Source organism: Cibotium barometz, chromosome 9 (assembly GCF_041138505.1).
Source record: "Cibotium barometz isolate CiBa-2024 chromosome 9, ASM4113850v1, whole genome shotgun sequence".
In the NCBI taxonomy this organism is placed as follows: domain Eukaryota; kingdom Viridiplantae; phylum Streptophyta; class Polypodiopsida; order Cyatheales; family Cibotiaceae; genus Cibotium; species Cibotium barometz.
Genome location: NC_141054.1, coordinates 33,074,219 through 33,146,307, shown reverse-complemented (window position 1 = coordinate 33,146,307; position 72,089 = coordinate 33,074,219). Strand labels below are relative to the sequence as shown.

The 72,089-nt window shown below is 43.1% G+C and overlaps 1 protein-coding gene across 4 annotated transcripts; it reads left to right on the top strand.

Annotated features, from left to right (window-relative positions):
• The first annotated feature begins 15,650 nt into the window (after positions 1-15,650).
• LOC147635493 (tRNA-splicing endonuclease subunit Sen2-1-like) lies at positions 15,651-68,631 on the top strand. Of its 4 annotated transcripts, none has more exons than XM_086802790.1 (7): positions 15,651-15,894; positions 50,842-50,997; positions 66,139-66,369; positions 66,492-66,640; positions 67,534-67,727; positions 67,816-67,915; positions 67,994-68,631. In XM_086802790.1, the coding sequence occupies exons 2-7, from the start codon at positions 50,973-50,975 to the stop codon at positions 68,171-68,173; spliced, it is 879 nt and encodes a 292-aa protein (XP_086658916.1). In that variant the 5' UTR covers positions 15,651-15,894; positions 50,842-50,972; the 3' UTR covers positions 68,174-68,631. The 4 variants fall into 4 exon arrangements, with proteins under 4 accessions (XP_086658916.1, XP_086658918.1, XP_086658917.1 ...); XM_086802791.1 differs by having other exon boundaries at positions 15,653-15,894; positions 67,546-67,727; XM_086802792.1 differs by lacking the exon at positions 50,842-50,997.
• Positions 68,632-72,089: the final 3,458 nt, after the last annotated feature.

Below are 72,089 nucleotides of genomic sequence, written 5' to 3'. Positions count from 1 at the left end.
TTATGTTTTGTTATATGCTTAGTTTTTAATTTAGTTTAAATAGTTGTTTTGATATTTGATTTAATTTTTATGAGTCTTTTGATTATTCTCTTCAAGAAAATTAAAGGTCCGGTTGCAGTGGTATCAGAGCTTTGGTGAAATTTAATTTTCTTGAAGACGGTCAAAAAGAGGTGAAAGAGACAAAAACAGAGGTGATTTTGGTAAATTTTTTGAATTTTAATTGAAGTAGAACACGTTTAGGGGTTTTTGTTTATGCATCGGTTTTTGTTTATGCATCCATAAAATTAAGCTTGTTTTTGACCATTGGGTAATGAGTCTCCATCAACCTATTGCCCAAAGGATAAAATAAAGGTGGTAAACCATCTGAGAAACCATGAAACCTCTCTCAAAATTGAAAAGCGATTTTGCTAAATTCTTAACCTCTTTTTGCTAAATTCTTAACCTCTTTGTGATCTGTCTGTATAGATGGGTTTCAAATTTGATAGCCAATCCTGCTTAGCTTTCCAATTGCTAAACCATTGAGGGAGGAATCAATCTATAATAGAGGGCTGAGAATTATTCATGAGTCTCTTCAAAAATTAATTTGGTTTTATTTTCTTCTTTTTCCTCCTCTGCGCTGCGCTGGGCACTGGGCGCTGGGCGCAAGCTTAGAGAGAGAGAGAGAGAGAGAGAGAGAGAGAGAGAGAGAGAGAGAGAGAGAGAGAGAGAGAGAGAGAGAGAGAGAGAGAGAGAGAGAGAGAGAGAGAGAGAGAGAGAGAGAGAGAGATATATATATATATATATATATATAATTTCTTTTGCCTCTCTCTCCCTCCTTCGTATCCCGGCGGTGAGCTGTAATTTCAGGGGGGAGGAATTTTTCAGGATTGCGCTAAATTCAGGGAGGCGCTGAAGGATTTTCAGATTTTACGCTTATTGAAGCGCGTATTATCAGTTTTGCCCGAAATAGAGGCTGATTTTATTATTATTATTATTGTTATTATCATTATTATTATTAGTCTCCCTTTTTAATCGTGCTGGCGTTGTGGGAGAGGTTGAAAATATAGCTTGAATAAGCTTAATTAAAGACTCATTAACCAGCATAATATATATATATATATTTTTGTTGTAATTTTTTTTTTCTCCCTCATACCCAGGCGGCAGCCCACTCCTACCTCCGGTCGGCGGCGCCCATGGCTGCGAATTCAGGTTGGAAGGAGGAGTTTTCAGACCTCAAATTAGCTAATTAGCTTTGATTATTACAAAGCTTAAATTAGCTAAAAGCTTTTTGAGCTAAAACGTTTACTTTTATTTTTTATATTTTGATGCTATTGTGGGCGACTTTTTTCTCCTTGGGCATCGTCCAGATTACAAGTTTTAGTAAAGCTTTCATAAGCTTTTTACTAAGTTTAATAAGTTTAATTAAAAGTTTATTAATCATCATAAAAACTATATATATATATATATATATATATATATACAAGTTGTAAATATTGAAATCATTATGCACTAATTATAATTTCCTCCAAAGTTTTTTTTTTTAAAAACAAATCTGCCCTGAACTTCATGAATTCCAAGATGATTGAATTCACCTAATCATTTCGTTTAAGCTTTTATTAAGCTTGGGTTTAACTTTGTGTTGGATTTAAATTAGTTTATTAAAAAAATCATGTTAAGCAAAGCTTTTATTAGTAAGCTTAATTAACAAACTCTTGAAGCTTTAATTAATAAAGTTTTAATTTTAAAAGTACATGGATTATTTCTTGAAAAAAATTATGCATTTGTGTTATGAGCTAACTTGGCAGGATTCACATCTAGCTCGACGTTCCATATGAGATAAGAAATCCTATCTATTCTCTTGTTTTTAATTTTTTTTATTCTTTTAATTGTTAAGAAATGGGTGAATATCCGCACCATCGTACTATTCATCGTACTACTCAGGAACATGCTTGACACCGAAGAGGTTAACGCACTCGACACATTAACCAAAGGTGGAGGTATGTGTTAAAAATGATTTATTGTATACAACTTCTTGTTTGTTTTTGTATCTGTCTTCTGAATATTCTTTTCTTCAAGACCTAGTTAGAAAAATTTAGCTCTTGAAAAGAATTTTAGATACCGTAGCCTAACTAGAAAGATCAAGATAAGATTAACGAAAGTTATCTTCAAGATCTAGTTGCCCAAATTCAAGTAAAAATGATTGCTAGACATTTCATAGAAGATTAAGACCAATTTGAAGATTCAAGAACCAAGCAAGTTTCTCCAGTCTTTGATTCAAGTTATCAATTGCTTCACCATCGAATTTAGTGATGATGAGAAAAGTAAAGAAATAGTTCTCAAGTGACTAGAAACCAAGTTTAAGTTGTATGCCAATCACAATTACGAAGTTTATAACAATTCAAGTAAAGTTTTATCTAAATTTTCAAGTGTTCTAGTTTAAGATCTATCTAAGTACAAGATTCTTTCAAGTAAAGTTTTATCTAAATTTTCAAGTATTCTAGTTTAAGATCTATCCGAGTACAAGATTCTTTCAAGTAAAGATTTGTCTAAATTTTCAAGTGTTCCAGTTTAAAGATCTATCCAAGTACAAGATTCTTTCTATACCAAGAATTGCTCTAAGTCAAAGATATATTCAACCACAAAATTTATTCAAGAATTACAATTATGATTAATTAAAGACTAATTTCTCAATTTTCGTCCATTCAAGTATTTTTAATCTAAGCCAAGATTCATTACTAGTATATCAAGTTCTTGCTATCAACTAGGACGCAAGATGTCTAATTTTATTCAAGTTCTGATTTCAAGTTTAAGATTAAGCTTAAGATCAAGATTTCCTTTAGATTTCATTGCTTACAACAAGTAAGATTCACAAATTCAAGATTAAGCTTAAGATCAAGATCCCCTTAAGATTTCATTGTTTACAAAAGTAAGATTCACAAACTCAAGAATTATATACCTATTCAAAGATTATAATTTTTGAAATTTAGTTAGACAAGTACAAGATTAAGATCAAAGACAAATCTCAAGAATTCATCAAGATTAAGATCAAAAACAAATCTCGAGATTCATCAAGATGAAAATCAAGAACAAATCCCCATAATTTATCAAGTTATTGACAGTAATGTAAGAGATTATTTTTTCAATTCTAAGTTAATAAGAATTTCCATTTCGACCTAATTTATTTTTGGAATAAGACTTGTAGTTTAATTTTGAGGATAGAGAAAAGTTATGTCAGAATGAAAGTTTCAGAGGGAATTAGCTACTCCGTCTCAAACTTCTATTCTTAAGGTAGTGTCGTGTGGAATTAATCTATGGTATGGGACATTAGATTGGTTTTACATACCTACCCCAGACGTATCTATGTCTTCTATCTTTCACCAGCGAGTGTTTGTATGTGGAAGGTACCTAAGTGGTATGGGACACTTAGATCCCTTTTACATGCGTTCATTTGTTTGGTTTTTTTTTTTAATAGAAATTGTTTGATGTGATGATGTTGTCCTCCACTTGTACCATGAAGCCATCCACTCATTGATTACGCAACTGAGGACAGTTGATTCCCAACAGGGAGGACTGTTATGACCCATGTTATTTGAATAATAATCATGGTCATTTAAATTTGTATATATTTTTTATGATGCCTATTTCTCATCATGAACACGTTAGGATTGATTGATGCGATGTCAATTGATTGTTACTACTGACGTGGTTTATGTTTATGAGTTTAGGTGATGAGGTGTGCAAGGGTACCGATTTAGGTGTTGCACAGTGCGAGGGTACCGATGTAGGTGTCGCACGGATGGTGGATTGAGTCATGGTGTGTGGACCGATCTCACAATATTTTGTGGCTGTACTACGGCATTTGATATTATTTTGACATCAGTGTGATGTGTGTGTGTGCACGCGTCAATTTATTGTACAGTGTGCGTACGAGCATTAGTTGATTTATTTTGTAATGTGCATATGTGCACAAGTTAGATTATTGCATTAGAAAAATAGTGCAAACCTTAGAAGGTTTGAGGACAAAGGTTAATTGAGGACAAAGGCTAATTAAATGGCAAAGTCCAAATATGGATGTATACTTTATTTTTGGCTTAAAGCCTGCTTTTTGGAATATATAAAAATACCCACGCGAGAAGAAGCCACTCACGTTGGGGGGGGAAGATTGCACCCGCATGGTGTTGATGGTGATGTTTTCTTTCTCTTGTCTTATGTTTTGTTATATGCTTAATTTTTAATTTAGTTTAAATAGTTGTTTTGATATTTGATTTAATTTTTATGAGTCTTTTGATTATTCTCTTCAAGAAAATTAAAGGTCCGGTTGCACATACATACACACACACACACACACACACACACACACACACACACATATATATACACATATACATATAAATGTATAGACTTAGGGGTGGGGACAATATCCCAACGGGAAGGGAGTTCTATGAGACTTTATCTTGGGAAATAAAAAGGTTCTTTGGAATTCAATAGCAAATTGTAGATTATGTAGTACATATTCCTGGAGACCCATGACTCTATTGTGGCCAAGCATAGTGGAGACCCATAACTCTTTTGTGGCCACGCATAGTGGAGACCCATGACTCTTTTGTGGCCACACATAAAGTCGATATACGATACATAGTTGCTTTTTGACGTACCGCTTTGAGCATTTGTGGCCACGCAACACATTAGGGTTGATTTTGATGCGTGTCATGTTCACCGTTAAATATAACCATTTCTTAAGAGTCACGGGGAAAAAAAAAAGTAAAATGTGAAAGCACAAGCACTATACTGCTATTAAACCCTTCATTTTTTTGAAGGATGACCACCAAGCAAGTCAAAAATCATCCTTGGCTGCACTAATCATCCCAAGCTAAGCTTTTAGGCATGTTCCATGAATTTGCCAAAGAAAAACTAGAAACTCTTTAACCCTTGAAAGGAAAGGTTCCAAGGGCACAAGTGACAATTGCAACATGTCACCATAGGGCAATTGCACTACTACCATAGACCATGCAAGGAAGGCAGAGTTTTGGAGTAAACCCAGGAATAAACCCCAATAGGGAAAATGCCTTATGGGTGGAGTAACGAGTTGCCCTTAAAAATGGCGGGTCTAGAAAAATATTACTCTTATTTTACTTTATCTATTGATCAAATGTATTTGACAATGAGCACTTAGATGCTATATTTCTAACCACTTGCAATTTTGGAAATGTTTAAATGCAAGAAGATAAAGGATTTGAAGTAGGCGAGCTAGCAACTAGTTGCTAGTTGCTAGTTTCAAAATTCATGGAAATTGGGCCTTAGATTAAAGGTTTGTTGGTTGCTTATCAAAATAAGGAACTTGCAAATGTTATGAGCTCGATGTCTTAGCACTCATAAAATCAACTTTTTATAAATGTGGTGTTTAACTATTTATAAATGTGGTTTCAACTTCTCTAAGGGATTTGTCGTATAAGGGACTTCGAGGCACCGTGTCCATTAGGTCCTCGATCTCAATAGATTTGATTCATACGGTTTCAACCAATCAGTTTTGCCTTGGAAACATGTCCTTAAAGTTTGCAAGATGCATTGTGTGCTTGTAGTAGTTGATGATTTCCTACTCAAAATAAATTGCACTAAGTTAGGGTGAAGTATGAAAAGGTGAGCTCACCTAGACCCACCACGCAATTCAATGGCCTCAAGGTGTGACCCCTCTCACTGATGACTAGCTCAAGCCATAGAATATCAATTAAGTTTTTAGAATATGGACAAGTGTAAGGTGATCTCATGCTACTCCTTTCTATTATATGGAGATGTTGCTGAAAGAAAGGTGGTGTTATGGAAATTCATGGCAAGTATGGTTAAGTCAAAATTAACATTTTGAACTCTAAAAGTGTTCCTTTATCACATTATAGCATGAGAGTTCTTAGATAGTCTATGAGTATTTATTTTTTCTAGAATGACTAGAAGTAAAAGATATTATCTAAGGTGGGAAAGATTCAACAAGAGCATGTGATGCGTGTCATGAGTCTATTAATTCACCAAAAAAATGTTGTTTTGTCATGGCATAAGACGACCCTCCTAATTGAAAGAAGTATATCTCAGAGCCTCTACATGGCATAGAATTTGTGGTAATTGAGGGGGAACATAGCTCAACGAATCGCGTGTATTATCGTATGAGTAATTGTTCCAATGTTAGAATGTAAGAGGGTGAAAATCAAGAGTTGAAAAGGTTAGGAAATCCCATATGTTAATTGTACAATTTGATATTTATGACCTTAGTATAAGATTTTATGATTTCACTATGTAGTAACCAAGAATGATCACTTTCAAGTGATTCATCAAGGATAATATCTCTTTTTGGTCATTTTAATAGGGAAAATGGACTCTTAGTATTATGTCATTACAAAGGATTTTTCATCAGAAATTCTTGAAGCTGAAATGGGTATATGGTAACTCAAAAGGAGTACATCAATAAGCATGAATGGTCATTTTCAAGCGATTCATCAAGGATAATATCTCTTTTTAGTCAACTTAGTAAGGAGAATGGACTCTGAATATTATGTCACTGCAGAAGATTTTTCATCAAAAATTGTTGAAGTTGAAAATGGTATTTAGTCATCTTAATAGGGAAAATGGACTCTGAATATTATGTCATTGGCAAAGATTTTTCATCAAAATTTGTTAAAGGTTAAAATGGTATATAGTCTCACAAGAAGCACATAGTAACCAAGGTGAAAAGTGGGCTAAGTCAATGTATAAACTTCAAGATAGGATCATTATTTCCCTTTTTGGAACCGAGAAACATCTACATAATCACATGGACATTTCTAGTCAAGTGAATGGTTATCTATCAAAATCATAGTTATGAGAAAGATAGACAAGCAAATAGATGGATAGATAGACAAATAGGTGGAAAAACATAAAGATATACAGACATATACGTAAACATATATTATTTATAAGAGAGAGAGAGAGAGAGAGAGAGAGAGAGAGGAGGGGAGGGGATCCAAGTCATTTATTCCACACACATACATATAAGTACATACATGTACATATGTATATGTATATATGTGTGTATGTATGTATACATACATACATACATTATATATATATATATATATATATATATATATATATATATATATGTATGTATGTATGTATGTATGTATGTATGTATGTATATATAGGTGTATGTGTATGTATATATATGCATGTGTGTGTGTGTGTATATATATACACATATACATACATACGTACATAAATGTATATGAATATACATACATATATATATATTCATATATGTATGTATGTATATGTATATGTACACACATACACATACATATACATATACATACATACATATATGAATATATATATGTGTGTGTGTGTGTGTGTGTGTATATATTTATACACGCACATACGTATACACACACACACACACACACACATATATATATATGTATATTCATATACATTTATGTACGTATGTATGTATTTGTGTGTGTGTGTGTGTGTGTGTGTGTGTGTGTGCATATATCTATATACATACATACATACATACATAGATATATAGGGTGTACATTCTCTACCTAAGAGGATAGCTCAATTTGAGACAATCAAAAGAGCAGCTTGAGGAGAAGATGACAAGGGGGAACCTGCTCTGATACCAATTATTGGAGTGGAGATCAAAGTAGCAACACACACATAGACGCAACAAGCAAGGAGAGATAGATGGAAGCACAACACTCAATGTAGATTGAGGAGAATGAGTGAAGTACTAGTGAAGTGACATGATAAGATCACTCACACACTTAAAAGTGCGTACATCTGCCTACGAGAAAAACCTCCTACAGAGGGGAAAAGTGTCCCGATCCATTATTAGCCTACGTCCACACATCACTACCGTATAAATGGCTATATAATCCTTATCATCATGTTGGTTGTATTCTTGATGGTGGTGGTGAAAAAATGTCATATCGATGGTTCTCAAAGTTTGCCTAGGGAGATAGATTTACGAGTTTTAATGATTTAGAAATAATAGCATTTAAGGTCTTAATGTATCCTAGCACTGTCTTAATGTAGCCTAGTAATTTTCACATTTTCTCAAAGCTTTTACTAATTAGAGTGGGAGGAAGTAGTAGAGTGAGCTTCATGTGTCTACACACCTTCCATTAAGCTCACTTAGAATCCAATGGAAGTAGAGTGGGAGAAATTAGTAGAGTGGGTTTCATGTGTCTACACACCTTCCATCAAGCTCACTTGTAATCCTAGAGAATCCAATAGACAAGAAGGGGAAACTAGCTACCATGTATTCCTTCACAATATTCGGCAGTAGAGTAGGAAGAAGTAATAGAGTGGGTTCATGTGTTTAAACACCTTCTAAGCTCACATAGAATCCTAGAGGATCTAATGGACAAAGAAACTAACAACCATGTATTATTTTGTCACTCATTTTTCTATGGTACTAAACACCATGGTGATTCTAGTGGTGGTAAACAGGAAATTATCTACTCTTGGTGTTTTCTAAATCTAAAGGGATATATTCATAAGTTTTTATGATTTAGGAGTGATGGCATCTTCGTAGTAACACAGTGGTAACCTAAGATTTGGTCCTATCTCTACGTCGAGGAGATTTGGACATGCGTACCGCTTTAAAGTGGGCTTGCCCAATCACTTTCTTGATAGAGTCCATTGTACATTGTTTATGAAGTTGACCATTCAAGTATGGTAGGGCTCGTGGGCAAGGATGCACATAAGTATATTCAAATTCACTTGGCAAGTATTTTCAAAGATTTTGCTCCTATAACCTCATCTTTTATTTTTTAAGGAATACCAAAGGATATCCTTTAAACTAGATTACCCTACCATTCAAGTATGGTAGGGCTTGTGGGTGAGGATGCACATAGGTATATTCAAATTCACTTGGCAAGTATTTTCAAAGATTTTGCTCCCATAACCTCATCTTTTATTTTTTAAGGAAGACCAAAGGATATCCTTTAAATTAGATTGCACAAAGTGTGCCTCTTAATTGAAGATTCTAAATAGCAAACGGAAGGCATGTTTGAGAGAAGGCATTGTTTGGAATTGAGGAAACATAGTTTAATACTTGGAAAAAATTAGAGCAATGAGAAAAAAAACTCATTGGTAAAGAAATATCATACTTAACTTGCTCTTGTGATTTTATTTTTCGCAAGCCAATTTGGCATGAAGTGGAAACATCAAAGTTTTCACCTTTATTTAAATTCTTTATTTGTGTCTTCTATAGCAGTTAGGGAAATTCTTTCTCTATAAGAAAATGGTTCCTCAATATTCTTAGAATGGATAAAGTCATACTTTTGGCACTCAATTCTTGCCCTTCGACCCCTCAAAAGGGATTTAAGCTTGTACACTCAATGAAGAGTTTTCTATTGATGTTTTTGAGGAGGCAAGCTTGGGAGATCATTGTTTAAGGCAATGGTGTGGTGACTCCATCGATGTGTGTGGTGCTAGTTGAGGGTTTTGAGTTTTCAAAGTGATGAAGGAGAAGTGTACATAGAATTATGTAAGTAAAGAACACATTTAAGAGTTCAAGCACAAATGTAATTGCAATCAATACATCACGAGGAGAGATAAGCTTAATGGTGAACCATATGTTTCTTAAGAACAAAACTAAGAGTATGCTAGATAACTTATAAGACGAAGCTGCATGCACCTAGGTGAAATGTTTAATCTTAATCAATTTTGACTGATTTTTTGATGTGACTTATATAGGATATATTTTCTAACTCTATATGAATGGAGCATTTCTCATGAGTTATAACAAGGGAGAATACTATGAAGTGACAAAAACTTAGCAACAAGGACACATAATGAAACTTTGAGTTCAAAGACATGAAAGCAAAATTGTTAACCCATAAGTTAGCATGGTTTCACTGACCTTCCGTAAGGCACTTTGCCATCTTACCCATGCAAAAGGGTACTTAACTTTTGTAAGAAGGCACTAGAACATATATAAAGCGGCCTTACCTTGTGCTTAATGTCAAATAGGGAAATTCTACTACAGACTCGATGTACATAGTTGCTTAAGACTAGTAATAGAGGCCGTACTATTTTTAAGTTTGGCTGGCCTGATATGAAACTAGTCATTTGTATGTAAGTCATTTTTTATAGTAAGCAAAGGACAATCATTCCCCGGCAATAGTTTACTTGTGAGCTCTCCTCTTTCCTCTTTTGCCTTGCTTGTATATAATTGAATCTTGCTTGTTTGATAGATGCTAGATAGGTTTGTAGGGTTTCTTCTTGCATTAGCTTCTTCTTCTTCCCCCACGTTTGGTGAAGATAGCCACTATGAAGACGGATCTCGTGTTGCCTCCATCAAGGTATAGCGAGCCCTCCCTTCACCCCATTGGCAAAGGAGCATTCTAGTGTGACAATAGAGTGAGGATGTGAGATGAACGAGCTCGCACACCCACATAGGGAAATTACAATTACAACTCGAAGGTAAGACCCAACGACACATGCTTTGGCAAGGCTAAAGTAAGCTCTTGACTCGAACACAAATGTTTACCTTAACCTTCTAAAGACTCTTTCTTAACACTTTTTTACTAATTAATAGAGTGGGCTTCATGTGTTTACACACCTTCCAAGCTCACTTGTAATCCTAGAGAATCAATGGATAAGAAGGGGAAACGAGCTACCATGTATTCCTTTGTTGATGGTACTAAGCAACAACATGGTGATTGTTATGGGTGGTAAATAGGAAATTGCCTACTATTGGTGTTTTCTAAAGCTTAAGGAAAAATGTATACTAAGCTTAAGGGATGGATTCACACATTTTTATGCTTTAGGAGTGATGGCATCTTGCTAATAAAACACAATGGTAACTTAGAAAATGTTCCGATTTCTACATCAAGGTGATTTTGGCATGCGTATCACTTTAGAGTGGAATCGTCGTTCATTTTCTTGGTAGAGTGGACATTGTTTATGAAGTTACACAACTACCATTCAAGTATGGTAGGGCATGTGGTTAGGGCACACATAAGTACAATCAAATTCACTTGGCAAGTGTTTTCAATGATTTTTCTCCTACACCCTCATCTTTCTCTTAAAGGAAGAGCAAATGACATCCTTCAAACTAGATTGAAGAAAGTGTGCCTTTTGATTCAACGTTGTAAATAGCAACAAAATGGAAGGCATGCTTGGGAGGTGAGATGTTTTTGTGCAATAGATATCATCTCTATATATCTTAGTGAATGCGTTGCTTGTGATTGGTTTAACACTTGGACAAAAGAGAAAGAAACCGACTAGGCAAAGAATCATCATACTTACTCAACTCGTGAATTACTCGTATGATTTCTCAATTTGGCATGAAGCAGCAATAACATTTTTATTTAAATTATTTGGTTGTGTCTTCTATAAGCACTCCAAGAAAAATGTCAACATTCTTAGAATGGCTAAAATTCCTACTTTTGGCACTCATCACACTGGCCCTTGGACCATTTAAGCTTGCCCTGAATGAGGAAAGTTTTTCCATTAATGTTTTTAAGGCCCAACCAAGGTGATGAACAACAATAGCATGAGAAGCTTACAATAACAAAAGTTATATTATATCAGTCACATGGAGCTTCAAGCATTGGTGAGCTAAAATTTCAAGCTTTCCCAACTCATCAAAAGCAAAAGCTAAAATTTCTACTCTAATTTACTATGAGTAATCTTTCTATTCTAATAATTGCAAAAAAAAGGGCTATAGATAGATCAATGGCTAGAAGAAGGGGAGACGGACCCACCACGTGACTCCTCATGTGCAGGGGAATGTTCCATTTTGAGCTCTTGGATCATTTTCACAACTTGGCTCATTTTGGGCCTTTGCTTAAGTGAGAGAGACACACACACCATGGCTATTTAGAGCATAGAAACCATCTCTTCTTGAATGTTATTGTAACACATGAGCTCAGGGTTGAAGACCTCAATTGTCCATTCATCTCTCGCAACGGATTATACCCACATTGGTAGGTCCACACCTTCATCTTGCAAGGATTGAGCGGGCACCCTGCCCATTAGAATCTCAAGCAACAACACCCCAAAGCTGTACATGTCCGCCCTTTATGAAACGTTCTTATTGTCCGTGTGCTTTAGTGCCTTGTAGCCCAATAGCCTTGATGCTATTAGGGCTAGATTCATTAGTAATGTTAGGCCAAAGTCAGACACACATGCATTCCCTTCCTTGTCTAGGAGTATGTTGGATGACTTTATGTTGCCATTTGGTATCCTTGGTGCATTGCATGCCTCGTGTATGTGTGCTAACCCCCTCGCTGCCCCCAAAGCAATCTTCACACATGTCGTCCAATCCAACGACACACATCCGAGACCTTCATTTCTTGAAAATATCAATGAACATCAGCAAAATAAACCCCATAATTGATGTATTCTCATCACTTGGCTCTCACATGAGCACAAAACAAAGGTGCCTATCAATATGCCTTGATTTCCTAAATGAAGCAATCATAAAGAGCACAAACATGCCACTTATCATGACATTGTTCTTGTGAATGACTTAGCTCACCAAAACATTATCATAATGAACATAAAGATGTTGGACCCTACATACATAATATAATTATCAGTGGCCTATGTGAAGCATCAATGATTACCAATATATTAGCTCACTAATCATGCTCGATTGTTGTGACTTCCAAGGCTCGCCTCATTCTCATCGATTTTTCCCTTTGTATGGTGTGGTCTACATATGATGCTTTGACAAGCATCCTTGAATTACTTAAAATAAAGCTTGTATTAAATACGTCTATGAAGTGTAAACTTCGACAATGGGACTAAATATGCTCCAATATACTTAAATCATTCACCACTAACCCCCATGGGTCAAATGCACAATGAGAAATGGCCTCATGCACATGTTCTTAGAATAAGGTCTAAGTAAGAAACAAAAGCAAATTTATAATCCATTGGAGTATGGTCACCATCATACCACATTAGCATCTAGGTGAATGGTGGTTGCCCATTAGACATCAAGAATACTTTGAGTTGCCACAACAACATTACTAGCTTAAGATAGGCACAAATTATATGTTAAGAAATTACATTTTCAAACTCCCACCAGTCCTTTAAAGGGTAAGAAACATTATTTGTTCATGGATATTAGCATTTGAAGCTAAAACCACCAAGGTGTATATGTTTCTTTAAAAACTAAGCATCCAAGCCTTACAAGTGCCATGCTTTAGAAAAATGTTTTTGATACAATTTTATAAATAGGTTAAGATATTTTCTATGTATGCCACTACGTAATAATACACCTTGTTTTTCTCACTAAGGCTTTCCACGTTTGTATGTCAAACGATCGAAAGTCTCATTAACAAACATCACTGCTACTATAAACAACTCACTCTCCTTTGTTCCCAACTCCTAATAGCACATCTCTCTCTCTCACCTCCATTTCAGTACTCCTTGGATGCACCCTCCCTCTCTCTCACATGGGCAGAGATTACCAGACTTATCAGGCAGGACTTGATTCAGCTGGACACTAGGAGGACATGGATACAGCCGACACACGAGCTTGGTATGAAGATGGCTTTCTATAGAGATCATCTTCTCCAGCTCACGCAGGATGGGTTTGTGATTAGACCCAGCTACATGGATACTCATCTTTCTCATGGGGTACGGTGTGCTATTGGTTAGATGCGCACATCCTCACACCATCTAGAGATTGAGACTGGCAGATTCAGAGGAGTACCAGCTGAGGCCAGGATTTGTCAGCTATGGCCAGATGGAGCCAGAGACAGAGTTACATTACATATGTCACTGTCCAGTATATTATGAGATACGAGGCTGTTTTCACTGCCTGTTTGGAGAGGGTTTCGGACCACTTTTTAGAGTCACGAGATACTAGGATCAGAGTTGCCTTGTATTATACTTGTTGGAGAGAGGGTCTCTTGAGAGGGAGGGGATCAGAGAGGGAGAGACACCTACAAAGGCAGATTACAGACTTCTTTCAACCAGAGATTGAGTAGTCAGGTCAGCAGGCATTACAGCTAGCCCCAGAGTATAGCCGCACTAGAGGTACATTGATTGATCGGGCTATAGAGCTGGGGCGGTCCAGGCGCCCCAAGATGAGAGGCCCATCTCGACACTGACGGAGACTACAACAGAGGATTAGGACCATACTGGCACGTCATGGGAGACGTCCAGTCAGAGTACTCACCATGGAGGACATTGAGGATATCCGCCATCGACCGATGAGAGACATCTTTGGATAGTGATGTGTATGATTCTTACCTTTGTTGCTGGAATTTTCCTCCCAGATGTTATCCATTAGGAGCTCCTAGTACCGTACTTTTCCTCATAGTTGTTTCAGTTTCAGTTAGTCGTTTAGTTGTTTTTAGCTTTTCTTACACAGACATTGTATCAGATCCACCAATTGTTGTAACCTTTTTGGTCTCATAGGTCATTTTGGCCTTCTGAAGACATTAATATATCATTTCATTTCATTTCATTTCTCTCTCTCTCTCTCTCTCTCTCAAGATTTACACATATACACCTTGCCCACTTTGGGCCATAAGTTTAATAGTGGATGATCAAGCAATATTACATATTTGTATAGCATTCATCCAAGAATTTCAAGCATATGTTAAACTTAAAATTGGACTCACCCCTTTTTTTAAATCTCCATGGGCCATAATGATTGGTTTGCTAATGTATAAAGGTTTAGAACACTGATTAGAGAACTAATCAATCAAATAGGAAAGAGTGCCCAAAATGGCTTTGAAGGGGGTAGAAATAATAAGGCTAGAAAAAAACTTCGTGACTATAAAAACCCTTGATCAAAAGTAGTGTAAGAAAATGTCATTTCCTGCATTAGCTCGAGAAAGTTCACATTGACATCAATACACGTGCCTTAAACTTGAAGGATGCACTCTTCTAAAAGTAGAGTTTACCCTTCAGAAGAATGAATGAAAGCTTCACCTATCAAACGAAGGGGAGTTTACCCTCCAAAAGAATGAAAGCTTCACCAATCAAAAAAAGCACTAAGTTTTCGTACCCCATTAATTGTAGTTTTTATATTTAATCCCATTTTTAGTTACTTAAAAATAGAATGGCTCTTTTTTTGCTTCCCCTAGTTTCATGAAGTCTCCACTTCCACCATCATATCTCTCTCTCTCTCTCTCTCTCTCTCTCACATACTTCCAAGATATGCAAATCTCTTGAATTTTTCGTTCATGTAAAAGCAATTGCAAGGCAAAAGGTAGCTTCAATGGGTGGAATAAAATTTGCCTTCAAGGACCTAAGCTTGTCCTCTCTCTCCCCCTCCCCCCCTTTCTCTCTTTCTCTCTCTCTCTCTCTCTCTCTCCACACACACACACACAGAGGGGTGCACCTTCTTTGCACCCCCTATTTAAAAAAGAATTAAGGGGATACCCCCCCCTCTCTCTCTCTCTCTCTACACTAGGCCTACAAGCCATGCACATCCTACTCCATGCGACTACGAGAGTACAAGGGTGGATTAAAAGGAGTGTATGAGTGGATAAGGGGGGTCCCATGGGTACTAAGCCCACTCTTCTCTAATGCCAAACTTAAAAAAAAATAAAAAAATAAAATAAAAATCATGGCAATTTAAAAAATAAAAATAAGCGTTAAAAGGGGGGAATCTAAAATAAATAGCGGAGGAGCACAAAAGCCGAGGTGGCAGGCCGACCCTTACGTACTCCCTAATCGTGAATAATTAACCTTATGTTTTTTTTTTCTTCCCTTTCCTTCTGGCATTTGACACGCTTGATTTACACTGCTTCTTAGCTTTCAATAGTTAAGCTCACAGCCACTGTAATCAATCGAAAATTAACGGGCAGGCGAAGTAGCAGCGATGGAGATAAAAAACGGAAGCCGTTTTTTTGATAGTTACGAGCTGCAGCAAAGTGCCCCCGAAGGACTCATCTGCTCCCCAACCAGGTAATCCCTCTTCCATTATACCAGAAGTTTGTTTTCCCCCAGACATGGTGCATTCTCTAAGGATTACTTAGCCAGGTTCTTAGTCGGTTTACTGTTTGGTCCAAGACCCCCAATTGAGTATTAAGATAACTGGATTAGCATAGGCTTAGAAGTTAAGGTTATTTAGGCTCTCCCCAATGGATACTATATCTTTCTCATGAAGGACTCTGACATGGCCCTAAGGTTCTAGGCTCTGGCCAATGGACGTGTAGGAACCTCCCCTTCTGCTTCTTCAGATGGTCTAAAGACTTCAACCCTATTGGCCCAAAACCCTCTGCCTGCCCAGTGTGGGTGGAACTACCCAATCTCCCCTTCTATTTATACCCCTGGTTTAAGAAGATAGTTTCCCCCATAGGTAAAGTCCTTGTCTTGAGACCCAAGAATGATTACAACCCAGCCTGGCATCCCCAAATCCTTGTAGAAGTTGATCTTGATAAACCTCTAATTGATGAAATAGAAGTCAACTGTGGGGAGTATAACATTCAACAAAAATTCCTATTCAAACATCTTCCCAATGCTTGCTTCCACTGTGGAGTGCAGGGACATGTCATTAGAAGCTGCCCCGTCAAGCACCCTAACATAAGAACTCCTAGCCCCCCTTCCCCTCAATCTACGGCTAGCAAAAGCCAGCAAAATAGTGGTCCTAACCCCCAGTGGCCTTGGTTTGGCAAAGGAGAAGAGTGATGGTTTCTCTCTCCCCAACAAGAGGTAAACTTTCAGACAAAACAGACCAAGGCATCAGAGAGCTTTCGCTAACTCTTATGCCCTATTAGATACCCCCTCTGACTCAGAGGATTTGGAGGACTCAAGAAATCAATCATCCCACACCCCTGGACAGAACGAGGATTAGTGCAGAAATCAACCAGATGGACCATGACCTTATCAACTCTTATCAACCCTTAGAGGAGGAGCACTAGAATGAAGAACCTAATAGGGTGAACCTCGCCCAGTTAGATACTGAATTTGGTAACTCCAATGAAATGGAACTAAAAAGCGTACACGCTTTGGGGGGTTCCACTACTCCCCAATCAGCATCCAAAGGTGGTCCCAAGAAGGTTAATGCCCAGAGAAAAGTTAAATGAAGTGCTCTACACTGAATATCAAGGGTCTTATTGACCCTTCCAAGGTTCAGATGGTTGTAAAAAGCAAGGTAAACTTGACTTTATTGCTCTAACAGAAGTCAAGGACAGTGGTCTGGAACTGGACAAAAGGCTCCAGTCCATCTCCAAAGATCATGTATGGATCTACACTGCCCACGCTCAAGGCTCAATTTGAGTGGTAGTAGGGATACACATTGACCACATAGGATGAATTGAAAGACATTCAACTGGATATGTTTGACCAATGGACTGCCTTTGAGATGTCCACATACTCCTTCATTGGCTTATATGCTGCAAGCCCTCACATTAACAGGAACAGAACTTGGAGAACCCTAAGGCTGGATCCAGACCCCATTATCCTAATGGGAGACTTCAACATGGTTGAGATCAGGGAGGACAGGTTTAGAGGTCTTAGCCAGGTCCTCAAAGGTTCAGAGTTGCAGTCCTTGCAGAGTGACATGGGTTTCAGAGTTGCAGTCCTGGCACTTTGGGCTGTGTGACATGGGTAACACTGGTGATTTCACTTCGCAAAATTATGCTTTCGGTGAGCTAGCCAAGAAGGCAAGATTGGACAGAGGTTATGTTAGCAGAAGCATTTGTAATACCTTTGTGAAATGTGAATGCAAAACTGACTTCTCCACATGTCTCTTAGACCATTATCCCATTATCCTTGACTACCATGAGTATATAACATGCACGTTCCTTAAAGGTGAAGTTGGGCATGTTCGTGGATTCATGTAGGTATATAATTCAGCCATATTAGTGGACATGCAGATTTCACATTGTGAATTTTTCGTCCGAGTTGCGGCCAGTTGATATTTGGGTTGATAGTTATATAGTCTTGTGGTTTGACTACCATGAGCATATAACATGCATGTTTCTAAAAGGTAAATTTGGGCATGTTCTTGGATTCATCTAGGTATATAATTCAGTCATATTAGCGGAAATACAGATTTCACATTGTGAATTTTTTGTTGGAGTTGCGGCCAGTGCAAGCCCAATGGAGCGTGCATTAACAGATGCAGCCACGTGTACGGGAGATAAAGATAGAGAGAGAGAAGGGGGAGAGAAAGATGGGAATAAGGGATTCACACAGTACACCATGCTGAGCGGGGAACAGGCCTTGCCTCCTCTTCAGGAATTTATTTCAAGAACAATCCACAGGCTTTCCCAAGCCAGGACCAATACAACATATGAATACAATATCAAACAAAGGTGTCAATGACGAGATTGGACCATTGTCGATGTCGAGGCACAAGATATCTGATGCCGAGCTCACCTCGAGGATGACCCAGAAGAAACTTACACCGGGCTAGTACCAAAATCCAAAGAATCCAACTGATGTTCTCAAGTATCCACAAAAAGCTCTTTCTTCCCCATCCAATCCTTTAACTAATAAAGGAGGTCTTCAAACAGAAGCAACCCCCCTCCCAAAGAAGGCGGCTGAAAGGAGGTGCTAGCCAATAGTTGGTGGTGGAGGAGTAAACGGGCAACCAACAGGTGACAGAAAATCCAGCAAACAGGAGGCAAAAACTCCTGCTTTGCGGAGATGTCGGCGGCAGGTGGCAAAAAATTGGCTTTGGGGCGGTGGCAACGTCGGTTGAGGTGGCTCTGGGCGGCGACGGCGTTAGCGAAGTTGGCTCTGGGCGGCGACGCTTCTTCACAGGGGGAGGAGAAGTGGTGGTTGGTGCTGCAAAGAGGCTGTAGAAGTAGTACACAAGAAGGTTGATGATGTTCTTGCTTTTTCCAAGGAGTTCTCCACATGCTTCTTCTATGAGTCTCCAAGATTTCTTCAATGCTCCACCAAGAGGGTGCTTGGTTCTTTAAATACTCGAGGGGAGGCCTGCTTTTACCATGCTTTGCTTTTGTTTTTTACCACTTGGCTTTTCCTTTTATTTTAATAATAGTCAAAGTTCTTGATTTTAACTTCAGGGCCTGGCTTTTTGGCTCTGGAGCTGCTTTTTGAGAAAGCGGCTTATAGCTTTTTGACTCAGTTCAACGAGCTCTTTACAACGGTGTCCTCAGCTTTTTGGTCAACAAAGTTTGACTTTTGCTTTTTCTTGCTTTTTGACCTAGACAAGTGCTTTTTCCAATTCCAATTTTAGGAACCTTGTTTCCATGTGTTCATCATCCTGTCCATGTGTTCGGGCATGAGTTTTATTATGAGAAAAGAGCATGGAGGACCAAATAGTTACATTCTCTCCCTCTTATATCACAGTTGTCCTCAACTATGGCATAGATATAGTACTAGCTCCATCTGGTGCTCTTGTGCATCTGGTCTTTCCTCATATATGTGGTGCGTTGTGCTCTTCTGGCAACATCTTTATGCCTTTCTTTGACGGATGTCTTTGTTCTTGATGGTAAATGATCTTCATAGTCTGAAGCAGGGGTTAGAAAATAAATGTATACTGACCTTCTGCAAAAACTAGACACAAGCTAGTCAATAAACAAGTATGCATCATTCGCGTCTACTGGGTGTTCCAGGTATTGGCCAGGTAGTCAGGAGCCCAGTGGACTATTACATGCCATAAATCCAAGCATTGTCCATGCATCAAAAACAGCACACAAAGTCAAAGAAATTCAGACATACATCAGTATGCAATGCACAAATATTGATCCTCCTGTTCATGGGCTGTCCTGTCTCGTTTGTGCTGAGCCATCTGGTCACTAGGACCCTCAGACTTCCCTCAAGGCCATTTGGTCTCTAGGACCGCCCGAGAGTCATAACTAGTCAACTGGGCCATCTGGTCGCATTGACCGCCCGACTATGATATCCAATTGCCACCCAAACTAGAGCATGTCCAATTAAAATCATTACATAAGCAAGATAACGATCAGTTTCATTTTAGTATAAACATATATACAATGAAGAGGGCTAGGGCTACAATCCCTCCCTCTTAAATCTGTCTTGATCTCAAGACGCATCAAGCCTGTACTTCAAATACATCTGGACCAACTGCTTCCTCATATGCTCGAAGAATATCTGGATAGTCCTTGAAGTACTCTTTTGGCATCCATAGGCGAATAGTTCTTAAACTTCAAGAGGAATTTCTTGACCACTGTCCTTCCTCTTTTTCTCACGGAATGGAATACAATCTGTTCTGGTTGTAAGATTTCTTCTTGTTCTTCCACTTTTGGTGGATCCTCCAATATAGGCTCCTTTGGGGGTAGCCCTGTATATGGCTTTAATAAACTGACATGGAAGGCATTATGTATCCTCCAATGATCTGGAAGGTCCAAACGATAACATACATCGTTGATCTTCTTGGTAACCTGAAAAGGTCCATAATATCTAGGGGCAAGATTAGGTTCCTTGAGCTCCTTTGCTTTTGACTTGAAGTCTTGCTTTTTCAAATCGCAATAACACCCAATCCCCTTCTTTAAAAGTGACCTTCCTTCTATGCTTGTTTGTAGCTTTCTTTTGCTTGGCTTGAGATGTCTCAATAGCCTTTCGAACCTGTGCAAAGGCCGTATCCAAATCTCGAACGAACTCGTCCGCATGGAAGATCTCTTCCTTGGTCTTCAAAATAGGCAACAATAATGGTTTTCCATAAATAATCTCAGAAGGAGCTTTGCTTGTCGAAGAGTGAACAGTGTTGTTATAAGCAAACTCAACCAATGGTAAGTACTTCTCCCATTGATCCTTTGCTTCTAGAGCATAACACTTTAGTATATCCAATATAGTGAGGTTGGCAATCTCACTTTGCCCATCTGTGTGAGGATGATAAGCCGAAGAAAAATTCAGCTTTCTCTCCATGTTGTCAAAAAGTGCTCTCCAAAAGAAACTGGTAGTCGGAGGATCTCTATCCCCTACAATGGATTTGGGTAATCCATGATGCTTGAAGATTTGCTAAATAAACAATCTTGCCATATGATATGCACGAATGGTCTTCTTCACTGGAATGAAATGAGCTTGCTTACTGAACCTGTCAATGATAGTCCATATTCCATCATTCCCAAATCCTGACTTTGGTAATCCAAAGATGAAGTCCATAGCGATACTTTCCCATGGAATGTTGGGAATCGGCAAAGGTTGTGATAATCTTGCAGGTTTTTGTCGATCAAACTTGACCTTCTGACAAACCAAACATTCTCGAACATATTGTTCAATATCCCTTCTCATACTAGGCCAAAAGAAATAACTTTCCATAGCCTGAGTTGTTGTCATGATACCTCTATGTCGCATATAAGGTGGGGCATGGCATTCTTCCATTACTTTGGGTCTCAAATCCTTGGTCACACATAAACGGGTTTGCATCATAAGAAACCCTCCCTTGATGACATAAGAAGTCACCAAAATCTCCATTCTGTAACCTATCCCAAATGTCTTTGAAATCTTTATCTGTAGCATAAAGATCTTTCATCATAGTAAAGTCCAAATGATATCCCATGGAAATTGCATGGATCATGGCTCTTCGAGATAGAGCGTCTGCTACTTTGTTGTCTTTCCCATGAGTGCATAATCTGAAAGTGAAATTGGGCCAAATAACTAGCCCATCTTATATGCTTTTCTGAAATCTTAGGTTGAGACATAAAATACCTAAGACTTTGATGATCTGTCTTGATAACAAACTCAACACCCATAAGATAATGCTTCCAAATCTTCAAAGCATGTATGATAGCTATCAATTCTTTCTCGTAAGTAGGTGCAGTCTTCTCGGCTCCTTGAAGTCTTCTACTCTCATAGGCCACGGCATGGCCTTCTTGGTTCAAGACTGCTCCAATGCAGTCTCCTGAAGCATCACATTCTGACACGAATGGTTTCGACAAATCTGGAATAATTAATACTGATTCTTTGCTAGCATAGAATTTTAATGCTTCAAAGGATTCTTTTTCAGCTTTGGTCCACCGAAATCCCACGGTTTTCTTTGTTAAATCATGAAGTGGACTTGCTACCACAGCAAACCACTTGACAAATTTCTTGTAATAAGAGCATAAGCCAAGGAAACTTCGAACTACATGCACACTAGTCGACTCTGGCCATTCCACAATAGCCTTGATCTTTTCTGGATCCATCCTTACCCCTTCCTTGGATACTATATGGCCTAAGTAGTGAATCTCTGACAAAAAGAACTCACTCTTCTTGCCATTCACATACAATTTGTTCTTCCGCAATTCTTGGAATACCATATCCAAGTGCTTTCGATGTTCTTCTTCATTCTTTGAATGTACAATAATGTCATCAAAGAAAGTGGTTGCAAACTTTCTATGTGCTCGAAATATTCTTTCTGTCATTCGGTTGAACGTAGCCGGAGCATTAGTAAGACCAAAAGGCATCACCAAATACTCATAGAGTCCGAAGGTAGTCCTGAATGTGGTCTTGTGAATGTCCTCTGGAACAATCCTGACTTGGTGATATCCACTCTTCAAGTCAATCCTGCTGAAAATAGTGGCTCCATCCAATCTATCCAAAATATCATCAATCCTAGGGATAGGAAACCTGTTCTTCACAGTGATCTTATTAAGAGCCCTGTAATCAATGCACATACACTAACAACCATCTTTTTTTTGAACTAGTAAAATTGGGGAGCAAAAAGGTGATGAGCTAGGTCGAATCAAACCCTTTTCCAAAAGCTCTGTCACTTGCGTCATAATCTCTTCTTGTTAAGTCTGACTTACTCGATAAGGAGGTCTATTAGGAGGTGAACTTCCGGGCATGATGTCAATCTTATGATCTTCCGGTCTCTTTGGAGGTAGCTCTCCTGGAAGAGTATCTGCGAAACAATCCTCATACTTTCTTAAGTAGTCTTTCCTTTCATGATCAAGAGTTGAAAGTGATTCATCACCCTCAGATTCCTTTGGATCTCTTACAAATATCAAGTACGAGGAAATAGATTGCTTAATTGCTTTAGGAACTTGTACATGACAGTGGAATGGAGTTTCCCTCAACTCCTATATCAAAAGTTACATTTTTGCCTTTAAAAGGAAACCTAATCTTATTTCCAACCCAATCAATGGCTGGATCTATCTTCTTATGCCAAGGCATACCCAAAATTACATCACAATGTCCAATTTTACCAACTACAAAGTTCTCATGATCCACATAATCCCCAATCTATAGGCGGAGCTTTCCCAAAATAGGAGTCACTTCGGTTGACATTCCTTCAAAAGCGGCACCTGCTGTGATAGGAGTTCCGAACCTATCCAGAGGGAGGTTCATGGCTTCAACCACTCATGGATGGATATAGTGGTGGGTAGCACTGCTATCGAAGTGGATAAGTACGGGTAGGTTTGCCACTTTGCTCCAAGCTTTGAAGAGTTGCCTCTTCTTTGGTGTAGTATCATTTTGATGTTGAAGTTCTTTAGGTAAAGCATTGCTTTGGGGCGGTTTGGCTTCTTGACCTGGTTTATCAGGGCATTTTGCAGCCATATGTCCTTTCTTTCCACATTGGAAACATTTACCTTCTTTGACATAATCCTCAAGTTGCTTGCGGGATACCTTTTGGCGATTTTTCCTCATTATTCTTCTTTTCCTATGGCTCATTTCTTGCTTGAGATTCCCCTTTGAATTTCTTCTTTTGGAACGAGTCTCGAGTCTCACTCTTTGATTTGCCCACCATCCAAGGCATATATAGAGCTTCGGCTTGTAAGGCTTTGTCTTGGGCTTCTTCCAAAGTTTTAGGTGCCATCATATAGACTGCTTGATAAAGCTTTGGTTGCAATCCATTTACAAACTTTCGCATTTCCATCAATGGTGGAATAGGAGTATATGAGGTAAACTTCAATGAGACGGCTGAAAAATTATTAAGATATGTTGCCACACTTTCTACCGCTTTTTGCTTTACCTCATCCCATTCCTTCTTTACATCTGCCTCAAAGGTAGCGGGAAGAAACTTCTTGTTAAACATGGTTTTGAAATCAGCCCATGAGGTAGGCTTTGTCCCTTCGTGGACTACCTTTAGCCACCAATTCAAGGCGGCATCTTTCAAGTGCATACGAACCGTGCGTAGTTTGGACTTTTCGGAGAAGTCCTCTCCTCCAAAGGCGGCGTCAAACTGTTTGATGAAGGATAGAGCTTTCTAAGTGTCCCACTTTGCATAGAAGGTATCAAATTTTATGCTTTTCTCTCCTGGTTTGAAGTCTGATTTGCCGGGTGAAGGCTCCTTTGCCTTCTTCTCTTTTGCTTGATCGGAAGAAGCTATATCTGATAAAACGGGTTTGGGGGAAGCTTCTCTTTGTCCTCCATAAGTGATGGATCGGGTGACTCTAGGTTCTTCTCTAAAGGAAACCCCTTTACCTCGTAGGTAGGCTTTCGCGGCTTCCACACCTTCAGCTTCGGTGGTCTGATCTTTGATAAAATCTTCGAACATATCTGTAGTCTTGTTCCCGCTTGGCTCTCCAAGCTAGGAAATTCGGCTGATGTCATGACTGCGGTCTCATGAGAGATAGACTGGCGGCCTTGGATCTCTTCTGGATGTCCTGGGTTGTCTTCAAAGTAAGACAGCACACGCTCTCTACTTTCAGATACCAACACAAAACAACAGACTCTCACTCTCTTATCGCCAAGCTCAGAAACCGGCGGTCAACCCAACAAAACAACTCGCCCTCTGTACTAGCAGGAGACGGCAACTCAACAAGGCAACACATATGCTAGCGGCGGCAGCAACTGAATGAAGCAAATCTCACCCTCTCATATGCGGAAGCCAGATACAAAACAACACACAAAAAAAATCTGGCATCGCCAGGCTCAGAGAACCGGCGGCAGCGACCCCAACAAGCAACACATCTCTCTGGCTCCTCGTTACCAGCCACTGGCAACAAAACAAACACATGAGCTGTGAGGCGGAAACTCAACAAGAACACATATCCATACCTTCGCTCTCTCTCTTCTGCAGCTACGGCAGCATACAAAGTGACACCCAAAAACAACAACTCTCCTCTGTGTTCCCAGCTCACAGCATTTCTACTGTCCGGAAAAGACAGGCGCCGCCTTCGTTGCAATGCTCCTCCTCTCTGTTCTGGAAAAAACCCGCCGCCCATAGCCTGAATTGGCATTCCTCCCTTCTCGAATCTCCTTGCGCCATCTCTCTCCTGCCATGCACACACGTAGCCACATCACCCTTCTTTTATGCTTCCCCTTAATCTTGGACATTTTTACCCCTCATACACATATTAAATTGGCACCCCCAACAACTAATTGCCCCCATGCACTCGCACATTTTCGAATACAATTTACAAGTGCCCATTTTCTATTTTTTTTGAGACACGCACATGTGCAGAGCAACTGAATGACTGACACCATCTCAAGCAGACCACGCTCTGGATTAGCGTGGTACTCCCACACCTTGGGCTCATCATTTCCCTTGCACATTCACTTCCATCAAAGCCTAAAGCTTGATTGCCACATATAACCACACATCCATGACGCCCACACTGAGTCAATGAGTGCTCCCATGACTTTACCACAATACGGAACATCACTCATGTACACATGTACAAGTTGAGTTTGGGGTTTTCAAAAATCTTCACACAACGTACCGACCAATCTCCTCCTCGCGACGTCCCATACCGCCATGAAGCTGCCCTCGCGGGCCTTGAGATTGCTGCCGGCCTCGGCTGCGTAAAGCAGGTGCACGTCTGCACTAGATCCAAGCTCCAAGGCCATAGAGCTCTCACAAACTCGCGAGACTCTCTATATCCCAATAACTAACCTTGGCCACCCTTTTATAGGTTCTTGGCCGGTCATCGGGCGTCCACACTTGGGCGCCCGCCCGTCCATACTGCCCGTTAGTTTATCCCTAACTCAGCTTGTCAATGAGTCTGCCTAGTTCCAAGCTTCCCCAAGCCTCGAAACTAGTCTTGCGTGCGTGTAGCACACGGTAGATACACACTGTGCACATGACATACCTCCCTTTCTCTAAGAGCTCACTCCTGAGCTCACTAAAAAGCGAGGGTAATCTCTCTGAAGAGTAGTCAATGTCTCCCATGTAGCGTCCTCCTCAACACGATCCTTCCACTTGATCTTGTATTCCGTGATAAGCGTATTACGCAATCTTCTTTCACGAAATCCAAGAATCTTTTCAGGTTCGTGCGGAACAAATGTCATGTCCAGTAACTAACTGATCTGTTCCACCCAGTACTTCCTTAAGTCTACTGACATGAAATACAGGATGAACTTTCACATGAGAAGGCAAATCCAATTCATATGCAATTGAACCAATCCGTCATGTAACACGAAATGGTCCACAATATCTAGGGGATAATTTCGGAGATCGACCTGTCCGTAAAGTCTCGGAATCTTTCGGAACTCGCAAATACACCATTGTTCCTTCAGAGAACTCTCTGGGTGAACGATGTCTATTAGAATAAAACCTGTCTCGGTCTTGAGCACTTCTAATAGATTCCTTCGCAACTTGTAACATCTCCTGCATATCTTGCAAAAAATTACGTGCTGCATCATGCTGAAGTCCTGAGAATCCTACTGTAACAGGTGATCTAGGTTGAAAACCATACATAAGCATGAAAGGACTAAACCCTGTACTCGTATGCTTAGTACTGTTATATGCAAATTCTAACATAGGAAGATAATCCTCCCATGAACTCTGTCTTTTGGATACATATGCTCGAAGCATATCCTCCAAAATCTAATTCACTCTTTCAGTCTGGCCATCAGATTGAGGATGATCAAAGGAACTCAAATTCAAAGTTGTTTCCAACTTCTCAAAAACAAGTTTCCAAAAATCACTCGTAAACTTAGAGTCCCTATCACTGACTATGTCCTGCGGTAACCCGTACAGTCTAAACAATTGCTCGATAAACTGCCAAGCTAATTGCGTAGCTGTAATAGTCTTCCGGGTCGGTAAAAATCTAGCCATTTTTGTTAAGCGATCTACCACAACCCAAATAGAATCGTGGCCGTGATGTGTTCTTGGCAATCTGGTAATAAAATCCATGGAAATACTTTCCCATTTATTACTTCGGATTTGCAAAGGATGCAACAACCCAGCCTGTCTAAAGCGTTCAGCTTTATTTGCCTGACAAATTTGACACTTGAGAACATAATCTTCTACATACCCTTTCATCTTTGGCCAATAAAAAGTGTGTTTCACTAACGATAGCGTCCTGTGTACCCCAGGGTGTCGAGCAGAAGGGGCGTTGTGACACTCCTTAAGAATCTTGGACCTAATGTCTGGGATCTGTGGTACACAAATTTTGTCATTACGGAATAGTAAACCATTCCGAATCATCCACTGGCCTCCTGCAGCCTGAATTGTAGACTGCTCAGTTATCGAGTCTTGGTCAATCAATGAGCTCCCGTCCTGGATCTTCTGCCAAAATGGACCAAAATAACTATCAGTCCTGCAAAGCCCTCTCTCAATGACTGAAATAAGTCAGTAGAAATCTCGGTGAACGACAAAGTATTCACCTCTCGAATTCGACTAAGCGCATCTGCAATACTATTCATGGACCCTATGCGATAACAGATCTCAAAATCAAAATCTTGCATTAACTCCGTCCAACGAGCTTTCCTTCCTCTCAAATCATCCGCATCACACACATACTTGATTGACTGATGATCAGTCCTCGTTATTCCAAGTGCTAGGCTGATTTGACTTACGTCCACGACCTTTCAATAAGTCGGTCATTGGTAGTGTGAGCTGAGAGTACTCCCGCACAGATTTCCGAAGAAAAACTACAAAACCAAGAAAAGAACGAAGTTGTTTCACGGTTCGCGGTATAGGCTAGTTCAGAACCTTCTGAACTCGGTCATAGTCAATGCTCAATCCATCTCTAGTGATCTTGTGTCCCAAGTAAATGATGTCGGTCATAAAGAACTCACATTTACTTAACTTAGCATATAGTCGATTCTGTCGTAAAATAGATAAGACAATCGTGAGGTGTCTGACATGATCCTCAAGAGTATGACTATATATCAAAATATCATCCAGGAACACCACCACAAATTTTCCCAAATGTTCACGAAAAAGATCGTTCATCATTTGCTGGAAAGTGGCTGGAGCATTGGTTAACCCAAAACGTAATACGAGAAACTCGTAATGGCCAAACCTAGTCCGAAAGGTGGTTCTTTCGACATGCCTTTCATGAATACGTATCTGGTGATAGCCAGTACGTAAATCTATCTTCGTGAAATATTTCGCTCCTGCTAACCGGTCAATCAGGTCATCTGATCTAGGGAGAGGATAACGGTTCTTAATGGTCAGCTTGTTCAATCTCTTGTAATCTATACACATTCTCCAAGTGTTGTCCTTCTTTCTCCTAAGCAACACAGGTGCACCCCAAGGTGATTTACTTGGACGGATCTGGCAGCCAACTCATCTTCCTCAGCTTGGCTCATCCTATAAGGTGGAATACTGACAGGATGAGCACGAGGGATCAAGTCAATACGATGATCTACTGCCCGTTCAGGTGGTAAACCCGATGGCAGTTCCTTAGGAAATAAGTCTTGAAACGAGTCAAGTATCTTTTGTAATTCTTTGCTTTCAAACACACTTAATTCATTTACATCCAAGGAAGGGATGAGAAAGGAAGAAAGTGGAATCAATACACAATGAAAAGCGGTATATAAAGAAGAATCCATTATATTTCCAAAATCAATTGTATTTACAAGAGGTCTCTGAGAGGGATGTATACAATCACCTAAAATACTATACTTGGTGTCCCTATGCTGAAAAGAAAAAATATGACTAGACCAATCTATCTGGACTTGAAGAGTCTTAAACCACTCAATCCCTAATAATAAGTCTACATTTTGTAGATGCATTACATAGAATTCCAGAGTGTCTTTGTAGTCCTGAATCTGGATTGGAAGCATCTCCACCTTTCGATCCCATACTTGCCTTCCCGCAGGTAGGCGTACCTCATAGGTATGATCGCTGGGTGTCGTATCAAGACTCAATTTCTGCACAAGTTTGTAGTTAACAAAATTGTGTGAGCTACCAGGGTCTAGAAGAATGTGAATCTTATGGCCATTCACTTCTCCATAAACTCGGAGAAGGTCATGCAAGCCAAATACTTTAGAATTGAACAGACAATTAGAACAAGTACTAGGGCAAGAAAGTACAGTAATTGACGTACCTGTCAAAGACAACTGGTTAGCCGCCTTTGGCTTGGGTCCTGTGTTTGTCTTGGCACCCTTTTGCTTGTGGGCACTCGTTACGCATGTGTCCTTTTTCTTCGCAGATAAAACAACGGCCTTCCTTCTTGAGCTTTAAAGCCCTAAGGAGTCGTTTCTTCTTCGCTGGAGTCGAACTTGAATTCTTCGAAGGTTGGTCCGAAGACTTTCCTTCTGTCTTGTTAGCCATAGGTGCGGAGAACTTTCGTTTATGCTTGTTCCCCTGCTCGGTAACGGGTTTCAACTTGGAAGAGACCATTGTATCATCATAGATACGAGCTGAATGAATGGCCTCGTCCAATGTTGTGCATTTGTTATTTTTAACCTGTAAACGGTATGAGTCTGGTAAACCAGCTACAAAGAACCCCAAAAGAGTAGTGGGATCCATCTTTGTAGCTTTCATCTGCAAGTCCCGAGACTTCTGGAGGTAGACCTCATAAGTGAGGTGCTACGAGGTCATGGTCAAAGCTGAAAACCGGGCAACAACATCATAATCATCCTCTTTCTTGAGGAATTCTTTCTTGAAGACGTCTTCGAATTGTGCCCAAGTCATTGGCTTAGGGTTGAGTTCCTTCCACCAAAGCACAGCTTTGCCGGATAGGAAACCTGCTGCTAACTGGATCTTCTTTCCATCACATATGGATGAAACTGAAAGTGAACTTGCCACTTATGTAGTCATGTGTCCACGATCTCCTTGGTGCGCTGCTTCTGCTCGCCCCCGAACGGTTCCAGAGTAATATTGGGGCCTAAAGCAGAGGCCAAGGTATCCATACCTGATAAAGTAGAGAGGGTAGTGGTCAATAGAGTGATGGAGTTCTGCAAAGCTTGCATCTGGGCTGCGATTTGTGCCTGACGTTCCGTTGAAGAAGCTTCGAGAGCTACTTTGAACTCTTGGAAATTTGATTTTGACACAAAATCGTCAAAAAGATCGGCCTCGGTACCTTCCGTAGCCGGCAAGCCTTCGCGTTCCACAAGGGGCTCCAACTCCGATTCTTGGGTCGACATTGTGAAGAGGGTAGGTGGAGAGAAAATTCGATCTTTGCACAATGAAAGTGCAAGTAAACTTGAGAGCTTGAGAGCTTGGAAACTTGAGAGATGTGTGGCAAGAAGCCCACTTAAGGGGTTTATAAAGGTTTCCACAAAAACTAAAAGCCCCCAAAAGCTATCTTTGGCTTTTGCTTTTGTGTTTTTATATATATATATATATATATATATATATATATATATGGATATATATATTCTATATTCTTAAAAAAAATAAAACACCTTGAAACCTTGGAGGAGGGGTTTTTTTAAACTTTTTAAAAAAAATTTAAACTAAAAAAAAAAAAACGAAAGCCCAAAAAAAGACGTGTGCTTTCCTTATTTTTTCTCCCCCCCTCTTTCCTCCTGGATTAGAGCTACCGGCGTGCTGCGTTGTTGACATCAATATTGCCGGCACCAGCTTTCTTGCCGGCGCCTGCTCGCCTGCCGTCGGCTGCTCGCCTGCCGTCGGCTGCTGTCGTCTGCCAGTACCTTCGTGCCAACCTGCGCCTGCGCCAGCCCATGTAGGCGTGGCCACAAGCGGCGTGGGCCTGGGCGCCTGCCCGCCTGGCCTAGGCGCCTACGTGGCCTGGCCTGGGCAGTGCCTGGGCTGGCTACGCAGGCCCGGTCGCCTGGCTACGCAGGCCCATGCGCCCGCTTGCCAGCCTCCGATAGCCAACCGTCAACACCCGCCAGCGTCTCCTCTCACAGGCTTGCTCTCCTCCTCTTGCTCTCGTTCACGTTCAACCAAAAGCAACGAAGATGCTTTTTTTTAATTTCTCTCTCTACGTTCATGCGACTGCACCAACGAAACTCTCCTCTTCTTTGCAAAGCCACGACCCTACTTAGACTACCACCTCCCATCAACATGGGTTTCTTTGATGAAGAAAAACACATACTGAAACTGAAAACAACAGTATGCACAGGAAAACAGCAAGCTTTTCTAACACATACCTTTCTTCGACCTCATCTTCTCTACCTATTGACTTGCTCGTTCACGAGGTATGCTCAGATACCACTATCAAATCCCACGGATCTCCTCGTGATCGTTCTTGGTACGAGACTCGAATCTTGTAAACAATCGAACAAACAAACAAGGGGGTGCAGGCCTGACTCACCTCCCAACCATGACAGCCGTGGGCAAGCCCACAGTCTTGGCTATCCCCACCGAGCCACGAGCTGAGCTAACTAGGTTGACGTACCGACCAATCTCCTCCTCGCGACGTCCCATTCCGCCACGAAGCTGCCCTCGCGGGCCTCGAGATTGCTGCCGGCCTCGGCTGCGTAAAGCAGGTGCACTTTTGCACTAGATCCAGGCTCCAAGACCATAGAGCTCTCACAAACTTGCGAGACTGACTCTCTATATCCCAATAACTAACCTTGGCCACCCTTTTATAGGTTCTTGGCCGGTCATCGGGCGTCCACACTTGGGCGCCCGCCCGTACATACTTGGGTGCCCGCCCGTTAGTTTATCCCTAACTGAGCTCGTCAATCAGCCTGCCTAGTTCCAAGCTTCCCCAAGCCTCGAAACTAGTCTTGCGTGCGTGTAGCACACGGTAGATACACACTGTGCACATGACACTTGTGGGTTGACTACCATGAGTATATAACATGCACGATCCAAAAAGATGAATTTGGACATGTTCCTGGATTCATCTACGTATATAATTCAGCCGTATTAGTGGACATGCAGATTTCACATTGTGAATTTTTCGTCGAAGTTGCGGCCAGTTGATATTGTGCTTATTCTTTCTATCTTTAGCGGTGCATTTGCCCTATCAACTACTTATTTGCTGTACTAATTCTTTCTATTTTTTCTACTTCCCTTAGTGCTAGGCTTGATTATGGTTGAGTCTGCCTTGCATCTCCGGATGTTTGACAGAAACTCATGGCTTTTCTCCAAGTCTCCTGGGAAAGAGCTTCCTTAATGGAAGTGGGGTCTTTGTCCCGAATGATACGAGGCATCAAAGCATAGTTCACCTGTAACAGCTCCTCTGATTGACTTCTATCACGAACTTTGTGCAATCTTCGAGGTCCATCCTCTGTGGTCCACTCGGAGGGATATTGCGTAACACCTGTCTCCCGAATGGTGTCCAACAACCACTTTGGTACTTGAACAGAACGCGGAGCCTTCTGCTGGTGCTAGGGCTCATCTCCAGCTGCGGGCATAGCGTCTACAACTGACTGAGGCTGTCTAGCTGGAACGATAGCATGAGAATCATCGTCATACTCATCTGGTTCTCCAAGAAGTGGTGGCTCATCAATAGGGGAAGCTGGAAGATGCTCATCAAAGACAACATCCCTGTTGACAAGCACCTCGTTCCGCTCTGGGTCATATAACCTATAGCCTTTGGAAAGAGAGTTATATCCCACAAATATAAGGTTCTGGGACTTCGAGTCAAGCTTCCTCCTATGCTTCTTTGGAATGTGAACATAGGCATCACTCTCAAACACTCGGAAATGGGAGAAATCTGGTTTCCTGCCAAAATAAGCCTCGTATGGAGTCATCTTTGGTATTGAAGTCGTCGGAGATCGGTTGAGGGTATGGATAGCCGTAGCCACACTGTCTCCCCAAAGTGGACGAGGAAGATCACGATGCTTCAGCATCATCCTCGCCATCTCCATCGCAGTCCGGTTCTTACGCTCAACTACTCCATTCTCTGACAGCGAACTTGTATTGGCCAGCTCCTGCTTGATGCCATGCTTCGCACAAAACCGCACAAAAGCATTAGAAGAGATCTCCCCTCCTTTGTCAGCCCGAAGGGTCTTCATCTGCAATCCAGACTCCTTCTCCACCATAACATGCAACTCCTTGAGCCGAGCAAAGGCTTGGTCCTTCTGGGAAACAAAATAAACCCATGTAAACCTGCTGCAATCATCCACAAGCAACATAAAATACAAAGAATCTCGTAAAGATGGAGTCTGCATAGGTCCACATAAGTCAGTGTGTGCCAACTCCAAAGGTTTCGAAGCTTGCCTAGTAGCTTGCTTCAAAAAAGATTCCCTGTGCTGCGTAGCACGAATGCAAGAACTACAGTGTCCTTGCCTGCTGCCGACATCTGGTAAGCCATCCACCATCTGGTCCCGAAAAGCCCGCCGTAGCACATCCACATTCAAGTGGTCAAAACGGAAATGCCACAAATCACCGAGCTGAGTACTTGTTAGAGAAGAGAGTGCTGAGAGTTTCTAAATCCCATTCTCCACTCCGCCTTCCCAAACAACTTGGCCTGTTGCTTTGTCCCGGAGAGCAAAATAATGCTCATCAAACTGCACCCATATGCCAGCCTTGGAAACCTCATGCATTGACAAAAGATAAATACCAAGAGCTGGGACAAAAAACCCGGGAGAAATGCTTCCTTGCTTTGCCATCGGGAATAATCTCACCTGTCCTCACTGTGAATCGGGATAGTAGAGTTGTCACCAATGAAGATGCGACCTGGCTGCCGTCGAAGATCTTGTAATAACTCTCGGGAAGGAGTCGGGTGCCTGAAAGCACCACTATCGAGAATCCACTCCCGAGTATCTTTGGTGGTGAGACCAACTACCTCCGTGCTCGAAGATGATGAAGCGTCTTTGTCCATAATCTCCAAGTGCAGAAGAATCAACACTCTTCTCGGTACTCTGCTGGGGACACTTCCTCCAATAGTGATCCTTTTGGCCACAATGGTTACAGGTCCGCTTGGCCTTAAAAGCATCATGCTCTGAGTCGAGATTCTTCTCAAAAGACTTCTCCGATGAAGACTTCCCTTTGCCCTTGTTGTTGTTGCGGCCTTTCGACCGCTGGCTAGTCAAGGCCTCAGAAACTCCGCCCTGTGGAGGGTTCGTAAACTGCTCTTCCTGGTCCAAAACCATAGGCACAAGCTCCTCCCACGTGATGGTGCTGAGCTTCCCACTGATGATCAAAGAGGAATAGAAAGCTGAATACTGAGAGGTCAAGAAGATGAAAGAACGCACATGGGCATTGACACGATGCCATAATTGTGCTTGAGCCTCCCGTTCTTTCCTAGTAGAAGATAAAAGCTCCCCGTCCCTCCAACTGTGGCCGTGGTGCGTGGAACACCAACCACAATGAAATGAGCCAAGTCAGAAGACTCCAAGACAGACTCCATCGTACCTTCCAGATGCCATAGTTGGTTCCGTTCAACTGTTGCTCTTCCTGGTCCAAAACCATAGGCACAAGCTCCTCCCACGTGATGGTGCTGAGCCTCCCACTGATGATCAAAGAGGAATAGAAAGCTGAATACTGAGAGGTCAAGAAGACGAAAGAACGCACATGGGCATTGATACGATGCCTTAACTGTGCCTGAGCCTCCCGTTCTTTCCTAGTAGAAGGTAAAAGCTCCCCGTCCTCCAACTTTGGCCGTGGTGCGTGGAACACCAACCACAATGAAATCAGCCAAGTCATAAGACTCCAAGACAGACTCCATCATACCTTCCAGATGCCATAGTTGGTTCCGTTCAACTGTTGATCCACCGGGAATGTGGGGAGAGTGGGGATCTTCACATGCTTCTCAGCCATCTCAAGCAAATCTGCCATCTCAAGAGTTCACAGGGTCTCCTGAAGGGAGGCGGGGTGGGAAAAAAAATGAAGAAGAGGCTGCAAACACTATGCAAGGTGGCTGTCCAACGGTGATGGCCGCCTTCTACCCATTCTCCAAGTCCCAAACAGCCCAAGAATTCTCCAATCAGCACCAAAAAACAGCAAACCCTCAAGCTCTCACTGTCTCCAAGCTTCAAGCCACCTGAGGCTTTGATACCATGTCGGAATGCACAGTGGAAAATGAGACAACTGCTGTGAGAAAGGAAACGCAGCAGTATAGAGAGAGAGAGATAAGCTGTATAAACTCTGCTATATACAACAAGATCCGGTACAATGACAAGTGGGGGGGCAAGGGTGGTATTTATACCACCCTATGGTGCTAGTTGTGTCACAAATCCCTATATTCTAGGGACATGCGGATGCGTGTCAGGCCTAGAAACATGCGGATGCATGTATGTATTATTCTTGGGCGTGTGTATGGATCATATGAGTGGATGCATATGAGTCCAAGGACATGGCAGGACATTTGTGGACTTTCAGGCGGTGCTCGTGTGGATTCCGGCCATGCACACATGGTGTGTTATGATGGCAGGCGGAATATTTTCAAGTACAAGAATGATGATAGGTGGTTCTCCAAGTTTACATGTGCACAATGCATAAATGATGCATGCCATAACTTTATTTTAATTGGTGTGACATTGTCTTGCTGCCTGGACAATGCTTGTTATTTTGGCTTGTGAAGTCCGAGGGACCGGGGTCGCCCGGGCACCTTGTGGACACGTGTGTGCACTCCTGTTTGGGCCTAAAACTGTGGGCTTATGGGTTTTGCAGGTGGTAAGTGCGTCCACACTCAATTTACAGCTTATTTCATTTACTACTAAAGTTTATTGGTTTGCAGGTACACACTCGTTAATAAGTGGCGGACAACTTATAATGCGTTCGCATTTGGTTGGACCAAAATTAATGAAGTCCGGACAGCTTATGGCCATTTCCCATTTGGTTGGACCTAAACTTATACAAACAGGACAAATGGAGCACTATGGGCTGGACACCTACCTGGACACCTTATGGGGACACTTGTCAGCCATTATGTGTACCCACCAAGCCCCTTAGGTGGCACTGGAGAAAGGCGCCTCCTTCAAGAGGCCTTTTGGGCTGTTTTATTCATAACTCAACACATTGGAGAGCTGGTTGAAGCTTTGGGAGTTGCTACAGGGCTGGTTGCTTGCTTGCCGGACTCACACAAGCTTGGATAATGATCCCCCCACTCTTCTAAAGGGCTGGTTGGTAAATTTCAGACCTGTAATTTCTGGTTATTGCGAGTTTTGGGCTGGTTACAGGTGTCCAAAGTCAACTTGGATAGTACAGGACAGCTCTAGGGACCTCCACAGGGCTGTAGGACCCTTTACAGGTGGATTTCTCGCGACAGAAAGTTACTGTTTTGGACTGGTTATTGCACAAAACAGGCCGGACAGCAATGGAATATGTGAGCATGGATGTGTCTCAAGGATTCCTGGTATAACAGGTGCTTAGGGCAAGCATTGGAGACACTTGCTCGCGGAGAACACAGGTTTCTGGATCAGTTTCTCGCGTGGAAACATGACCTAAAGATCCATTTACATCCTGTGCAGGGCGGAGTACCTGTGAGGATTGTGATACTCTTGTGCAGGGTGGATGTACCTGTGAAGAGGCTTATGCAGGGCGGATGTACCTGTGTGTAGGGCGGATGTACCTACAGATTCTCTTGTTTGAGATGTATTCATACATGATTGATTTGGTAGAATCAGGTGCAGGCTGGTGGTGAATCCCCAGGCACCCATAATCTTGTACTTTGCACTCTTTTGGTAATATAACCTAAAGGGGGGGGGGGGGGGGGGGTCAGCCTATCATCGGCCCCTTTATGTGGTGTACTGTCATTTTCAGCTTTGTGGTTGTAATACTCAAGTGTTAAGTGCTCAGAATCTTGTTCACATTTATACGATTCCAATACACGCGTCCGCCTCCCGTTACATTGGTATCAGAGCTCAGTTTTTCCCCTCATTGGAAAACGATCTGAGGCTTGGAATCATAAGTGGTGACTTGATTTGAGTGTCATGGACAGCCACATTTCTGACAGTGTGGAGAACACACAGGATCGTGAATTTCATGGTACAAGGGATGCAAGAGATGCTGCAGGCAATGATGTCTATGGAGATGCAGGTACTCATGACACTATGCATTCTGATTTGGAATCTTTGAGGCGTCAAGTGCGACGCTATAGGGCTGAAACCGAAGAGCTTAGGTCATTGAAAAATGACTCGGATGTACAAAGGGTGTTGGCTGCGAAGGCAAAGGCTTCGGTCCATGAAGTCACTTTTGAAGCAATTGCAAAGGAAATGGATGTTGAGAAACCCCGAGAGCTTGCACTTGCATACCTAATGGTTAAGGGTGATGTATACACTGAAGCTGATGGTAGTTTGGCTTTCAAGAAGCCACCCCTCATGGCTGCCCGTGGTGATGCACAGGATGCACAACAAGCAGAAAGAGCACAGCAAGTGCCAAATGCTGAAAGGACAAGAGTCCCAGGTGCTAGGCTTGATGCAGGTCAAGAGAAGAGTAAGGATGAGGGATCCTCTACTCATTCCCGCTATACTCCAAGAAGACATATCCGTTCTCGTGTTGAGCTTTCCACTCATTTGGAGAGTGTGACTCAAGAGAGAACGAAGAGGGATCGTGAATCTTCATCGCGGCATCATCATCATGCAGATGAACAGGATGTACATAGGGATGCATATAGAAGGAAGAAGCCTCGAGAGTTCAAGTCCGGTGACAAGGATGTAAAGTTTGAAAACTTTCAGGGACGGATGGACTCTACCAAAGCACTTGCTTTCATCAGACAGTTTGAGATAGCTTTTTGCAATGAAGACTTTTCGGAAAAGTCTATGCTCAGGCATGTGGGAATGCATCTCAAGGATACGGCAAGTGATTGGTGGCTTGCAAAAATACTTGATGGAAGTGCTGCCTCAACTTGGTCTTCTTTCAAAATTCAGTTTTATGATCAATTCTTACCACCAAAATTTGCAAAGGATGTACGCAAGGAGTGGGATTGGCTGTCCCAAGATGAGGGAGAGTCCGTTGCTTCATACATAGCAAAGTTTTGGAAAGTCCTTCTCAAGGTTACTCCCTTCATGAAGATTGGAGAGGACGAGAAGAAGAGAAAGTTTGAATCGGGGCTCCATCACATCATCCAACAAAGCTTGGGAGTGTACCCAAATAAGACCATACAAGAGCTTATACACTCAGCCATGATTGTGGAGAACTTGCACATAAAAGCACCCACAAATAAGCCATTTGCAGGTCAAAACAAGAGCAAATTCAGGGCTGGTTATGACCAGAAAAAGGGCGGACAGCCACCTAAGAATGCTCCCAAAGATGGCCAAGATGCAAAGGATGACTCCGAAAAGAAGCCGGGGGGTAAACGCCACAATTTTGGGCTCTCAAAACAGCAATTGGAAGAGTACAGGAAGGCTGGAAAATGCTTTAAGTGTGGCAGTAAAGATCATATATATCCTAAATGCCCACAGAATCCTAAAAATGCTGAGCCTAATGTACAAAAGCCTCTTGTGAATGTTGTACCCGATGTGCAGGGTAATACAGGGCATGAGCCCAAAAGTAGAGTCATATGCAAGGCTTGGGGCAAATTGAAGGATCAGCCCGCTTTGTTACTTTTTGATGATGCTTCCACAGATAACTTTATATCCGTACAGATGGCTGCCGCCATAGGTCTCAATGTGGAAGACATGGGAATGCAAATGAATGCAGATGCCGCCTTTGAGGGCAAACAGGTTGATGTAGCTCCGGTCATTGGTAAGCTCGGTGTACAAATACAGGACTACCTCGACTATGAGAGCTTTTTAGTGGCTCCTCTTATAGGTTGTGATGTTTTGTTGGGGATGCCCTGGCATCACCGTTTAGAGCCTGTTAAGGCTTACAAAGAGAAGAAAATCAGCTTTGTACATAGAGGCCGTGAGCACTCTATAGATGCTGGTACTACTGGAAGTACCATACCTCTTGTAAGCCATGTACAAATTAATAAGGCAATAAAGAAATCAGCTTGTTAAGAATGGCCAGAGCTGAAATCAGTCCATGAAGTGAGGAGCTTCCTTGGTTTATGTGCTTACTACAGGAGGTTCGTCAAGCATTTTGCTTTCATTGCCGCTCCGTTACATGACTTAACGAAGAAGAAAGCAATCTTTAAATGGACACAAGAAGAGAGAGATGCCTTTCAAAAGTTGAAGAGTGCAATCATCTCGGGACCGGTACTCATTATTCCGGATTTGCACAAACCTTTTGTGGTGGAATGTGATGCAAGTGGGGACTGCATAGGGGCTGTTTTGAACCAAGAAGGACATGCCATTGCCTATGAGAGCAGACGCTTGCAACATGCAGAACTTCACTTACAGGTTTATGAGAAGGAGTTGTTGGCTGTAATTCATGCCCTTACTATTTGGAAACACTATCTTTTAGGGGCTGATTTTATGGTCAAAACTGATCATCAAAGTTTGAGATACTTTTTGACTCAAAGTAAGCTCTCAGAGAAGCATATGAGATGGGCAAATTTCCTCTCAATGTTTCATTTTTAGATTTTACATACTCCAGGGAAAAAGAATGTGGTGGCGGATGCCTTATCTAGACGACCACAAGTTCATGCTATTACAGTTGCATACCATCAGGACTTATCGGATATGCGTAATACTTATCATTTGGATGAGGATTTTGCACATGTATGGGCTGATTTGCATGAGGGTATTACTGTCCCATCTTATGTCATAAGAGATGGATATCTCATTGTTGGGGTAAAGGCGTTGTGCCCACCCTTATAGTGTGTACAAGCCCATAAGTTATAGTACATAGTACACTTAGTACTTTTAATGTACTAAGTGCACTATGTGTACTAGTGCAATATACATGTGTGATAGGGGAGTCACACACTCATGCCTTATGAGTTGACTTATCCCCACAACTCTCTCTCTCTCTCTCTCCCTTGTTCTTCTCTGTGTATGTCTCCCACATGACCTAACCCTAATTCTTGTTTCTCCAACACAACTGGGGCTTTTGATGTAATTGTGCAATTAAGCACTCATACATGCTGTATGATGTGAAAAATCGCACATTTGGGCAAAATTGCAGCAAATTGCAGTGCAAATCAAGGGGCTTTTGTGCCGATTTGGTTGATTTGCATGCAGGCGATCGCATTTGATACTGTGGATAATGTGCTGATGCCTTACAAGCACTCAATGTGCCTGTGAATCAAGGGGCTTTCATGTATTTGATGTATATGTGGCCAGGGGGAAGCATCGTGAACACTCTGGATGCCTTCATGTGCGTCAATGTACCATGTATGATCAGAAATTGATCTTAAATCAAGGGGCTTTTCAAGTTTATATGCTTGTTGAGCTTGGCAAAGCAACAGGCAAGACATTTATGCCTTGAATCCTAAAAAATCAGCTTGCAGTCAAGGGGCTTTTGCCCAATTTCTATTCGGGACTGTTGTATGCAGTGTACGGGACTGTAAAAGTCTGATTTTCACTCATTTGGACAGCCAGGAGAGCATTTATTGCTACTGTACCTGCTGGTACAAATTTGGCACAGCTTTGTGCAAGTTTTGGCATGGCTGTACACTGTTTTGAGTGACCAATGGGTTCAATTTCAGTTGCTGTACTTGCCGGTACAGGTTTGGTACATCATTGGTGAGCACTTGGTACTGCTGTACAGTACTTTGGAAGGGCAACAGAGCACATTTAAGGTGCTGTCCCAAATCTGCAGCAACCAGATTTTCGTGATTTCATCACATAAAGTGGGAGAAACGTTGCATTTGTGCTTCCGCAGTGGGAGATAAAGCTTGGGAGAACAACTGTGAGCACTTTGTGTGCTTTTGGTGCAGTGTTTGCACATTTTGCAGGGAGTCAGGCATTGACAGGTTGCATATTGCTATGGCAACCACAGGTGAGAGCTCTTCATTGCTTCACATCAAGAAGCTTGAAGGCTCGCATAATTATGATATTTGGCAAACCCAGTGCTACAATGTGTTGCTCCAGAAAAAGCAGCACAAGCCTATCAAAAGAAAGGGGTGTAATGCCCGCTTCTCTTACTGCTGAAGAGTGGGAAGATATGGATGAGCTGGCAAGATCTACTATCATGTTGTCTGTGTCAGACTCATTACTTTTCAGCATTCGTGAAGAGAAGACAGCATGGGGAATGTGGCAGAGATTGCAGGACTTGTATGCCCAACAAAGTGCCTCAAGCAAAGTGTATTGGTTGAAGAAACTCATAGGTCTTCAGATGAAGGAAGGGGCGTCTATGATAGCCCATCTAAATGAGTTTAATGGTATTGTCAGCCAGGTCATTAATCAAAAGTTGGCAATGGACAATGAGTTCAAAGCCACTTTTTTGTTATGCACTTTGCCAGAGAGTTGGGACACATTCAGGACAGCCACTAGCAATTCGCATGCTATGCTGTCATATGCAGATGTTGAGGGTGCTCTTCTTCAAGAAGAGATGAACAGGAAAAACAACTCTGTTGGAAAGTCCAATGCAATGAATGCACGTGGGAGATCCCAGCAAAGGGGGAAAAGCCAAGAAAGGGGAAGGAGCAAGTCTTGCTCCAAAAAGGATTTGGAATGCCATTATTGTGGCAAGAAGAGACACATTAAAAAGCAATGCTACAAATGGAAAAATGATCAAAAGGAAAAGGGAAAAGGCAAAGACAAAGAGAAGGATGAAGCCAAAGATGTAAAGCCAAAGGGCAAAAGTGGAGTCAAGATTGAAGAAATCAATGTGTCACATGCAGGTGGCAGTGAGGATGAGGTCCTCTTTACGTCTTCACTTGATGCCCATTCACTTCTTACAGGTGGTCATGGTATGCACTCATGGATCATTGATTCAGGTGCCTCCTTTCATGTCACAGGTTGCAGAGACTTGTTTGTCAGGTATACTGCTGGCAATGAAGGAGTGGTTTATTTGGGTGATAACCATGCATGCAAGATTCTTGGCAAAGGTGATGTGAGGCTTGTATTTTCAGATGGCTCACAGCTTATGCTCCATGATGTCAGGCATGTGCCTGAGATCAAGAAGAATTTGCTTTCTACTGGACAGCTTGATGATGCTGATTATGTTACCACATTTGGTAGTGGAAAGTGGAAGATTAGTAAGGGCTCACTGGTTGTTGCCAGAGGCTCTAAGGTGGACACTCTTTACTTTATGCATGCAGGTGTTTGTCACCATGCTAATGTAAATGCAACCGAGCTGACGGAAATCTCTATGTGGCATAGCCGGTTGGGACACATGAGTGTCAAAGGAATGGAGCAATTGTCTCGTTTGGGTTACTTGCCTTCTCTAAAGTTTTCAAGTTTTCAGTTTTGTGAGCATTGTATATATGGTAGGCAACTACAGTGCCCCCACAAGAAAGCTCTTGGACAGAAAGATGCTCAGTTAGAGCTTGTGCATACAGATGTATGTGAGATGCCTCAGCTTTCTTTGGGAGGGGCAAAATATTTTGTGTCTTTTATTGATGATGCCACACGCAAGGTGTGGGTCTATCCTCTTCGTTTGAAGAGTGATACATTCTCAGTGTTTCAGAAGTTTGTTGCTCATGTTGAGAATCAAACTGGCAAAACACTGAAAGCTTTGCGTTCCGACAATGGTGGAGAGTATATGTCCAAACAGTTTCAGGACTTTTGTGATGCTAAAGGCATCAAGAGGGAGCTCTCTACTCCTTATGATCCTCCACAAAACGGGACAGCAGAGAGGATGAATAGGACCATTCAAGAGAAGGTCCGTTCTATGTTGTCACATGCTGCATTACCTCATGGTTTTTGGGCTGAAGCTGTTATGACAGCCGTTCACCTTATAAACAGGTCACCTAACACGAGGCTTGGTGGGAAAGTGCCAGAGGAAGTATGGACAGGGAAGCCTCCGTCATACAAGCACGTGAGAGTGTTTGGTTGCGTTGCGTACGTGCACATACGCAGGGAAATGCGCACCAAACTTGATCCTAAGTCTCACAAATGCATATTCCTAGGATATGGTGACAGAGGTGAAATGGGGTATAGACTTTGGGATCCCGTGAATAGAAAGATCATACGCAGCAATGATGTCATTTTTGATGAAACATGCATGTATAAGGAGCCTGCAAGGCAACAGGAGCCTGGCAGAGTCATCTTTGATGATGATGGACATCATGGACAACAACAAAGGGCTGTAAATCAGCCATTACAGCAAGAAAACCAGCCCTTAAATGGTACTGAAAATGGTCCAAATGGACAGCCAGACATGGCAGAAGATATCCCTATGGATATACCACAGTTGGAGGAGATACCGGGCATGATATTTCAGCCTTATGGCATGGAATAGGAGCCACCAATGGGTGATATGCAGGCTGGACAGCAACCTGCAAATGATGGTCATTGGGTACGGAGGTCCACAAGACCCTCCAGAGCCCCTGACAGGTTTGTTCCAGGGGTTGACTACTTGATGCTCACTGACTGTGGGGAGCCCTCATGTTATAAGGAGGCTTTACAGAGGGCAGACAAAGCTCTATGGGAGCGTGCCATGAAGTCAGAGATGGATTCTCTGCACAAAAATGGAACATGGAAGTTGGTGTCTTTGCCTGCAGGCAAGAAAGTTTTGCCATGCAAGTGGGTTTACAGGCTCAAAGTTGCACCAGATGCAAAGCCAAGATACAAAGCCAGGTTAGTGGCTAAGGGCTTCAAGCAGGAATATGGTGTGGACTTTGAGGAGATCTTCTCTCCAGTGGTCAAAATGACCACACTTAGAGCTGTGTTAGCTTTGGTCGCGCATGATGATCTGGACTTGATTCAGATGGATGTGAAGACTGCTTTTCTTCACGGTGATCTCCATGAGGAGATATATATGCAGCAGCCAGAGGGTTATGCAGTGAGTGGAAAGGAGAAGCTTGTATGCAAGCTGAAAAAGAGTCTTTATGGACTCAAACAGGCACCAAGAGAATGGTATCATAAATTTGATACATTCATGAAATCTCAGAAATTCAGGAGAAGTGACATAGATCACTGCTTGTACACCAAGAAAGCTTTGGATGGCAGTCTATTGATCCTCATCTTGTATGTTGATGATATGTTGATTGCCGGGAAATCTTGTAAAGAGATGGATGCCTTGAAGCAGAGGCTGCATCAAACCTTTGATATGAAGGATTTGGGTGATGCTAATCACATCTTGGGTATGCGGATACTTCGGGACAGAAATCAGCATGTGTTGTATTTGTCTCAGAAGGAATACATTGGCAAAGTCTTGCAGAGGTTCAATATGGACGGGGGGAAGAAGACTAGTACTCCTTTGCCTCCATATGTGAAACTCAGTGCTATGGACAGCCCACAGTCAGATAGAGACAGGGCTGATATGGCCAAGATTCCGTATGCTTCGGCTTGTGGCAGTCTCATGTATGCCATGGTTGCTACTAGGCTGGACATTGCATTTGCAGTGGGAGTGGTTTCTAGATACATGGCCAACCCTGGCAAGAAGCATTGGGAAGCAGTGAAAGGTGTCATGAGATACCTGAAGGGCACACAGGATATGTGCATATGTTTTGGCAAACAGGATGCATTAGTGCATGGTTACACGGATTCGGATTATGCCGGTCATCCAGATAACCGGAAGTCTACTACCGGTTATGTGTTTACATTCACAGGAGGTGCTGTGTCATGGATATCCAGGATGCAGAAGTGCACAGCCTTATCTACTACAGAGGCCGAGCATATTGCAGCCACAGAGGCTTGCAAGGAGGCATTATGGCTATCTCGGTTAGTGGTTGATTTGCGTTATACAGGGGATATTCCATTGTTGCATTGTGACAGTCAGAGTGCCATCCAGTTGGCAAAGAACCCTGTCTTTCATGCAAAGACGAAGCATGTGGATGTGAAGTATCACTTCATCAGAGAGGTGATAGAGAACAAGCAAATTCAGCTTGTTTAGATTCACACGGATGACAACCCGGCTGATCTGTTGACAAAGAGTTTGCCTCCGGAGCGGTTTGCTCATTGCAGACACTTGATGGGCATTGGATGAGGCCATTTTCAGCCTTGATTTGGCCTTGTATATTATCATGTACATGCTGATTTTTCTTTTCCTTTACTTAAGGGCACTTTGCCTTTAAGTGGGAGGTTGTTGGGGTAAAGGCGTTATGCCCACCCTTATAGTGTGTACAAGCCCATAAGTTATAGTACATAGTACACTTAGTACTTTTAATGTACTAAGTGCACTATGTGTACTAGTGCAATATACATGTGTGATAGGGGAGTCACACACTCATGCCTTATGAGTTGACTTATCCCCACAACTCTCTCTCTCTCTCTCCCTTGTTCTTCTCTGTGTATGTCTCCCACATGACCTAACCCTAATTCTTGTTTCTCCAACACACTCATGATGCAAAATCGTATGTGTGTGGTAAAGAACCTTCGCCATAAGGTTATGGATGAGTGTCATGCTCCTCCATATGCAGGTCATAGAGGCATTTTGGCCAGAGCACAAGCTTTGGAGAGGTATTTCTTTTGGCCACATATTCGCAAGGATATTGAAGCATATGTACGTGAATGTATGGTGTGTCAAAAGGTCAAGTTTGACAGACATAAAACACCTGGATTACTTCAGCCTTTGCCTATATCAAATGAACCATGGGAAAGCATTGCTATGGATTTCATTATGGATTTGCCAAGGACGCCACAGGGAAATGATGCTATTTGGACCATCATTGACAGGTTTAGCAAGCAGGCACATTTCATTCCCGTGCGCAAGACAATAAAGCCAGATCATATGGCTAGGATGTTTTTGGCACAGATATTCAAACACCATGGCATGCCTAAATCTATTGTGGGGGATAGAGATCCTAGAACCACAAGCTTATTTTGGCGCGCATTGTTTGACAATATGGGTACAAAGCTGAACTTCTCATCAGCTTACCATCCACAGACAGATGGGCAAAGTGAAATAGCAAATTCAGCTGTCCTCGACTTGCTGAAATCTTATGTATCCGACCGCAAATCGGATTGGGAGAAGTATTTGCCACATGTGGAGTTTGCCTACAACAATACGGTACATACTTCTACGGGCAAGGCGCCCTTTGAGATTATCTATGGCAAGGTGGTACTACCACCCATCCTTCGTACAAAGGATGAGATTTTTGCAGCAGATGAGTATGTCAGAGACTTGGATACTGCATTTGCACAGGTACGGACAGCCATAGAGAGGTCTCAAACCAAGAATAAAAAGGCAGCTGATAAGCATAGAAGGGATGTACAATTCAAACAAGGTGATTGGGTCTTGCTGAAATTTGAAAAGGCACGCCTTCGGAAGAGGCCAAGAAAAGAGGGAAAGTACCCTAAACTTTCCAACAGGTACTATGGACCTTTTCAGATCTTGGAGAAGATGAATGATGTTGCATTTCGGCTTGTACTCCCAGATCATTGGAACATGCATAATGCTTTTCATGTGAGCCTATTGAGGCCTTATGTGGGACCGACACCGTTTGAGCCGGTTTTGGAAGACCCACCCGAGGTGGATGAGCTGGAAGAGATTCTTCAACCTGAACAGATTGTTTTTCACAAGGAACGAAAGCTTGCGGGAGGCAAACTTGTTCGTAGGTACCTTGTGAAGTTCAAGAATTATTCAGCTTTGGATGCGAAATGGATGGATGAGGCCTACTTCGAGGATTACCCAGATCTTTTGAAGGCCTATCTGGAGGCTTTTCAGTTGCGGTCAACTGATTAGAAGCCGGGGGGATGTCACAAATCCCTATATTCTAGGGACATGCGGATGCGTGTCAGGCCTAGAAACATGCGGATGCATGTATGTATTATACCTGGGCATGTGTATGGATCATATGAGTGGATGCATATGAGTCCAAGGACATGGCAGGACATTTGTGGACTTTCAGGCGGTGCTCGTGTGGATTCCGGCCATGCACACATGGTGTGTTATGATGGCAGGCGGAATATTTTCAAGTACAAGAATGATGATAGGTGGTTCTCCAAGTTTACATGTGCACAATGCATAAATGATGCATGCCATAACTTTATTTTACTTTGTGTGACATTGTCTTGCTGCCTGGACAATGCTTGTTATTTTGGCTTGTGAAGTCCGAGGGACCGGGGTCGCCCGGGCACCTTGTGGACACGTGTGTGCACTCCTGTTTGGGCCTAAAACTGTGGGCTTATGGGTTTTGCAGGTGGTAAGTGCGTCCACACTCAATTTACAGCTTATTTCATTTACTACTAAAGTTTATTGGTTTGCAGGTACACACTCGTTAATAAGTGGCCGGACAACTTCGCATTTGGTTGGACCAAAATTAATGAAGTCCGGACAGCTTATGGCCATTTCCCATTTGGTTGGACCTAAACTTATACAAACAGGACAAATGGAGCACTATGGGCTGGACACCTACCTGGACACCTTATGGGGACACTTGTCAGCCATTATGTGTACCCACCAAGCCCCTTAGGTGGCACTGGAGAAAGGCGCCTCCTTCAAGAGGCCTTTTGGGCTGTTTTATTCATAACTCAACACATTGGAGAGCTGGTTGAAGCTTTGGGAGTTGCTACAGGGCTGGTTGCTTGCTTCCCGGACTCACACAAGCTTGGATAATGATCCCCACACTCTTCTAAAGGGCTGGTTGGTAAATTTCAGACCTGTAATTTCTGGTTATTGCCAGTTTTGGGCTGGTTACAGGTGTCCAAAGTCAACTTGGACAGTACAGGACAGCTCTAGGGACCTCCACAGGGCTGTAGGACCCTTTACAGGTGGATTTCTCGTGACAGAAAGTTGCTGTTTTGGACTGGTTATTGCACAAAACAGGCCGGACAGCAATGGAATATGTGAGCATGGATGTGTCTCAAGGATTCCTGGTATAACAGGTGCTTAGGGCAAGCATTGGAGACACTTGCTCGCGGAGAACACAGGTTTCTGGATCAGTTTCTCGCGTGGAAACAGGACCTAAAGATCCATTTACATCCTGTGCAGGGCGGAGTACCTGTGAGGATTGTGATACTCTTGTGCAGGGTGGATGTACCTGTGAAGAGGCTTATGCAGGGCGGATGTACCTGTGTGTAGGGCGGATGTACCTACAGATTCTCTTGTTTGAGATGTATTCATACATGATGTATTTGGTAGAATCAGGTGCAGGCTGGTGGTGAATCCCCAGGCACCCATAATCTTGTACTTTGCACTCTTTTGGTAATATAACCTAAAGGGGGGGGGTCAGCCTATCATCGGCCCCTTTATGTGGTGTACTGTCATTTTCAGCTTTGTGGTTGTAATACTCAAGTGTTAAGTGCTCAGAATCTTGTTCACATTTATACGATTCCAATACACGCGTCCGCCTCCCGTTACAAGTTGGCCAGCCCAAAAACAGCAGATAGCCTTTGAAGAGGTCCACGACTGGATAAAACTAGTCGGCCAGCAAACACTCCGGTTGGCCAGGAGAAAACACAGTCGGCTAGTACAGAGACAGTTAGCCTACAACAACAATCCCCTACGACTTGCAAAAAATGGGAAAACAATGGAAAAAATGAGGAAAATGGAGAGAACTCCTAGGCGGGCACACCCACAATAGAGGCCCTCACTGAGTAATATGGTACAGACATGAGATGACTGCTAACATCCAATTCTACTCAAGGTATTCGCCACTTGTTCCAAGCTACCCTTTTGATACTTTATTTCCATATCAAAGTCTTGCATCAACTCAGCCTGCCGTGCCTTTCTCCCCCTCAATTCAGGTTTATCACAGATGTACTTAATCGACTCGTGGTCGGTTAGCACAACAAACTTGGTTCCATAAAGATAATGTCGCCAAGTTTTTAGAGCGTGGATAACCTCATATACAACTCTTTCTCTTGAGCGTGCTATCTGACCTGCATTCATTGAGCACACGTTGGCCATCTTGGAACATACCACTCCTATTGCAAAGTCACTAGCATCCATCTCGACTACAAGTGGTCTGCTAGGATCTTGTCAAGGCCAATATAGGTGCTTCCATCACCTTAATCATCAAGCTTCTCGTTCCAAGAAATCAGGCCATTGGACTTAACGTCCTCTTTCCCAAAGGAGGTATGTGAAAGTTACGGTTAACTGTGAATAATCTCTCATTGACTTCTTGAGAAAGACGATTGTTGGCTATTTCGGAGTGAGTGGTTGTCTCCATTGGTGTGAACAACCCCCTTAGGGTGTGAACATCCCTTATTAAGGTCTAGGTCAAAAGATGATGCTTGATGCCTTTAAAAGCATGTACTGGGGTGGTTCTTATAATCATATGAGTATAATCAACATATCTCTCGTGGTCTATTACATCTCTCTCAGGACATTCCAGCTTTGCCATACAGGGGTTGAGAAAGAGGCTTATTATTGTTGGCCTTTGGCCTCCGGGAAGTCCTGGTGTGAACAGTCTTACACACGGACACTTTTTACCTTGTAGTGGCAGGGGTTTTTTTCCTGTGTGAACACACTCTAGTGTGTTGGGCACTTTAGCTGTAACATGCGGAGAGTTTGATCGTAGTAAAAAAACCCTAGTTTAATTTATATGTACTTAAGAGATAGACAAGAATATAGTTCAATGCAATACAACTATATTAAATGAATGAAGATTACAACAAAGATCTGGAAAGATTTGTGGAGAAATCTCGTGCGGAATGCTGGTGGTGGTACTACTGTGTGAATGCTTCTGACTGGATGCTTCTAACTGAACTGACTGCTGAAGCTTCTCCTGTGAACAAGGGCTGAAGTCCACGATCGAGGAGTGCTTCACTGATGCCTGTGACTGCTTCTGCTGGTCTCTGATGGCTGAAGACCACTTTTCTTGAGCACTCATGAGATATGCTGAAATGAAGATGTGATTGCTGCTTAAATAGGTGCATCAGGGCTGGGTCGGTTGCTGAATTGCAGTTGGCCTGGTCCATAAAGCCACCGAGTTGCACACATGCTCATAAATGCTCTAGAGAGGCTACCGACTGGATCATCTGTTGCCGACTTGTTCTCCTGCTGTCGACTGGTCCAAGCTGTGCTGCCTAATATACCTGCTTGTTGCCTACTATGCTTGCTTAATGCTAATGAATGTCAAGAATGCCATGCCACTTGTACACCAACTAGGTGTGCATGTGACGTTCCCCTGTGCTAAACTGTTGCTACGTGGCACACTTGTCAACACTTTGACTCCTCTGCTGATCCTCCTCCACTGAAACCACTGCCCCACTTGGTCTTCTTCTGCCGGGATTGAGGTCGACTGCAGGAGTTGAATCCATTGAGCCAAAGTCTTCTCCACTGTGGGAACTGCATGGCAAATGCAGACAAAACTGCTTGGAAAACTTGAAACACCTCTGACTTGTCTGTGGAATCCTTTCACATACCATCTTCGTTGATCATGGAACTCTGTACCTCTTGAGGCGACTGTTGGAGCAACTTCTGTATTTTTTTGTGGAAGAGAAATCCCTTCTTATACCAATTGATGCACATAACTCCACTTTCTCCTTTGATGATGGATGTCAGTCTTCCCCAGAAAAATCATGGGTAAATCTTGTATTCCTTGCAGATGCAAGTGAATGCAACTGACTGCTTATGCTGACTTTCTAAACTGATGCAAAGGAATGCAATTGACTGCCAGGATGACTGATGCAAGCCTTATGCAATCCTAGATGCTATGTAGGATGCACATGAATGAATTACTGATGCATGTCTAAGGGTAAAACCCTAAGGATGACGTGCAAGATCTTGAGAACAAAGTTTAACTGAGCAAAAGCGATTGACATGATGCTGAGGCTTAGGGACTAAGCATGAACTAAGGCTGGTTACCCTATAGAGCCCGCGTGATACCAATGTAACATGCGGAGAGTTTGATTGTAGTAAAACAACCCTAGTCTAACTTAACTGCACTTAAGAGAGAGACAAGAATATAGAGAGATGCAACTATTGTTGAAAATGTGGTCATGTAATTGAGGAATGCAGAAAGCGTAAAGAGAGTGAGAAAAAGAAGCAGCAGTAAGGTCTTGCTGCAACTATAGGGGACAATGCCGAGGAAACAAATGTTGCACATGATGGCTATGCCTTAACAGCCACATGTAGTGTTTTGTTTGCCTCTTGTTTGTCATTGTTGGATACTGATTAGTATTTTGATTTAGGTGCTACAAAGTACATCACTTCGTGCAAGAAGCTGTTTGCTACCTTGAGAGATGCACCGTCGGTCCGTCAAGTGGTACAGTCATAGTTGCAAACACTCTCGTTTGCAAGGGTATGCAAACGTTTGCAAAGAATGCAGCAAACTCGTGATTGCAGAGGTTTGCATTCTTCACTTCTCTCCAATGTTTAAAAACAGGTGCCTAGCCAAAATTTGGGTTCTTGTAAGGGCAATGTTTTAAAAATTGAGTGTGGGTGTATTTCATGAAGGAGAAGAGTGAAGTGTTCACTCATTTTCAAAATTTCAGAGTGAGGCTAAAAAACAGAGAGGAAAGCATGTGAAATCGTTGTCTCAACCCTCAAATTTTTTTAGCTTGTAAGTTCTAGCTTTAAATCTTAGTTTGTGTTCTCTTTTCTTCTCACATAATTAGTAATTTGGGCATAAGTTTTATGATTTTATACTTACATAATAAGGTCACGAATGCAACCGGTTTGAAGCATTCTTTAGCATACTTAACATACTTGTATGCGAATGCAAAGAATGCTTGCAACTATGGGTACAGTTTTGTGTGCTAATAATGCATTATATGTCATTAAAAGCATTGGCAATGTGGAGTTAACATCATGTAGTGGGGACATGTATCCCCTTTGCAGATACTTTGTATGTACCTAGAATTCGTAAGCTCTTATTTTTGTGTCAGCACTTGCAAAAGCTGGTCTCAAAATCCAGTTTTCTAATCATTGTTGCTCCATTTATGAGAGAACAGATTGTGATGTGCTTATGCTATCTGATACATTACGCAACAGCCTTTACAGGCTTGACATGTAAGACATGAGTAGTGATTCTCATGATGATGCTATGGTTGCTTCCATATCAGAGGTTATGCGTGACATTGAGCTATGGCATGCTCCCTTCTCTTATGCGTTTACGGCATCAGTCTTGGTTCATGAGTTGCCACCTATGCAACTCCCACACAAACATTTATGCGAGGGATGTATATTGGGAAAGATGCATCGTGAGTCCTTTCCAAAGGATGGCACTGTGCGAGCTACTTGGCCATTGTAGCTTGTACATAGTGATTTATGTGGCCCTATGAGGGCATCATCTTTTGCAGGACATCTGTACTTTATGACTTTCATTGACAATTACACTCGATTTTGTTGGGTGTATGGTTTGAAAGCTAAATCAGATGCATTAACAACTTTCTATCAGTTTCTCCCTATGGCTGAAAATGCTTGCAGCCATAAGCTCATGACATTGCGTACACCTGTGCGCCCTCTTGCCCGCTTGCACCCCGCCCTTTGTCCCCTCCATCTCCCTCTCTCTCTCTCTCTCTCTCTCTCTCTCTCTCCCTCTTTCCCTCTCTCGCTTCCTTCATCCTCATTTTTCTGCTCCCCCCCCCCCCCCTCCTTGCCTTTGAACCCCGATCACCATCCCTAAGGCCCTAATGGGGACTTGAACCCCCCACCCTATTTCATCCCACCCTATTTCATCTCACCATTTCTTCTCTTTCTCTCCCACATATTTACCTGCTCCTTTCAAACATTCCCTCCCTCTACAATGGGAGGGTCTAGCGTGATCATATCCTTAGGGATCTTATCAAGGACCAGACGAAGACATTGGACAACACCATCACCGCCATCAAGAAGGACTTATTGACGCGCATGGGAAAGCTGGAGGCCGAAGCGGAAATATGGAAGGAAGAGAAGCTTACCATGCAAGAGGAGTGGGAGAAGGAAAAGCTCGCCATGCAGGAGGAAATCAACCTTTTGAAGGGCGAAGTGGCATCCTTATGTGATCGTCCATGGGAGGAAGGAGGGACTCTTGAGGTGGACAAAGAGGCAATCAAAGAAGAGATCACCAAAACCCTCACCCACACAATCGAGGGGAAAATGGAGGCGGCCCGGGAAGGATGGGTAGAAGTGATGAAGAAGAACATCAAAAAGGAGGTGCAAGAAGATGTACAAGTGATGAAGAAGAACATCAAGAAGGAGGTACGAGAAGATGTACACATGATGCAGTCTACTCTTGATGAAGAGAAGATGCGACGGATCCGGCGCCTAAACATCCGAGTCACAGGGATACTAGAGAGCACTGCCTCCACGCCCGAGATTGACGGGCGGAACTTATGTACCAAGCTGGGACTAAAGGAGAATGAGCCGCTCCCATTCACTAGAGTATGGAGGACAACCCCAAAGGACTCCACCAAAGGCAAGGCCTTAGTGCTACAGTTCCCGGACGAGGAGAGTAGGATGAGCTTTATGAGAAGACGGGCTATCTTGAGGAGCTTGCCAAGGGACCCCATCTACTTCGATGATGACCTCACATGGATGCAGCTGGAGCACAGAAGATTATGCATGCCGAAGATCAAGGCGGCACGCAAAGAAGGGAAGAAGGCACATTATAGGGATGGTCACATCCACATTGATGGGAAGAGGGTCGAATAGCGCCATCTGGCCTATGAGACACGGAGGAAACAACATGAAGACAAAGAGATACACATAACAGCCTGGAACTGTAATGGAGTCCTATGGACACATCCAGGGAGACTTGAGGAGGTGATGGAGGGCCGGGATATCATTTTGATGACAGAGACACATGAGAGGGCTTACCACGGGTTGAGGGTTATTAGTGGGAGTCAGCTCACCGACAAGGGATGAGACAGGCCACCTCCCGAGGTTCAGGAGGTATTGCAGTGCTTTTCAGATATGGGTTACATGAACATGTTCGAGTCGTAGCACGAGACTCGGAGGCGAGATACATGTGGATTAGCTTACGCCTCTCGGAGACTAGATGGATTTATATCGCCCTTTGCTACTTTCCTCCGAAGGGGTCGTGGTTTGCTACCACCGAGGAGCCGGGTGGAGGAGAGGCTAGTGAGTCTCCATACTCTGTCTTATCTGAGGAGATCTTACACTATTCGACACTGGGAGAAGTCTTCTTGATGGGGGACTTAATGCACGGACTCAGAGCAGACTGTGCGAGATGTATGGCTTTGAGGATCCCTTGAGACTAGAGCCGCTAGCTACAGAGGATACAGGGACCACTCGGATCTCTGCGATGGAGGAGCTGACAGCACGGGATATGCGCAACATTTGCTGGAGCTTGGGGCCCGACACCATCTCGTTATTTATAACGGGATGACTCAGTGGCCAGATTCAGGTGGGTTGACTTGCTTTCCAGTGGAGGGTGGCAGCAGTACAGTGGACTATGTGATGGGATCCCGGGAGGCAGCAGATATGGTGTCTCACTTTACCGTACCATTATGCCCCATTGGGGCGGATCATACATATCTATCCCTCACTTTCAGGAGCTTACTGGAGACCCACCCACCCATCATACAGCCACCACGCACTATTTTCCACTTCACTCAGGACCTAGCCGATGTGTATGACTATCATGTTCATGATCAGCTATTTGCCTTAGACCCATCGGCACCCATGGCTATGCTCACCTCCGAGCTCTCACATGTACTGCACTCCGCAGCTGCGAGGAGTTTCCCATACCACATACAGACAGGACAGCCACCTACATCTGGGAGCATGCCCCAGAACCGATGGTACGATGATGAGTGCAGAAACCTTTACCGCAGTCTCCGAGTGCAGAGGGCTCGCGGGGAGATCACCCAGAGACAGGCAGGCAGGAGGATGCATACTCTCACCCACCGTAAGCGGCGAGCTTATGAGGAGGCTCAGTATTGGGACACATATCACATGCTCATGGGCAGAGATGCTGCTGCGGCTTGGAGGAGACTCAGAGAGCCCCGTCCTCCCACACCCATTACCGATCCTCAGACCTGGCAGACATATGCAGAGAGACTCTATGATGTGCCTGCACAGCCCCCTATACCACAGCCCACAGAGCCATGCTCCACAGTCTCCACCTTCTTCACCCCACCTATGGTTAGGAGGGCCATATGCCGATTGCAACATGGAAGGGCGACAGATCATACAGGATTACAGGGAGAGCATCTCATCTATGCTATTGATACATTGGCACCATTTCTTGCTCATCTCTTCAACAGAGCTCTGTGAGAGGGGTTTCCGGCTGAGTGGACGATGCACACTATTGTGCCGATCCATAAAGCGGGAGATGTACTAGACCCCGGGAACTACAGGACCATCATGATTGGCCATATATTGGCCAAACTATACGGGGCAGTTTTGGAGGCAGAGCTGAGCACTCATGCAGAGGATGGGGGATTGAGAGCAGCAGGCCAGGCAGGCTTCCGACGAGCCTTCTCGACCATCGACCCCATTTTTACATTGAGGTGCCTGATTGATCAGGCCAAGGCACAGAGGCAACGGCTCTATTGTTGCTTTGTGGATTTCCGCAAGGCATTTGATACTATGCCCAGAGAGCGCCTCTTTCGGCAACTACAGACACTAGGCATACCTCAGACATGATGTGGGGCATATACAGGCTATATAAGCATGTCTTTGGGATAGTTCGATGCCCAGGAGGCTTGTCCGACACAGTTGCTAGCACCATTGGTGTGAAGCAGGGGTGCCGGCTCTCCCCTACGCTCTTTGGGCTCTATATTGATGAGGTGGTCGATTACATCACATAGGGAGGAGGCTCTGGGGTTGAGCTATCAGGTATTACTGTCCATGTTATGCTTTATGCTGATGACATCGTCTTGGTATCCGACACGCAGGTTGGGCTTCAAAGACACCTTGTGGCTCTTGATGACTTCTGTGCACAGCAAGGTCTCACAGTGAACCTTGGGAAAACCAAGGTTATGATCTTCCACACCTCACCCGGAGTCAGGAGCCACACTACTCTCACATTAGCAGGAGGGCGGGTCGAGGTGGTGAGCTCTCATGTTTACCTTGGCATCACATTTACTAGCTCAGCTGGACGCTTCTCCATGGCTGAGGCAGTCCGAGACAGAGTGACCTGGGGGTATGCAGCTCTTGCTGGCCTTGAGCGTCAGTGTCATTAGGCACATTTTCAGGAACCCCGCAAGAAGGGGTGGCTCTTTGATACATTAGTGACACCAGCCTTGATGTATGCAGCAGCGGTTTGGGCACCAGGGCTTGCAGCCTCCACATGGGTACAGCTCGAGAGACCACAGATCTTGATGCTCTCGAGGATGATACGCAGCAAACCATCCGTCCCGCACGACATTGTTCGAGCTGAGTTTGCTGCACCACCTATGGCAGTGGAGGCATTGTTCCAGACGATCTCCTTTATATACAGGATGAGGGAGATGCCCACGGAGAGATTATCCCGCCGAGCTTTTGAGGCATCCAGACAGCTGGCCGAGGCTGGACACACTGGATCTTGGTATGCACAAATGCTACAATGGTTCTCACATCATGGGATAGACATTGAGCGGTTGCCACCTTTTCAGTATGATCAGTCTGCTCCACGGGGTTACCTCTCTCTCAATGAGAGGAACAGAGTGATGAGATAGGACATATGGTAGCGCTACATACAGGAGACATGGACAGCACCAGAGAGCCCACTACCACCGAAGATGCTGTATTACAGAGACCACTTTATGAGCATCTCAGGGGATGGGTTTATACAGCGACCACGGTATATGGATGTATACATGCCACACAGCTCTCGCGTTGCTATTGGACAGCTACGAGTCTCATCACATCAGCTAGAGATAGAGGCTGGGAGAGCGGCACGGGTTCCAGAGCCCCGAGCGGATATGCAGATTGTGCCACGAGGAGGTGGAGATTGAGGATCACTTTGTATGTAGATGTAGAGCCCACCAGGGGGTCAGAGATAGTTATGCAGGACTGTTTGAGGAGCACTCTTCACTACATCAGTTGATGGAGGCCTCGGACCAGCGACAGCTTGGCAGACTACTACTAGAGCTTCATAGTTCTTGAGAGAGACTCCTCCAGACACCCGCTCCCACTAGGGGTGGGAGACAGTCCCAGCTCACAGATTTCTTCCAGAGAGCTATGCCAGTGCCAGCTGATGTACCACGTGGGGTGACCGCATAGAGAGCAGAGGAATTGAGAGCCAGGAGGAGACCTAGACAGACTGGACACAGAGCACCCTGACTCCGTCACCGAGAGATAGCAGCTATCCGGATGAGACACCAGATGGAGACACAGGAGAGGCTAGCTCTCTTTCATTCAGACTCAGGGTACATGTTCACGCCACTCATAGCCTCAGCATCGGCGATGTATGATATCTATATCCCTCTTATGGCACTGGATGGAGTTAGACATAGATCTGCATAGCATGCTTGTACTACGCCTTCAGCATATAGAGATGCATCTTGCCTTAGCACTCCATCCACATCCCCACCCCCCTTTATATTGTTTGTATATGGGCTCCACCGATCCATGATGATTCACAGTTGTATCCAGACACATGCACACTTTTTCTTTTCTTTCTTTTCCTTTTCTTCCGATGATGACTGGAAGAACACAGTTGTATTATTTTTTGTCTCATAGGCCGACTTTGGCATTGAAGTCTCATTGGGACGCAGGATTGCGGATCTTGCGGTATCTGCAGAGTACGAAGGATCTAGGACTCTTTTACACAGGAGGGGATGGAGTCAGACTCCAAGGTTGGAGTGACTCAGATTGGGGAGGAGATCCAGACACGAGGAGATCTACTTCAGGTTACAGCTTTACCCTCGGCTCAGGAGCAGTTTCTTGGAGGCAGCCAACTATTGCCCTATCTTCGACAGAGGCAAAGTACTGGGCTGCTTGTGGTGCTGCTTGCGAGGTTGTGTGGCTGCGGAGGCTGCCAGGCGAGATTGGGTTTCCACAGAAGGAGCCCACAGTCATCCAGTGTGATAACCAGAGTTGTATAGCTATTGCTTGGAACCCGGTCTTCCATGCCCGGACCAAGCACATAGAGATACAATATCACTTTGTACGTGAGAAGATCTTGGTTGGTGACATCTTGCTACTTTATTGTTCGACGGAGGACAATGCGGCGGACCTCTTCACGAAGTCTCTACCTCAGGCTATGCTCAGGCGGCACTCCAGCTCCCTAGGGTTGATTTCACAGCTAGGAGCTGAGAGGGGGTGTTAGAAATCATCTCCTGTCTTTATTAGACACCAGGGCCTCTGTTGTGGGTGTGCCCGCCCTTTGTAGGTGTTTTCTCAATTTTCCTCACTCCCCGTATTTTTTCCCCATTTTTCCCTATTTTTACCAGGTGTGGGAGGTAGTTTTCTGCACCCTGGCTGATCCAAATACTGGCCGACTGCTGGTTAGGAGGTTTTGGATGCTGGCCGACTGCCCCTTCAGGTCCCTGACCTCTCATGCATGCTGGCTGACTGTGTACAGCTGGCCGACTGCTGGTGGATGGAGCTGGTCGTGGACATGTAGGCCCAGTCGGCTGCCTTTTCAACAGGCCGAGTGCATGTATGGGGCCATATAAAATGGCCCCATGGCCCCCACACCATTGTATCTTGTTTTCATTTTGGGATCTTGTGTATAGAGAAGAGTTACACGCCTATCTCTCTCCTTCTCTTGTGCTGTCTATTTTCTGCACTCTACTTGCTCTTGTGGTCTCAGATTTGGTTATCATCTCCGCTGGGTATTTTGATAGTTTCTACCATTTAACCCTTGCTGTAAGTGCTCTTTGGTGAAGCACATTTACCAAGCATCTAGCCTACTATTTTCCCCTTGATTTAGGAGCATCTCCTAGCATCTCTCCACGTTTGGAATCTACCTCTTTTAGGCCCTCAATCATCTCTACCACTTTATCATTTTAGCCTAGCTAACTTTCCACTCTTTTCACCCATTTTTCCCCATTTTTACCAGGTGTGGGAGGCAGTTTTCTGCACCTTGGCTGATTCAGATACTGGCCGACTGCTGGTTGTTGGGGTAAAGGCGTTATGCCACCCTTATAGTGTGTACAAGCCCATAAGTTATAGTACATAGTACACTTAGTACATTTAATGTACTAAGTGCACTATGTGTACTAGTGCAATATACATGTGTGATAGGGGAGTCACACACTCATACCTTATGAGTTGACTTATCCCCACAACTCTCTCTCTCTCTCTCTCCCTTGCTTCTCTGTGTATGTCTCCCATGAATGAACTCTAACCCTAATTCTGTTTTCTCCCCATCAACTGGTATTAGAGCACTGGTTTAGGGTTTGTTCTCGAGTGCTGAATCACTGGCTCGTAGGGGATTCTTCTTCTCCCATTCAATTCAGTGTGCAAGGCAGCCAGCTGCTCGACTCTCCAGCAGCTGCTTTGCCACAGTAGCACACAGTCGAGCCAGCAATCTTGAAGGGCGAATCCAAGGGGGCAGGCGTGTCAGGCGCCTACTGCAACAAAGGCGTGTCGGATACGTAAGCCAAGGCGTACAGCCGAATATAGGCAAGGCGACGTCAATCGTGTAGGCGCTAGGCGATTCGGCTGGCTACTTGAGTCGAGCGTGGAGCAGCGGAACAGAACGGACGCTCACTGGCGGGCGTTGAACCATTAGCGACCTGTGCTAGGCGAAGTGCTGGGCGGACAGGCTGACGGGCGGAACAGAACGGACCTGTCCCGTTTTGCGATTGCAGCCCATTCAATGCTGATCGCTGCCCAAACTGCAGCGCTAACCAGCCTGTAGTGCTGCCCAGGCAGCCAGCGTTACCCTGGCTGCTGCCCAACTGGGCTGCCATGCAGCCAGCACAGCCAGAGCAGCAGCGCCCACAGCAGCAGCAGCACTAGGCGCAGCCAGCGCCTGCAAAGCAACGTGCAGCAACAGCCAGGCGCCGCCGTACAGCACAGCAGCAGCAGCAGAATCCGTATTGCAGGCAGTCCAAATACCACGCCCCCCTCCTGCAACAGAAATCAATCTGCAAATCTCAGAGAAATTCAGAATATCATAGGTATTTGCCTCTAATTTTTGCGAATTTCTTATCAATTAAATCAATTGAGCAGGTACAGGTGCCCAATTGCTCAATTTTTTGAGCAAAATTGGCAAAATTGGGTGACATTGGTCACAATCAGGATAAATTTGCAGGAAATTGGTCAAATCAGGATCAATTTGCAGGAAATTGGATGTCGAAATTTGGGGCTTTTGATGTAATTGTGCAATTAAGCACTCATACATGCTGTATGATGTGAAAAATCGCACATTTGGGCAAAATTGCAGCAAATTGCAGTGCAAATCAAGGGGCTTTTGTGCCGATTTGGTTGATTTGCATGCAGGCAATCGCATTTGATGCTGTGGATAATGTGCTGATGCCTTACAAGCACTCAATGTGCCTGTAAATCAAGGGGCTTTCATGTATTGGATGTATATGTGGCCAGGGGGAAGCATCGTGAACACTCTGGATGCCTTCATGTGCGTCAATGTACCATGCATGATCAGAAATTGATCTCAAATCAAGGGGCTTTTCAAGTTTGTATGCTTGTTGAGCTTGGCAAAGCAGCAGGCAAGACATTTATGCCTTGAATCCTCAGAAATCAGCTTGCAGTCAAGGGGCTTTTGCCCAATTTCTGTTCGGAACTGTTGTATGCAGTGTTCGGGACTGTAAAAGTCTGATTTTCACTCATGTGGACAGCCAGGAGAGCATTTATTGCTATTGTACCTGCTGGTACAGATTTGGCACAGCTTTGTGCATGTTTTGGCATGGCTGTACACTGTTTTGAGTGACCAAAAGGTTCAATTTCAGCTGCTGTACTTGCCGGTACAGGTTTGGTACATCATTTGTGAGCAATTGGTACTGTTGTACAGTACTTTGGAAGGGCAAAAGAGCACATTTAAGGTGCTGTCCAAAATCTGCAGCAACCAGATTTTGGTGTTTTCATCACATAAAGTGGGAGAAAAGTTGCATTCTTGCTTCCGCAGTGGGAGATAAAGCTTGGGAGAAAAACTGTGAGCACTTTGTGTGCTTTTGGTGCAGTGTTTGCACATTTTGCAGGGAGTCAGGCATTTACAGGTTGCATTTTGCTATGGCAACCACAGGTGAGAGCTCTTCATTGCTTCACATCAAGAAGCTTGAAGGCTCGCATAATTATGATATTTGGCAAACCCAGTGCTACAATGTGTTGCTCCAGAAAAAGCAGCACAAGCCTATCAAAGAAAGGAGTGTGATGCCCGCTTCTCTTACAGCTGAAGAGTGGGAAGATATGGATGAGCTGGCAAGATCTACTATCATGTTGTCTGTGTCAGACTCATTACTTTTTAGCATTCGTGAAGAGAAGACAGCTTGGGGAATGTGGCAGAGATTGCAGGACTTGTATGCCCAACAAAGTGCCTCAAGCAAAGTGTATTGGTTGAAGAAACTCATAGGTCTTCAGATGAAGGAAGGGGCTTCTATGACAGCCCATCTAAATGAGTTTAATGGTATTGTCAGCCAGGTCATTAATCAAAAGTTGGCAATGGACGATGAGTTCAAAGCCACTTTTCTGTTATGCACTTTGCCAGAGAGTTGGGACACATTCAGGACAGCCACTAGCAATTCGCATGCTATGCTGTCATATGCAGATGTTGAGGGTGCTCTTCTTCAAGAAGACATGAACAGGAAAAACAACTCTGTTGGAAAGTCCAATGCAATGAATGCACGTGGGAGATCCCAGCAAAGGGGGAAAAGCCAAGAAAGGGGAAGGAGCAAGTCTTGCTCCAAAAAGGATTTGGAATGCCATTATTGTGGCAAAAAGGGACACATTAAAAAGCAATGCTACAAATGGAAAAATGATCAAAAAGAAAAGGGAAAAGGCAAAGACAAAGAGAAAGATGAAGCCAAAGGGCAAAAGTGGAGTCAAGATTGAAGAAATCAATGTGTCACATGCAGGTGGCAGTGAGGATGAGGTCCTATTTACTTCTTCACTTGATGCCCATTCACTTCTTACAGGTGGTCATGGTATGCACTCATGGATCATTGATTCAGGTGCCTCCTTTCATGTCACAGGTTGCAGAGACTTGTTTGTCAGGTATACTGCTGGCAATGAAGGAGTGGTTTATTTGGGTGATAACCATGCATGCAAGATTCTTGGCAGAGGTGATGTAAGGCTTGTATTTTCAGATGGCTCACAGCTTATGCTCCATGATGTCAGGCATGTGCCTGAGATCAAGAAGAATCTGCTTTCTACTGGACAGCTTGATGATGCTGATTATGTTACCACATTTGGTAGTGGAAAGTGGAAGATTAGTAAGGGCTCACTGGTTGTTGCCAGAGGCTCTAAGGTGGACACTCTTTACTTTATGCATGCAGGTGTTTGTCACCATGCTAATGTTAATGCAACCGAGCTGCCGGAAATTTCAATGTGGCATAGCCGGTTGGGACACATGAGTGTCAAGGGAATGGAGCAATTGTCTCGTTTGGGTTACTTGCCTTCTCTAAAGTTTTCAAGTTTTCAGTTTTGTGAGCATTGTATATATGGTAGGCAACTACAGTGCCCCCACAAGAAAGCTCTTGGACAGAAAGATGCTCAGTTAGAGCTTGTGCATACAGATGTATGTGAGATGCCTCAGCTTTCTTTGGGAGGGGCAAAATATTTTGTGTCATTTATTGATGATGCCACACGCAAGGTGTGGGTCTATCCTCTTCGTTTGAAGAGTGATACATTCTCAGTGTTTCAGAAGTTTGTTGCTCTTGTTGAGAATCAAACTGGTAAAACACTGAAGGCTTTGCGTTCCGACAATGGTGGAGAGTATATGTCCAAACAGTTTCAGGACTTTTGTGATGCTAAAGGCATCAAGAGGGAGCTCTCTACTCCTTATGATCCTCCACAAAACGGGACAGCAGAGAGGATGAACAGGACCATACAGGAGAAGGTCCGTTCTATGTTGTCACATGCTGCATTACCTCATGGTTTTTGGGCTGAAGCTGTTATGACAGCCGTTCACCTTATAAACAGGTCACCTAACACGAGGCTTGGTGGGAAAGTGCCAGAAGAAGTATGGACAGGGAAGCCTCCGTCATACAAGCACTTGAGAGTATTTGGTTGCGTTGCGTACGTGCACATACGCAGGGAAATGCGCACCAAACTTGATCCTAAGTCTCATAAATGCATATTCCTAGGATATGGTGACAGAGGTGAAATGGGGTATAGACTTTGGGATCCCATGAATAGAAAGATCATACGCAGCAATGATGTCATTTTTGATGAAACATGCATGTATAAGGAGCTTGCAAGGCAACAACAGCCTAGCAGAGTCATCTTTGATGATGATGGACATCATGGACAACAACAAAGGGCTGTAAATCAGCCATTACAGCAGGAAAACCAGCCCTTAAATGGTGCTGAAAATGGTCCAAATGGACAGCCAGATATGGCAGAAGATATCCCTATGGATATACCACAGTTAGAGGAGATACCGGGCATGATATTTCAGCCTTATGGCATGGAACAGGAGCCACCAATAGGTGATATGCAGGCTGGACAGCAACCTGCAAATGATGGTCATTGGGTACGGAGGTCCACTAGACCCTCCAGAGCCCCTGACAGGTTTGTTCCAGGGGTTGACTACTTGATGCTCACTGACTGTGGGGAGCCCTCATGTTATAAGGAGGCTTTACAGAGGGCAGACAAGGCTCTATGGGAGCGTGCCATGAAGTCAGAGATGGATTCTCTGCATAAAAATGGAACTTGGAAGTTGGTGCATTTGCCTGCAGGCAAGAAGGTTTTGCCATGCAAGTGGGTTTACAGGCTCAAAGTTGCACCAGATGCAAAGCCAAGATACAAAGCCAGGTTAGTGGCTAAGGGCTTCAAGCAGGAATATGGTGTGGACTTTGATGAGATCTTCTCTCCAGTGGTCAAAATGACCACACTTAGAGCTGTGTTGGCTTTGGTTGCACATGATGATCTGGACTTGATTCAGATGGATGTGAAGACTGCTTTTCTTCACGGTGATCTCCATGAGGAGATATATATGCAGCAACCAGAGAGTTATGCAGTAAGTGGAAAGGAGAAGCTTGTATGCAAACTGAAAAAGAGTCTTTATGGGCTCAAACAGGCACCAAGAGAATGGTATCATAAATTTGATACATTCATGAAATCACAGAAATTCAGGAGAAGTGACATAGATCACTGCTTGTACACCAAGAAAGCTTTGGATGGCAGTCTATTGATCCTCATCTTATTTGTTGATGATATGTTGATTGCCGGGAAATCTCGTAAAGAGATGGATGCCTTGAAGAAGAGGCTGCATGAGACCTTTGACATGAAGGATCTGGGTGATGCAAATCACATCTTGGGTATGCGGATACTTCGGGACAGAAATCAGCATGTGTTGTATTTGTCTCAGAAGGAATACATTGGCAAAGTCTTGCAGAGGTTCAATATGGACGGGGGGAAGAAAGCTAGTACTCCTTTGCCTCCATATGTGAAACTCAGTGCTATGGACAGCCCACAGTCAGATAGAGACAGGGCTGATATGGCCAAGATTCCGTATGCTTCAGCTTGTGGCAGTCTCATGTATGCCATGGTTGCTACTAGGCCGGACATTGCATTTGCAGTGGGAGTGGTTTCTAGATACATGGCCAACCCTGGCAAGAAGCATTGGGAAGCAGTGAAAGGTGTCATGAGATACCTAAAGGGCACACAGGATATGTGCATTTGTTTTGGCAAACAGGATGCATTAGTGCATGGTTACACGGATTCGGATTATGCCGGTCATCCGAATAACCGGAAGTCTACTACCGGTTATGTATTTACATTCACAGGAGGTGCTGTGTCATGGATATCCAGGATGCAGAAGTGCACAGCCTTATCTACTACAGAGGCCGAGTATATTGCAGCCACAGAGGCTTGCAAGGAGGCATTATGGCTATCTCGGTTAGTGGTTGATTTGGGCTATACAGGGGATATTCCATTGTTGCATTGTGACAGTCAGAGTGCCATTCAGTTGGCAAAGAACCCTGTTTTTCATGCAAAGACGAAGCATGTGGATGTGAAGTATCACTTCATCAGAGCGGTGATAGAGAACAAGCAAATTCAGCTTGTTAAGATTCATACGGATGACAACCCGGCTGATCTATTGACGAAGAGTTTGCCTCCGGAGCGGTTTGCTCATTGCAGACACTTGATGGGCATTGGATGAGGCCATTTTCAGCCTTGATATGGCCTTGTATATTATCATGTACATGCTGATTTTTTTTTCTTTACTTAAGGGCACTTTGCCTTTAAGTGGGAGGTTGTTGGGGTAAAGGCGTTATGCCACCCTTATAGTGTGTACAAGCCCATAAGTTATAGTACATAGTACACTTAGTACATTTAATGTACTAAGTGCACTATGTGTACTAGTGCAATATACATGTGTGATAGGGGAGTCACACACTCATACCTTATGAGTTGACTTATCCCCACAACTCTCTCTCTCTCTCCCCCTTGCTTCTCTGTGTATGTCTCCCATGAATGAACTCTAACCCTAATTCTGTTTTCTCCCCATCACTGGTCAGGAGGTTCTGGATGCTGGCCGACTGCCCCTTCTGGTCCCCGACCTCTCATGCATGCTGGCCGACTGTGTATGGAGCTGGTCGTGGACATGTAGGCCCAGTCAACTGCCTTTTCAACAGGCCGACTGCATGTATGGGGCCATATAAAATGGCCCCATGGCCTCCACACCATTGTATCTTGTTTTCATTTTGGGATCTTGTGTATAAAGAAGAGTTACACGCCTATCTCTCTCCTCTTGTGCTGTCTATTTTCTGCACTCTACTTGCTCTTGTGGTCTCAGATTTGGTTATCATCTCCGCTGCGTATTTTGACGGTTTCTACCATTTAACCCTTGCTGTAAGTGCTCTTTGGTGAAGCACATTTACCAAGCATCTAGCCTACTATTTTCCCCTTGATTTAGGAGCATCTCCGAGCATCTCTCCACGTTTGGAATCTACCTCTTTTAGGCCCTCAATCATCTCTACCACTTTATCATTTTAGCCCAGCTAACATTCCACTCTTTTCACCCAAATCCACCACTACAAAACCGTTCTTGTAAAGCCTATATAAGGCTCACTTTTGCTTCATACTTTTTTGCATCATTTCATGTGTTGAATCTCTTGTCATTTTAGTAGAAACATAAGTGTTATGAGTCGTGTCATTAACCTTGATTAATGTCACATTTAATCCACCATAATCATGTAGCTTAATTCATACACTAGCACATGCTTTTCTCATTGTGTTGTTTGTCTTAATTAAGTGAAATGCTCAGATTGCTTGGGTAACTCTTGTTACATCATTATCAAATGTTAATATAGATGTTTTATTGAATGAATATTGGTGTATATAAAAGATGAAAAAGAAGTTTAGAAAATGGGAAAAAGGTTACTTAACCACAATCACATCTTTTTGTACAAAAGTTAATTAAGTTCACATAAATGGAAAAATTTGTGAAGACTCAAACTTTGATTTTTGTTTTTCTTTTATAGAGTCTGAGCCAATGTCTGGGCCACGATGGAAGTACTCAAATGCAGAAGAGTTTATGCTGGAAAATCCCATCTCTGGAGTCTATGAACAGATGCAGTCCTTGTTGCCTATGAAGTCTTTTCTTGCCCAAACAGCTGTGATCTTGCAAGCTGATGCACATCAGTCTGATCTTCTAAACAGTGCTTGCTTTGGCCGCCCTATTCTTGTAGGACCTCAAGCTACCCTTTCTTGCAGTAAGTTCCCTCTTTTTGGAGTCCAACGTGGAAGGGTTCTGCATGCAACAGCAGCAATAGGCATATGGGTGTTGCAGCCATGCCAGCAAATGATCCTTTTCTTTTCTTGCTTTATTCTGAAGTTGATGGCATCAGTAACGGTTCACCATGCCAGGAGAATGTATCAAGAGATAGAACTGAAGAGATCCTGCTGTACGAGCTTGGTTTGGAGGAGGCCTTCTTCTTATGCTATGAACTGAAGTGTCTGGAAGTCTGCTGCAAAAGACAGCAGGTAAAATTGCATAATTCATGTGGGGCATGGACCATGGTGCAAATCTCACAGTAGAATTGTTTGAAAATCGTTGGAAATTTAAAGGAAATGTAGCTCTAACCAATAAAGGGTTCATGTGATTTTTTTTTTCTGTACTCTTCATTCCCCATTACTGGAACCAATAAAGGGTTCATGTGAAGTTTTTTCTGTACTCTCCGTTCCCCATTAATAGAATCTTTGGAAGGAAGCCTAGTGCCTGTCCAGGAAGACTTGTGCAAGAGGAAACCTTAGTGAGAGCATACCAATGTTGCAAGGTACGGGTTGTGCCAGTTCAAAGGAATGGCAATCTCTCTGTGCCCACATACCACGAAGGTGTCCGTGTTTGCCTGATTTGCATTTCAAAAGGATTTGAGAAATAATCATGTAAGTACTCGTACCCAGCTTGCCTGTACCCTGCTCCGGCCTGCCCACTGCCTGTTTGGCCTACCCAGGCTGGTGGTAAAGCTCCTGCAGAGTGCGCAGGACCTGAACCAGCCTGCAGGATGTGGAGTGGCTCTAATTATCTGGTCCATGGGTAGCCCGTACCTGACAGAAGCTGCTGGTCTCCTTCCAAATGGCCGGATGTGCATCATATGAACACTATCTGGAGTAAGGTGTGCCACATTTCTGGACTGCCGACCGTGAACCTTCACATGCTGTCAACATAAACATCCTTGTTGAGGTTTCCCTTCTAAAAGGGAGAAGCTTCACAATCCGCTTTACATCCATTTGGGAAATGGGGTGCCAGGGCCACCCCATTTCTAAATGGTGATTGTACTTGGATTGAATGGTCTTTTGCTTGATGGTGAACCTTTATATCAACCTTTGTTTTCTTTTAAAATCTGATTACCTAATTATTGGCTGATGACTGAAAGATTAAATGGCAGGGGGATGTGGTTCTGAATAATGATGACCTCTGGCAGCTAATGCTGAAGCGAAAACAGGGTTTTTTGCACTACTACAAGGCCTATTCTCATCTAAGAAGAAAAAACTGGATTGTTCGGACAGGGCTTCAGTATGGAGCTCACTTTATCACATACAGGCATCATCCATCACAAGTACATGCAGAGTATGTAATTTTGAGCTGTCACACATTTCAATAATGTTGATAAACGTGCACAGTACAATAGCATCTAGTCCTAGTATGGTGTGTGCAGGTATGCTGTGATTGTTGTTCCTGAGTGGGAGAAGCAGATGCAGTTGAATTCTTGGAGCCACATGCAAGGCATCATCCGACTTTGTGGCAGTGTAGCCAAAGTAAGCCCGTGAGCTTCATCTGTTTCTGCATTAGTTTGAAGAGTGAAGATGTAATTGCTATTCATGTAATTGCTGCAGACTTTGCTGCTCCTACATGTTGTCCGGACAGAACTTCATGATGACCATCCCAGGTGTCTTGACTTCTACTCAATTCAAGAAATGGAGGTGAAACGCTGGCTTCCAAAGAAGCACCGTATGGACGGTTGTACAGCCAGTACAGTTTCCCAAAGCGAGAATGGCCATGGCCATGCAAACTGATGGATCCATGGATCATGCATGAGACAAGCCTTTGCTGATTGCTGGGCTTCTCTATAGAAGCTCAACTGAAAAAACAACAATCTAGTGGTGCGTGCAATGACAAGGGTGGTTACCCAATTGTGTGTGTGAGTGTGGCTTTCCTTGAAACCAGTAATCCTGTGTCTGGTGTACTTAGTTGACAAGGCCACAAAGTAAGTCCCCACCATCACATAATATCTCCTCTACCTGTGCTTGCCATGCACTGTCCTGTATAGCTTATCGAAGGGAAGGTCGAGGTTTATGTGTATGCTTATGATAGGTTAGAGTAACTGTCATGCAACAACAGCTTCCAGTCTCACTATTAGCCTACTAAAAGATGGACCTAGAGTGGCCTAGTAGTACCCTATCACCACTCTTCGTTGGTTAACGACTTGTAAGAATTGTTCATGATTTTTAATGCATGTTTAGAACTTAACACATCCTTGCTCAACTTCACTTAATCTCTCTCCTCGTCCATGCCATGCGAGAGGAGGTCTATACTTGCACCAATTTTGCCAAATACTTTCATTGATTAGAATCTTTGGTGGTTGTGTCAATTGGACCACATGCAAAACTTACCTTTGGAAGATAGAATGCCTTAAATTTTGTAGATTTTTTAAAGTTGAGAAAATAAAATTTAAAGCAGTCCCAAGACGAGGCGATACTTCTACTTATCAGTACTCGTATGTTGGAGGTTTATTTTGCAATTACAATGTACATAGGTGTGTCAGTTCTACGTTGAGGAGGAGGATTGCATGATTCGTTGAAACGGAGTAGTGAATCCTCATTGTCGCGTATACCAGTTTGCTTTTGTTGCTTCTCATTCTTCTTCCCAATGAAATAAAACCAATGGTTGTGTATTTTTACATTGAGTGGGTCCAAATATAATTCATCCTTTTTTAAAACACACTAACTTGGGTCGCTTGGTTGACTATCCGTTTCTTTTCATATAGTAGAAATTTTGTTTGCTCTTCTGTACTTTCCACGAGGGAAGTCCAACCACCAATGACAAGTAAGAAATATATCCTCCTCACAAAAATCATTGGCCTGCAATTTGTGTACATTGTGTTGCTAGAGGACTATTCTCCAAGACTTAAGGGGAGATCGCCTTGATTTCTTAAGCTAAAGTGCATGCTCTAAGCCACTTGCGTACATCACAGAGAGTTTACGCTATACAGTGCTATAACAAAGTATCGGAAGCTTGGTCAATAAGAAAGTACTTGAATATACATCTCTTGGATGCTTGCTTTAATCCAGGTTGCTTGTCAATTGTGAAGGAAGACTTTACTCTCTCGATTAGCTCGTCGAATGGGCTATTGAAGTACTTCCTTTTCATTTTGAGTACGGTGACACAGAATATATCGGGCAATTTCATTTTGTAGGTTGTCTATATTCCTGATACTAGAGGTGATTTGTTCTAAAATTTGGCTCCACAACACCTCTCTTTTCAAGAACCTCTTGAAGTCCTACATGTCTACGCACATTGTCCAAAATGGAAAAAGTTAGAACCATTCCTAGGTTGGCATGATTTCTAAGATTGTCATCACTACTTTGGCGATCGCACTTACCATGAGGCACATGATGTACGACCCGTCTGCATCCTTCGGTAGGTACAATAAACGACGCTTATCTGCTAGCCCTAGTGTTGAGCATGCGAGTACCACCCTGTCTTTTGTCAAGCCTTTCGGCTTGTCATCCTAGTTCACTTGCACTAACAAACTACACAAATAGTACATGTTACATGCTCTTTGTGGTCAAACAAGCTTGGTTAATAAACTAGGAGAAGATACAGACCTAAAGAAATCGTCGCTATTAATTGGATATACCATTGTGGTGGCAAGTCTCCTAGTTGTTTTCTGACACCTTGCATCAACTTCGTAAAATGCCTCTCTCCACTTACCTTGAAAGGTGTCAGGATCCAAAAAATCCTTATGCTGGAGAGTTTCATGTAGCTCGGCTTGGTAGTCATCCTAGAAGTATGATATTCTATGGCGTTAGATTTATAACCCGGTTACAATTGATTCAAAACCCATCAATACTAGAAGACATCGCTCGCTTGGAAAACAATTTGTGAGAGATGTTTCTCCATCCACTTCCCATCCTTTGGTGAAGCCCATCAAAGAATCGTGTCTTTGTTAGCATATCCGAGTGCACGAATCATGCATATCTTATCCGTCACATTGGGAATGCACATATCCATTCTCATTAATACTGCAAGTTTTAATGCTGTGTTTTAGTAATGAAGTTATATACATTTTAGTCTATTAAGATATAGCTTAGAAAACTCACTTGTTAAGTTGGGCGATCACCCAACAACACCTCTCCTTCATCATGTGTGAAAAACATCCAAAAGGATAGCCTTGACAAATTGATGTCCTGAATTGTCGTGTGTGAATGCTGCATTGAAACTATTTTAATACACAAAGCTATACTCTGTGCATGGTACCAGAAACATATAACAACACTATACCTCTTTTGACTTCTTCCATCCAAGCGCGTAAGCGGTGGTTGCCATCCCATATGTAAAACACTTTTTGAGATAAGAACTCCCACTCTGTCCCTTTGATTTGATCCTCAAACTCTTGGTTTTTTCTCCCCCATATCTCATCCCGCAGACCTTTGTCACTTTCCATTATTTCATGTGTCGCAAGTGAAGAAGTTGCAATAAAACATATAAATGTTTCTTTTGTGTGCATGTAACCATGGTTGAAAAACTTAACTAATAGCTTCGTGTACCATGCATTGAAAGAATGAATGGATTCGACACCAAATGGCAAAGTGGAATGAATGGAGTAGGCATGCTTTTTTTAATCTGTAAAAGATGAAAAGATTACATAGTCTCTTTGACTAGAGACTTTCCAATTCATATATTCATCTTTTGAGATCATGTCATACCATCAATCTATCCAAGACCTCTTGTAGCATGTCAACATGCAGTTCGCTACCATAGTTGATAACAAAGGAATCTTGCTGCTCATCTTCGTCCTAATCATCCTTGTTGAGAAATGTGGTGCCAAATAGCACAAGGAGGAGATAGGGAGATAATTGATTAAACCAAGCAACATCAAAGTCTAGCATGAAGCGTAAGGTCCCTCCCTTCCTAAATAGGGGAAACCATTAAGATAGTCTACTAAGTCTAACTTGGGATAATTTCCTAGTTGTTGACACCTTGACCATGTAAGATACAAGGATACGACTAGTAGGTATGACCTAGTTCTATCTCGTAGGGGGAGCGTGGTCTTTTTAAAGGATTTCTAAAATCAAACCACTCATAGAATTGACTTTAACTCGGGCAACCTCTATTCTTAACTTCTAGAAACAACGCTTTTTTCCTTATCTATGCAAGGCACAAACACCTAGTCCTCTAGAGTAGAGATGCCAAGGGATTTATTTATTTAACGTAGCGCTTTAATTAATTTATTGGAAAGTTACCCGACTAATCGGGTCCACCCGTCCATAGGATGTTGCCGTCAGGGCATTCCATCCTCTCACTTTCCGCCCAACTCACGCGTCAATTTATTTTCTAATTAATCCGACCACATTGTTTGACATAAATAAACAAGTTCCTTAATTAAAGGCCTAAATAGTCTTTATCAATGATACATAATGTTTACAAACAAAGGTATTAATAAAAAATAGATACAATATTCAAAATTATTCATAGCCAAATCCAGACTCTTTACTTTATTCTGTCAATGATCTAGAATTCGGCCTTCCAGCCTCTATAGACTGGGCAATCCCTACAGGACTATAAGCCTCATCGTCGATAGAGCTGGCGAGGACTCAAGCTGGCCTATTGTCCTCTCAGGCTCCATCGCTTGATCCTCCCGCCCCTTAGAGGGATGCCTACGTGCTAGGGAGGGCTTATTCACCGCACTAGCCTGGGCCCGCAGAACTA

Bases quoted from the DNA above. Each gene is read 5' to 3' on its own strand.
- LOC147635493 (XM_086802790.1), top strand. From the start codon at position 50,973: ATGCAGCAAACTCGTGATTGCAGAG. The intron at 66,370-66,491 runs GTAAGTTCCCTC...TTTATTCTGAAG, and splicing joins TCAAGCTACCCTTTCTTGCA to TTGATGGCATCAGTAACGGT. The intron at 66,641-67,533 runs GTAAAATTGCAT...GATGACTGAAAG, and splicing joins TCTGCTGCAAAAGACAGCAG to ATTAAATGGCAGGGGGATGT.